The 72000-nt window shown below is 36.2% G+C and overlaps 1 protein-coding gene across 4 annotated transcripts; it reads left to right on the top strand.

Moving 5' to 3' along the window:
- The first annotated feature begins 11721 nt into the window (after positions 1-11721).
- LOC107858443 (probable inactive ATP-dependent zinc metalloprotease FTSHI 5, chloroplastic) lies at positions 11722-56262 on the top strand. Of its 4 annotated transcripts, none has more exons than XM_016703103.2 (19): positions 11722-12884; positions 13597-14068; positions 16290-16490; positions 16573-16866; positions 16968-17237; positions 24295-24384; positions 24468-24599; positions 25597-25770; positions 27439-27560; positions 32092-32293; positions 33246-33374; positions 34974-35156; positions 36985-37104; positions 40759-40944; positions 41041-41115; positions 41563-41622; positions 52399-52506; positions 54452-54529; positions 55782-56262. In XM_016703103.2, the coding sequence occupies exons 1-19, from the start codon at positions 11977-11979 to the stop codon at positions 55851-55853; spliced, it is 3876 nt and encodes a 1291-aa protein (XP_016558589.1). In that variant the 5' UTR covers positions 11722-11976; the 3' UTR covers positions 55854-56262. The 4 variants fall into 4 exon arrangements, with proteins under 4 accessions (XP_016558589.1, XP_016558588.1, XP_047261034.1 ...); XM_016703102.2 differs by having other exon boundaries at positions 55767-56262; XM_047405078.1 differs by lacking the exon at positions 25597-25770.
- The last annotated feature ends 15738 nt before the right edge of the window (positions 56263-72000 follow it).

Raw genomic sequence — 72000 nt, 5'->3', positions numbered from 1 at the left:
CCAAAACACCCTTAATGAAGGGTGTTTTGGGGATCACACTTTGTTAGAAAGACACTTCATGGCCACCCCTTTCATTAAGGGTATTGTGGTCATTTTTGTTATGTAATAAGCTAGCCTCTATATAGTCTTCTATTAAGTCATTTTCTCTTTAGCTTTGGAAGGATTAATATGTAAAAGACTTTTTCTCTCTTTGAGAGTGTAACACCCGTAGTGTAGGGCTTGGAAAAGCCAATATTATTTTTTGCTTGGAAACGGTGGATCTTGAAGTGAGTTGATTCCCTTGGCGGTCACTGTAAGAACTTGGTACTTGTTAACTTGTTTTGTAGAGGTTTTAGAGTTTTGATACACTCTTTAGTTGCTACCTAATGGGTTTTGTTTGTGTCAAGTTAGCTATCTTTTACTCTTTTTAAGTTTATGTTTGCTTTTCGTATCGTGTTGTTGTCTTGTTGTTGCGGGTAAAGGCTTGTGATTGTGGGTTGTTTACGGACTATTTTGGTGTTGTAGATACCGTTTGGTATCATCTAATAAAAGGCCACATGGAAAAACTATTTTTGTAAACCCACCATTAAAAAGTAATGGCATGGGTGAGTTGATTTTATAACGACGATGGCGTGAATGGGCTGAACTTTTAACTGATGTCATAAATGAGCCATTTTTGATAGTTCAATGGTATATTTGAGCCTTTTTTCTTATTTTAATTAATGACATGGACCTTTAATAAAATGCCGCGTGGCAAAGCTATTTTTGAAAACCACCGTTAAAAATTAATGGCATGGATGAGCCGATTTTGTAACGGTAATGGCATGAATGAGCCAAACTTTTAACTGATGGCATAAATGAGCCATTTCTGATAGTTCAATGGCATATTTAAGCCTTTTCCCATTTTTTTTAAAGATTGTGCACTATTTAGTGCACAATCCATTTATTTATAGATTGTGCACTAAAAAAGTGCACAATATATTATTTTTCGATTGTGGACTTTTGTAAGACCCCACAAAATTCTCTCGTAGTCTGAGCCTTAGAGCCTGTTCAGTGAAGCAAAGATCCGGTCCTAAAAGTTTGAGAGGTGTCTTCCCAAGTGTGAACTACTTTGAACCATGTAGAATTTCCCTAAGATCGATTTTTTGTAATGTAGGGAATAGAATAAGTTTTCCGTTGATACCAAATTCGCCCAAATCCGACACTTGGGCGAAGTGTTAGAGCCATTTTAGTAAGACAGTGTACCACTTGGAAATTTAGCGCGTCGCAGAGCCAGCCAAAATGGCAATCGTCAAAATTCAGTGAGCCTCTACGATTATGGCGCGTTGCATCAGGGCTTAATTTTAGAGTTGTCAATTTCCAGTGCACCAATACGATTCCACCGCGTCGCGGTGCCTTTCCAGTTCGCAACTAAGGTGGCAACGCGATTTCCACCACGTCGCGCCACCAACCAGTTTCCCAATTGTCCAGTTTCCAGTAAGCTGGCGCGATTATGGCGCGTCGCGCTAGCATGTAAAATTGGGATTTTTTAGTTTAATTCCAAGGGCAAAAACGGTCATTTTGCTACCCCTATATATACTCCTTAACACGGGATTTGGCCTCATTTAACCCAAAAATACTAGTTTCTCTCAAGTTGTTCAAGAATAAGAGTTAGGGTTCCTAAATCAAGACCCCAATCATCAATATTCCTCCGTTAACTTTTTAAGAATCATGAAACTAAGGTATGCAGATGTTGATTCTTCAGTCCCTTTCATCTAAGAAGCTCAAAAGCCCTTTTCTAAATTTCAAAGATCTTATGTTTATGAGTTTTCATGATTCATATGAATTGAAATTGGAGTTCATGCTATTATTGAGTTTCTAATTCATGTTTTGTTTATGGGATTTCAAGCTTTGATCCTAGTATGTGATGTTCATAATAAACCCTCTCCAAGTTGCTTGTTAAGTGATGTGTTCATGTCAATAAAGTATAGAAATTGTTGAATAAGAAAAGCATGCTCCCATATGTTTGATAAAATGCTTATGTGAAGAAATTAGAGTCATTATAACATGTTGACTAGAAATCCCTAATTCTGTGCAAGCCCATGCATGCCAAGTGTTTGTTGAAAAGCCTTAGAGAATGAATTGTGACATGATAGCATGAAATTCCCCAATTATGTTCTCTTTGATACATACTAAGACTTCAATACATGCTAAGTGTTTGATGCAAAACCTTGTTGAACGGAGTATGAGTCAATACCATGTCTCCCTATATTATCATATGTTTATGATTCCTAAATGCTTGAAGAGATGCTTTAGTGATTGTGATGGTGAATGAATGTCCTTCGTCTTGATTATTCAAGAATGGTTATGTTTTACTTTTATGTTATCGAGTCTTGGGGGTATTTATACCCGATAATTTAGCTGTAGTCTAGAGCCAGTGTCAGTTTTCTCGATAATCTCAGTCAAGCCATGATTCTAATAACTCAGTGACTTATAGAACTCTGTACTCTCAGACAGATACAGAACTTAAGAAATCTCAGTAATCTCAGTATCGCTAGTATTCTAGCCTCAGTTCAGTAATCAGCTCAGATCTAGTAATATTCAAGTGTCCAGTTTGGAACTCAGTACCATCCAGTCAGATAACGAGATTCAGTAGTATTCCGTCAGATACGAAACCAACTGAATTCAGCTTAAATCAGTCAGATCAGTCGAGAAATATGATCAGTCTCAGATTCAGTTCAGTTTAAGTTGAGAATCAGTTCAGAGTTATTCAGTTGGGAGTAGGAGCTAGCACCGAGCGAGTGCAGGGATGACGGCTCCCCGTTAGAGAGGCAAAGTCGTTTGAAGCAATCCCTGAACTCCAGAACTGCGTAGCCAGCGCAGGATGTAGGAGTCACCCATTAGAAAAGGCTTGTCACTCTCTAGATAGGCTTGACTATTATACTGCCTTAGGCTTGACTTCCTGCGAGGGTCACCCGTTAGAGAGGCTTAACCAGAGAGGTCTTTACCCGTGGCACGGTATTGACACCCTTCCAGCTGGGATTACAGGTTGGACCCCTCCAATTCAGATTTGGGGCATGTCGGTTAAGTGAGCACTCCCACAGTTACAGTTTTAGTATCAATCTTCAGAAAAGAATCTAGAAATCAGGACTGTCAGATACAGTCATCTATCTCAGTGAGGAACTCAGATAGTTTCATTGATTCATGGTCCATCCACTAGATAGGCATGGCCCCACATAAAGTTATTCAGAGTGTTATCAGATCCAGAGATCACCCGCTAGATAGGCTTGATCTCAGATTCAATTGAGTATTCTTGTTATTAGATCCAGAGATTACCTGCTAGATAGGCTTGATATCAGTCTCAGATTCAGTTGAGTAATCTCATTATCATATCCACAGATCACCCGCTAGATAGGCTGGATCTCAATCTCAGATTCAGTTGAGTAATCTCATTATTAGATCCAGGGATCACCCGTCAGATAGACTTGATCTCATTCTCAGATTCAGTGATTATTCTTATTATCAGATTCAGAGATCCTCCACTAGATAGCTTCAATCTCAGATAAAATCTCTTCTTGTTATTGATAGTAGATTCAAGGATAATCCGTTATAGAGGTTTGATCTTTGATTCAGTTAGCTGAAGGTAACAAGTTCAGAGTGCATTCATTGATGTGAGTAGATTCAGTTAATCAGCTCCAGTAACATCAGTTTTCGAGATCACTCGCTAGAGAGGATTAATCTTAATTCTTGTACTCGGTTATCAGTATCAGGAAATTCAGTTGTTCAGTATCTCAGTATTAGTAGTAAGTTCAGATGACAGTAAGGCAGTATCTAAGTTTCAGTATTTTGAGTCACAATGATTTCAGTTATGATTTGTGCATTCATGTATGTGTTCTTATTCTGTACTCTTATGACTATTCAGTTAAATAATTGTTCATGCATAAGCCCTTGCATTTAGCCTTACCTCATCTTCATACTCGGTACATTCCCGTACTGATGTAATTGCGCTATGGTGTTTTATTTGACACCATAGGTTCAGAGGCACGAGATCCAGAGTACCCTTAGCAGCTCAGTCCCAATCAGCAGCAATAGACATAGCAGTGAGTCCTCTTCAGTCGAGGATGATCCTTGTTTTTATTATTATCGTATCAGACTTAGTTTGTTTTTAGTAGACGGAGTTAGTTGGGGACATGTCCCATCAACTCCACAGTTCAGACAGTTTAGAGGCTTTTTGGATAAATATATCAGTATTCAGTCTTCAAAAATAGTAGATACGTTAGGAGCAAGAATAAAATATTTACAACAATGGTATAGAAACTTATGTGAAAAATATAGAGAAGAATTAAAAATGGAAAAAACATTAATAAGAAATTTAGCTTGTTGCAAAAATAAAATAGCACCCCAATTTGGATGCGAAGAAAGATATTATAAGAAAAGAAAAAGACATAAGAAATATAAGAAATATAAAAAATCAAAATATAAATATAAGAAACCAAGAAAAAGATATTATGTAAAAAATTATAAACATAAAAGACCATATAGAAAGAAGAAATCTATAAAAGAATGTACTTGTTATAATTGTGGAAAGTTAGGACATTTAGCTAGAGATTGTAAATTACCTAAAAATCCAAAAAATAAACAAATATCAGAAATAAAAATAGATAATACCGAATATATGCAGATAGATTATATAGATTATGAATTAGAAAGTGAAGATAGTATATATGAAATTTCAGAAAACGAAACAGATAATGAAATAGATAGCGAAATAGATGAATCAAATGACTGAAGAAGATATAAAAATAATAACAAAGGAAGAATATTTAAATGATGAAGGAACGGAACAAAAGATAATATTTGACAGTAATATATTTGATGAAATAAAAGGAAAAGAATTAGATTTAAGTGTAGAGAAAATATTTAAAATACCAACAATAAAAAATATTTTTACTAGGAAAAAAGATGAATATTATGTAGTATGCCAAAAAGAACATGTAATAAACTGCAGATATGCAAAAGGAAAAGCTAGTATACCACTGGTAACAAAAAGAATAATTAATAAAGAAATAAATGATATAAAAAGTAAAGGAGATCCAATAAAATATGTACACCTTGGAGGTACAGAGATATTAATAAAAGCATGTTTTAGAGAAGGAATAGATACACCAATAGAATTATATTTAGCAGACGATAGAATTATAAAACCTATAGAGAAAAGCATAATAACTGCCGTAAAAGGAAACCTAATATACCAAAAATTTAAATTTATAATAAGTGCAAATTATTCAGTAGCAGTAACAGATAGGAATATAGATAAATCATTAGTATTATATTGGAAAATATCAGGAATAGAATTAACCCCAGGAAGTAAAATATTAACAGCAAGATGTAAAAATCTATATGTATTAACAACAAAACATAAAATAACAGAAAAAAATAAGATTAACAAAATACAAATAGAAAGCCCATTCGAACAAATAGTAAAAACAATAGATTATAATGATTATACCTATAGAGACATAGATACAGAAGAAAATTTAGAAATAGTAAATGATAGAATTAGTACAACGAAAAGAATAGCTAATGAAAAACCAGAATCATCAAGCTCATCAAAAAGAACAAGTTATGAAACGAATTCAATAAGTAATTTAAACCAATATTACATAACGGGAAAAATAAATGAAAAAGAATATTTAATACTTTTGAATACAGGACAAGAAGAAAATCATATAGCAAAATATCTAGTAAAAAATGAAGAAATAAAAACTGACAATGATATATGCCCAGATTTACCAAGAAGTTTAATAAATAATAAAAATATCGCAGAAAAAGAAATAATGATAGGAGTTAGAAAAATAAAAATAGAATTCGAAGTAAAAGAAGAAATGCAAAAAGCAGATATAATATTAGGAATAAAATGGTTAGAACAAGTAAAACCATATAATATAGAACATACACAATTAACCTTAACATATAACCAAGAAAAGTTATTCTTAAAAAGAGCCTTAACATGAAATGAAGATACATGTATTAATGAAGATAGTAGTAGAAGGATATTACAGTAGATATTATACGCCTATGATAGATACAGGAGCAGAAGCTAATTTATGTAGATATAATTGCTTACCAGAAAGCAAATGGGATAAACTAAAAACACCAATAATAGTTAAAGGATTTAATAATGAAGGAAGCTTAATTACTTATAAAGCTAGGAATGTAAAAATACAAGTATGGGATAAAATATTAACAATAGAAGAAATTTATAATTATGAATTAACATCAAAAGATATACTTTTAGGAATGCCATTTTTAGATAAATTATACCCACATATAATAACCAAAACAGACTGGTGGTTTACAACACCATGCAAACAAAAAGTAAGAGCAAAAAGAGTTAATAATAAAATAAGAAAGAAAACTGATTGGATAAAAGGAAGTGAAAAAATTACACAAAAGTTAGAAAATATAAAAAATACTGAAGATACAGTAGAACTAGTAGTATTTTCGATAAATAAAACAGAAATAACTATATTTTCAATAAATAAAATAGAAATAATTCAGAAGAAATTAGAACAATTATATAGTGAAGATCCATTAAAAGGATGGGAAAAACATAAAACTACTATAAAAATTGAATTAATAGATAAGAATAGCATAATAACACAAAAACCATTAACATATAATTTTGATGATTTAAAAGAATTTAAAATGCACATAGATGAATTATTAGAAAAACAATATATACAAACAAGTAATAGTAAACATAATAGTCCAGCATTTATAGTAAATAAACATAGTGAATAAAAAAGAGGAAAAAGTAGGATGGTTATTGACTATAGAAATTTAAATGCAAAAACTATAACATATAATTATCCGATACCAAATAAGATATTAAAAATAAGACAAATCCAAGGATATAATTATTTTAGCAAATTTGATTGTAAATCAGGATTTTACCACCTAAAGCTAGAAGAAGAATCTAAAGAATTAACCGCATTTACGGTACCACAAGGATTTTATGAATGGAACGTGTTACCATTTGGATATAAAAATGCACCAGGTAGATATCAACATTTTATGGATAGTTATTTTAAACAATTATCTAATTGCATAGTATACATAGATGATATATTATTATATACAAAAACTAAAGAAGAACATTTAAAATTATTGGAACAGTTCACAGATATAATAGTAAAATCAGGAATAAGTCTAAGCAAAAAGAAAGCTGAAATTATGAAAAATCAGATAGAATTTTTAGGAATACAAATAGATAAAAGTGGAGTAAAAATGCAACAACAGATAGTACAAAAAATAATAAATTCGAAAGAAGAATTAGATACAAAAAAGAAATTACAATCATTTTTAGGATTAGTAAACCAAGTAAGAGAATATATTCCAAAATTAGCAGAAACCTTAAAACCACTGCAGAAAAAATTAAAAAAGGATATAAAATATAATTATGATGAAAAAGATAAAAAACAAGTTCAAAAAATAAAATTACTTTGTAGAGAATTACCAAAATTGCAATTTCCAGATGAAAATAAAAAATTCATATATATAGTAGAAGCAGATGCAAGTGAATATAGTTACGGAGGAGTACTTAAATATCGATATGAAGCAGAAAAAATAGAACATCATTGTAGATATTACTCAGGTACGTTCAACGAGACAGAAATAAAATGGGAAATAAATAGGAAAGAATTATGTTCATTATATAAATGTTTATTAGCATTTGAGCCATATATTGTATATAACAAATTTATTGTACGAACAGATAATACACAGGTACGCTGGTGGCTAACAAAGAAAATACAAAATTCAGTTACAACAAAAGAGATTCGAAGACTAGTTTTAAATATATTAAATTTCACATTTACAATTGAAGTGATCAGTACTAACAAAAATGTTATTGCAGATTACATATCAAGACAAAGCTACACAGACTGAAATAGTAGAGGAAGATACTCTAGAAAAAATACTTAACACCCTAACTACGCTTTCAATGAAAGTGGACAGTATGGGTAATGAGATAGAAAAGCTAAAGACTAATGAAGATAAACTGAAGTCTATAGCTACAAATCAGCTAACTCAGCAGTGTGCAGAGCTATGTCGATCGGAAGACATTAAAAATCCAGAGCTAGAAGGAGACGTTGGGACACTCCATAAAACCCATAACATTTATCAATCTACTTCTGCAGGTACAAGCAAAAGAGTTAATAGGCCAAGATACCAGAATGCAAATATGAACAAAATATTTGAAAAACCATTTACCCCAAAAACACAAAAAGACCATTTATTCATACCCCCACAAGTTAACACATACCGAGATAGCCTAAACCAAGACAAAAAAGTATACAACTATACAGCCCAGAAATACATAGAAAATATATACAGAGTACAAACCTTTCTAAACCATAACCCCAGAGCTACAGACATCAAAGAACCAAATACCAATTATATAACCCAAAAACTATAAGGATACAATAAATTAATCGCACTACCCAAAACTAACCCAAGCCTAGTTAAAACTTGTTTTGACTATGGACTACTAAATACCATATATACCCACGACGGAGAAGAGCTAACAGCTATGGAGGAATTATACAAGATATTCACTACCTATAAAAGAATAACAAAAGGAAATTTATTTTATATAAAGTGTTATACTGCACCAGCAGAGATATTATATGACGAAATAAAACCAGTTATACAAGTTGTAAAGATAGGACTAACAAGAGATATGATTATACCAGAAGATATTTCGCAACAACCGGAGATACCTAGGATCGAGATACCAGATTTTTATGCAAATAAAAGACTTATTGGACTAGCTACGATCATTCAAGAACTAGCAAATAATTTTATGAACGGAAACCCAATATGGAGCTACTATTCAAGAGATCATCAAATGATATATTCAAATTCAAAAGAACTAAGACAAGCAGATATGGAAGACGTAAGACAATGGATAATGACGCTACTCAACCCAGAAAAACAATCTACCGCAAGAGCTATAAAAAAGGGATTTATTTCAGAAGGACTACTAACAAGATACTGTAAAATAATCGGACATAAATATCCAGACCACCAATGTTCGAGGTGCAATGGAGAAGATATTATTATTCCAGAGGTACATCTAGAATAAAGAAGACAAAAATGCCAGCTGGAAAGATAAGATAAAGAGCAATAATAGAGCAGATACAGAGCAATAATGGAGCAGATACGACAAAATCAACGGAGACAAGATACTGTACAAAAACAGAATTATTGTATATTATCTAACAAAAGTCTTTGTTAGAATAGTTGTACATTTATTAGGTTGTTGAAATTGTTGAAATTGTTTACGTAAAAATAAGATAGAAAAATTAGAATAGGGTAGGCCACCATTTTTGACTTTTTTGGTTTTAGTTTCAGAAAGTAAGAAACATGTAAATTGTAAACTTTTCTCGTTCTATAAATACAGAGGCAGAAGGCATTGCAAAAAGCAAGCCTTCATGCGTTGAAGCACCTTACTCTCTCCAATACACAAAAAATATTACTCAGTTAATTAGATAAACATACTCCAATGGAAAAAGTTATGGAACAACAAAACTCAGAAATAACAAAGCTACCCGAACAGGTATATCTATTTACGATTATGAATAGCTAATTTCATAATTCCCAACAATCATGATATGATAAAATAAATTCATATTAGTTACTTTATAGTAGAATTATTCGAAGAATAATATGTTAAGAAGTTTATTAACAAAGAGGAAACGGAGAAATATCCCTAAGGACTATGCCATCCTAAAGGTGAAACCAATGAGGCAAGAAGCCGTGGCGGGGAGTAACCAGAGTAGAGGCGCTGTTTAAGGGAAAAAGTATCCGGATTACCATGTTAATAGTGACAGAAGAACATATTATTTAAGAATAATCTAGTATATAGTAAGCTAAGATGACTATATTTTATGTACATGGTTGAAGGGAATATTTTGAAAAAAGCAAATTTATGAAAATGAATGATAATATATCTGATGTGATGGTAGATAAATTCAAGATACTTATTTTGTATGCACTTAGAAATATAAAAGTAGCAGATATAAGAAAAATAATATTAGGAAAAGCTTTTGGTAAATATTACATGACTAGAATAAATTATATACCACAACTACCTAACTACTCTTATAAGTATTTACGATGATAAGTTACATAAAAATTTTAGAAAAAGATAAAAAAAAAAATGCAGTTACTAGATAGAAATAAATATAGATAAGTACATGGAAAACAAAGATATAAAATTTCTTAATAAAAATATGCAAAAACTACTAAGGCTAAAACAAACAACTACAAAATATTATAATAAAACCAATTTTAAAAATAGATCATTTATTATCTTAAAGTTTTAATATTATATACACTTAAAAACATAGAAATCATAGATATCAAGAAGATAATATTAGCAAAAGTAATAAACTATGAAATTGAAACTATAAATTATCTAGAACAGTTATACGAAGAAATTTACCCAGAAGGATATTATTCAGATTAAAAATGTTAGAATATATTAGACAAACTAGAGAAAATCAAGAAAATCTAAATAATGAAATTAATTATAGAAACCGAATTAAGAAAATAATGGAAGACCTAAAAGAAAAATTAATATGGATAGAAAAAACCTTAGAAAATTTAGATAAAAGTACATGTGATAGTTTATATAATTTAAAAAACTCACTACGAGAAGAACAACACAAGATAATAAATAACATTGAAAATCTAGAATTAGATATACATTATAGTACAGATAGGATAAATTATTATACAAGAATTTGTAACTCTGCAATTACTACAGGATAAAATAATTAATGAATATATCTTACGAAAAAAGTAAATTATTAAAAAATATTAAAACAAAATATCCACGCACTAATAAAAATAGATTCACTAGAAACCTACTAAATCTATTTAATCTATTTAATCTACTAAATCCGCACACCCCCTACAAATGGTATTTTTTAAGAAAACTTAATTATTTTATATTCTAATAAACAACTTCGAGTACTCTTTTTTCTTAAAAGTTTGATCCAACATCATTTTTTTTTAAAAATAAAAAGTTCTTTTCTTCAAAAAATTTGCCAAACATATTATTGTTGGACTAAAACTGTGTTTTAGTGATTTTATCTTAATCAAATATTAATTTTGACTATCTCTCTTTGAATTATAAGTAATTATTATTATTTGGGTTTCTCCATTCTTAAGTTTTTTTCTCAATTATTATTTTTATCCTAACTAAAAACTGAAATAATAATTAAAAATCATGATTTATACACGTATAAAGCATGTTATTTTATCATTTGTCTTTTTGGTTTAATAAATATATATTTTGAGTGTAAAAATGTCTCCGGCATAAGAAAAATGGGAGGGGATCAACGATTTTTTTTAGAGAGAAAATTGAAATGAATATGAAAAGCGAAAAGATAATGTGAATCAGGCAAAGGGAGCCGGAAAAAATAATAGAGATTGTACACTTATTAAGTATATAATTCATAAAAAAAAATGAATTGTGCACTTATTAAGTGCATAATATGAATTTTCACTTTTTTAACGTCATCAAACGTTTTTTTGTTAAAAATTTAAAGGTATTGTGCATTTAATAAATATACAAAACCTATTTTGATATACTTTTTTTAAATATGACATACATTGATATTTTTTTTGTAGTTGTAGGACATAGTTTGATTCGGTTCCTAAATAAGAGAACATAGGGAAAGATAAATGGCAAAATAAAAGTGTAAAAAAAGACAATAGACAGGGAAAGATAAATGTCAAAAAGAGGAGAGGAAGAAGAGGAAACTATGCAGCCCTTGATTATTTCGGTCGCCGGTTTTCTCTGGGTGTTTAGTTAAAACTTAAAAAACTCGACGCTGGTCTAATCCTACTTACTCCATACTCTTCAAATTTCTCTGGAATTGCCATTTCTCTCCATCTCATCTCCCAAATTTCATGATTAGCTAACAACTTCACCCGCCTTTAATTATGTATGCTACTGCTACCACAACTTTCTTCATTCTTCAGAATCCCTTCTTGAATTTCCGAATTTGCTCGAAAAATCTCCCTTCCCATAAACCAGATAAACCCAAAAGTCCTCTTCGAATTCCTATTACTTCAGCCCGAGCTAGACTCTTAAAATGTTCTATCACCAAAAAAGACACAAACCCAGTTAGCCATAATGACCAAAATCCTCTTAAACCCATTGTAAAGCCTATAGTGTGCACATTATTCTCTATTGCTTTTGGATTGTGCCCGCTTCTCGGGTTTCAATTCCCTGCTATTGCCGTTCCGCCTCCCGCAGCAGCTGAGGTTAGACATAAAACAAAGGAAGGTAGTAATAAAGGGAAAGATATCGATGAGACTAGACATGAATATTCACATTGTACTAAGAGATTGCTAGAGACGGTCTCGAAGTTGCTTAAAGTGATAGAAGAGGTGAAATCTGGTAAAGAGGATGTAAAATGTGTGGAGGAAAAGCTAAAGGATGTGAACATGAAGAGGAATGAGTTGCAAAAGGAGATCATGAATGGTCTCTATGTGGAACTCAGATTGTTAAACGGCCAAAGAAGTGCATTGGTCAAGCGTTCGGAGGAGCTTCTTGATGTAGTGCTTAAGATTAAGAGAGATGAGGAAAGTTTATTGAAGAAGGCTAAGGGAAATGAAAAAGATGCAGTAGTAAAGGAAAAAGTTGCAAAATTGGATGAGGAAGTGAGACGGAGTGATGAGGAGTATAATGAGGTATGGGAGAGGATTGCAGAGATAGATGATGGGATTTTGAGTAGAGAAACACTTGCATTGAGCATTGGTGTGAGGGAACTTGCATCTATTGTGAGGGAATGTCAAATCTTGGTTAAGGAGTTTCTGAGGAAAATGAGGCTGCAAAGCATTGAGAGGTAAGACAGTATTAGAATTTTAGTAGCTCATACATGTTTTTTGATGTATAATAGTACAACAGATCTTTTGTACGAGCAATGGTAGCAAACCTCTGTGTTTCTGTTAATCTAAACGATTGATATTGGCTTGAATTTGGAATTGAGCTTTGTTATTTTATTTGAGCAATCAGGTTCAGGGGCAATCTTGGGAAGGAACTACCCCTTTGCGCATGCTAATTTAGTTGGCACCTAAAAGACATGGCTCTGTTGTGAACTGATTGTTTTTTCTCTCTTTGTTAGGATTTAACCTCCTATACCATTTCGGAAACAGCCTCTCTACCTCCAAGAGGTAGTGGTAAGGTTTGCGTACACTCTACACTCCCCAGTCCCCACTTTGTGGGATTTCACCGGGTATATTGTTGTTGTTGTAACCTCCTAAAATGCTTTGGTATATTCCTGGAATATGCCATCTAGACATTTTAATGCTTAGTTCACTGTTATATTACCTAGAATTTAATTCACTGTTATATTCACTGTCAGCTAATCTACTTTATGCTGGAGATTAGATAATTGACATGTAGCACGTTATTCTTGTAGGCTGTAGATATCCTTTGTTCTTAGATGAGGTTAATTTTGTTTGCTACCATTTGTAACAAGACAAGCTATTTGATATTGTTTCTGAACTATATTTTCTCAATAATTTACGTTGCTCTATATACTTGTGTCTTTGCAGCATGCCTAAAAGCTCTCTGACTAAGCTTTCTAGATCTGAGATAAAAGAAGAACTGCAAACTGCTCACAAACATTTGCTGCAGCAGATAGCTCTACCCGATGCTTTGGAAGATGAAGACAATATACTCCTTTTTGACCAAGACTTGATGGTGTTCGGTCAGCGAATAGAACAAGTACTTAAGGATTCAAGAGAGATGCAACGGAATCTCGAGAGTCGTATTAAGAAAAAAATGAAGAGATATGGCGATGGAAAACGTTTTGTTGTAAACACACCAGTGGATGAAGTTGTCAAGGGTTTCCCTGAAATTGAATTAAAGTGGATGTTTGGAAACAAGGAGGTTGTAGTCCCAAAGGCCGTTAGCCTCCATTTGCATCATGGTTGGAAGAAATGGCGAGAGGATGTTAAAGCAGACCTCAAGAGGGATTTGCTGGAGAATGTTGAGCAGGGTAAAAAGTATATGGCTGAGAAACAGGTAATATTTTCTGAAATGCTTAGTTCGTCCTGCTTATGCTAGGTAGTGCAATCATCATTTCTACTTTTACTTTCTATTACTATCAGCAGTTTGATCATTTATCAGTAAATTAATCATCTTCAAATTCCCCTTGGTGCTCATCGTTATCCATATTTATCTTTTCCTCTGTAGTAAGAGTTACTATGTATCTATTTAGCTGGTGTTTCTCAGTGACTGATTTAGTCTCATATCTTGGTGGGAGAATTTGGCTATTAAACCTTTTTAAGTTTGCATTTAACAAAATATTTTTAATTAGCAAAATGACCTACTTTTATTTTCTCATTTGTCGGACAGATAATAGATCTGTCTGTGTATCTGTTGGACAAATAATAGATCTATAGATCTGTCTGTGTATCTATCAGACAGATAATAAATCTGTCGGATTGACTGTCGGACAGATAATAAATCTGTCTTAAAAATGGGTCATCTCACAAATAAAAAAACTTATGATCCATTTAATTAAATAATAGACTTAAAAGGTCTATTTAACAAAGAATTCCTATCTTGGTCTTCAATTTTTTGATCTAGAAGTTACAGACTCTCTATTGAGAGAGGGGTTTGTACATTATAGTTTGTGTGGTTGTTGTCTCATGGATAAATAGGTGTCTGTTAGGTAGGATTTAGCAAGATACTTGCTTTTACATTTCAAGCATTTATAATGACCTTGTTGTGGGTATGGTAAGATGTAGTAGTTAATTGATAGAAATATTGAGCTAAAAGGTGGTCTAGATATTGCCTTACAAGCTATTACGAGTTGCTGGCTCCTGCTATCTTTGTCCCAAAAACAAATTCCATTACCAGATCGTATTAATTGAAGGTACTCTATCTAGAGATTTCTCAAAAGAAAAAAAAAGGGAATCCAAGTTCTGGACTTCACTTAACCGGGAATGAATTTTTTTTTGAAAAGGTTTTGGGGAGCTTTTGAGCCTCGAGATCCACATAGGTTTTGCATCGTGTAATTGACGTCATCAGTTTTTGTGATTTGTATTTGGAACATGACGTAATGTTAATTGATAGACGAGTGGTGGAATTGATGATAAGCTGGAAGTTTGGAGACATGCTCTAGAGTCTAAAGGTTTCAAGTAAGCAGGACGAAGACAGACTACCTAGAGTGTATGTTCAGTGACGTATCACATGAGGCGGAGGTGGAAGTGAAGATCGATGCACAAGTCATATCCAAAAGAGGGAGCTTCAAGTATCTTGGGTCCATTATCCAAGGAGTCGAGGACATTGCTGATGATGTCACTCTCACACATTGTATTGGAGTGGGGTGGGCAAAATTTAGGCTCGCATTCGGAGGTACTGCGATAAAAAGGTGTCGCCTAAGCTTAAGGTAAGTTTTACATAGTGGTGGTTAGACCAGCAGTGTTCTATGGGGTAGGGTGTTGGCCAGTCAAGAATGCATATGTTCAAAAATGAATGTAGCGGAGACGTGGATGCTCAGATGGATGTGTGGGCATATTAGGAGAGATATGAGTAGGACTGAAGTTATATGGGGCAAGGTGGGATTGGATTCCGTGGCAAATAAGATGAGGGAAGTGAGACTGAGATGGTTTAGGCATGTAAAGAAGAGGTGCGTGTATGCTTCAGTTAGGAGGTTGTTTATAGCAGGGGTTAGGAGAGGTATAGGTAGGCCGAAAAAGAACAGAGGGGGACATGACACAACTGCAGCTTACTAGGGACATGACTCTAGGTAGGAAGGTATGGAGGTCGATGATTAGGGTAGAATGTTAGTAGGTAGTAGACTGCTGTCGCACTTTAGGCGCAGGAGGCTAGCCCCATCTCCTCCCAATTAGTTGGAGTATTTGGATTACTTAGTTTCTTATTCTTCAATGTGTTTTATTATCTGTTGCTTCATGTGCTTTGTATTTTGATATTTTTCTGTCATTTTTTTCTTCTTGCAACCCTGCTCTAATTAACTTCTCTTTTGAACTGAGGATCTATTGGAAACGACCTCTACCCCTCAAGGGTAGGGGTAAGGACTGCCTACATCTTACCCTCGTCAAACCCCATTGTAGGATTACACTGGGTATATTGTTGTAGTAAATCTGCTTCCTAATCTGTTGGTTCTGTTTGTAAACTACATTTGCCCATAATGATGCCATTGCTTTTTTCCATGCAAGATACATCTTCTATTGATGGTGGTATCTGTTTTATAATGATATCCAAGTTCTTATTATAGGAAAGGATCCTCCTGGATCGGGATAGAGTGGTGGCAAAATCATGGTATAATGAAGAAAGAAATAGGTGGGAGATGGATCCTGTGGCTGTTCCTTATGCCATGTCCAAGAAGCTTCTTGAGAATGCTAGAATCAGACACGACTGGGCTGTCATGTATGTTATGTTGAAGGGAGATGACAAAGAATATTATGTTGATATCAAGGTATGACCCTCTATCTGCACAGTGATTTCTCTTTCTGATGTGAATGTGGCATTGATTTTTAACCTTGACATTTTGATTTCAGGAATATGAAATGATTTATGAAGATTTTGGAGGTTTTGATGCCTTGTACCTGAGAATGGTTGCTTCAGGTATCCCAACTGTGGTTCAGCTGATGTGGATTCCTTTCTCAGTGCTAGATTTCCGTCAACAGTTCCTCTTGGTCACAAGACTCTGTCATCAGTGTCTAAATGGATTGTGGTCTCTGAGAATTGTTTCACGCGGAAGAGACTGGATTTTGGAGAAAGTCAGAAACATAAATGATGACATTATGATGATGATTGTTTTCCCTACTGTGGAATTTGTCATCCCTTATAGGGTATTATTTATCATAGCCTGCACTTGACCCTGGTTTATGGTTTTTCTTCCTCCTTGTTTTTAACTGTGTTTTCAGAGCAGTCTCTTGCTGTTGTGGTGTAGGTGAGGATACGGCTGGGTATGGCTTGGCCAGAGTATTTCGATCAATCTGTTGCCTCAACGTGGTACTTGAAGTGGCAATCTGAGGCTGAAGTGAGTTTCAGATCAAGAAAAAAAGATGAATTTCAGTGGTATCTCTGGTTTTTGATTAGAGCTGCAGTATATATCTATGTATTGTATCATGTGATACACTTTATGAAGCAGAAAGTTCCACGACTTCTTGGTTATGGACCTTTAAGGAGAAATCCCAACATACGGAAGCTACAGAGAGTGGTATAGTTACCTCCTTGACTCAGTTATCTATCTAGTGTCTGGACAAGTGTATGCTTTTGTTTTTGCATAATGCAGAGCATTCTCTAATAAAGTGGGCTATAGCTTCTTTGCTATGATTGTCTGAGTTATTACGCTCTTACTCCTGTTTATGTGACCTTGTATTTTTTCAGTATTTTTTTTAAAATTTGTCCACTTACTAAATCTGGAGATAGACTAACTGTAAGTTCTTCATTTTTCCCTTGGTGAAACACTTCTACAGCCACAACCATATTATAGCGTGTTTAAGACCATAAGTTGTGGAAGTCCTATAGCCGCACAGATATTATGACATATGTAATACTAAATGTTTGAAAAGTCTTCATTTCTTCCTTAAATTTCGTGCTCAGTTAGTTAGGTTACATAATGAAATGGAGGGAGTAATATCACTACTGCAATATGCTTTTTGTTCTATTACTAACTCTTCTATTTAAGTGTTCCTTGCAAAAAATTATTACTATGACACTATCTATATAATCACAATGTGCTATCATAAAACAGTATCCAACATGGATGTGTTGCCTTAAAATAATATATATATATATATAAATAAATAAAAGCTTTTATCAAGGGATTTGATCTTTCATCATTAGATATTACTTGGATGTAGTTGAAAGCTTGAGTTTATTTATAAAATGTGTTTATAATTCATCTTGGTATGATCTTGTCATTGAAATGGGTGGAGAACCATGAGGTCTGCAACGGAGAGACTATATAAATATATCACACACATACATACAACATGCATGTTTACAGAAGTTTTACCACAGGATTTTGGTTGATACGGGATTTTGTGTGATCTTTGATCATTGGATATTGCTGGGATGTAGTTGAAGCTTGAATTTATTTATAAAATGTGTTTATAATTCATCTAAGGTAAGTTTTACAGAGTGGCAGTCCGACCGACTATGTTGCATGGAGCAAAGTGTTGGCTAGTTAAGAACTCCCACATCCAAAAGTTGAAGGTGGCGGAGATGAGGATGTTGGAGATGGTGTGTGGAGTTGCTAGGAGGGATATGGTTAGAAATGAGATTATTCGAGAGAAGGTGAGAGTGACTTCAACGGAAGACAAGATACAAGAAGTGAGGTTGAGATAGTTCAGGCATGTGATGTGGAGGTGCACGGATGTCCCCGTACGGAGGTGTGAGAGGCTCGCTATAGATGGTTTTAGACGGGTTAGAGGTAAGCTGAATAAATATTGGAGTGAGGTGATTAGGCATGACTGGAGCAGTTACAGCTTACACAACTTACAAAGGAAATGACCTTTGATAAGAAGGTGTGGAGGATGCGGATTAGGCTAGAGGGTTAGTGGTTAGGAGTGCGTCCTTTCATAGTAGGGAGGAGTGCTTTAGTTGTAGCTTTGCCCGTAGTCATAGTGTTATGCATGTGGTTGTAGTTTCTTGTTCGTGGTGTTTTGGTGATGTTTGTCATTTCAGATAGATAGTTCATAGTATTACTCTGTGGGTGTCTTGTTTCTTTTATTATCTAGTGGTATGTTACCCCATTTTGCTGTTTGTTTTTATGTTTTTTGATTATTATACTGTTATTTGTCCTGAGCCGGGAGTCTATAGGAAACAACCTCTCTACTTCATCTGAGGTAGTGGTATGGACTGCGTACACTTTACCCTCCCGGACCCCACTTTGTGGAATACAATGGGTATGTTGTTGTTGTTGTTTATAATTCATCCAAGGGTGTGGCCTTGTGGTCAATGAAGTGGGGTTGAGAACCACAAGGTTTCCAACAGAGACAAAACACTAGGTGATTTTTTCCCATTTGTCCAAGCCTCAGTGGACTAAGTTACTCGGTACTTGTGTTGGTGGGGATAGCAGATGCCCTATGAATTAGTTGAGGTATGTGCAAGCTGGCTTGGACTCCACAGTTATAAAGAAAATGTTAATTCCTAATTTCATGCTCCAATATGGAGAAAAACGTTCATACCAGTGAATGCTACTGATATTTAGAGCGCCTGAGGATCTTTTGTGTGATGTTATCTCTGTTGTCACCTTTGAACAGGGGCATATCTTCTTCACACTCATTTAAGTTTTTTTTTTCTTTTTTTTTTTGTTAACATATCAAAAGGAAAAGATAAAAGGTGGTAGACAAGTTGTTTGGAATTTTTTCGATGGTAGGACAAGAGGCTATTATAGTCGAATCAATGAAATATAAGAATTGTACTGTGGATGCATGCAATGTGGAGGGACAAATGGGCATTTTGATAAAGGTTTCTATACACTTGTTTTGTTATGTGATCAAGGGTGAAATAGAAGTAGCATTGAGTTTCTGCTGAGGATACTCTAGAATTTCTTTTCTAAGGGCCTTTCTTTTTTCTTGGCTTTTCAAAATCGTTTCTGATATTAAAATTGATCTTTAGAGAATTGATTAAGATAATTAGTTTCGTTAGAGTAACGAAACTAAAAGTTGCAAATGACAGAAAATATGCTGGAATCCGTTAGCTCTCTACATAGCCTATTGTGAAAATACTTATGTTCTTTTACTTATCTTGTAAGCTGCACCCTGTTGGTTCTAATTTTTAATAAGATGAACCCTACTTCAAGGAAAACAAAGTAGGTTGGATGAAATAATCTTTAGTTATTAGCTCTAAAAATTAATTTTTGGAATAGTGTCCAAGGAAACTGATAAAATGATGTATCTAAACCAATTGGGTCTTGAATATATATGTATATGTGTGTGTGTGTTTTGTATACATACTTTTATACACGTAAGAAAAATTAATTGTCAAACTATATGCAAGTATAATTGAAGAGAGGAATTGGAGATTTGTTTGCCAAAGCTATCAGAAATCATTGAAGTATGAAGAAAATAAATATTTAATTCACCAAACAGAAAGTTAGTTCAAATAAAGATAAGTTAAAACTAAAAACTTGGGTTGTGTGAAAAGCAACGGAGAAAGGGGAAAGTAAGCCCATAGAGCTTGTGAAAATTCTTAGGAAGATGAGGATTAATATTGCGTGTGTTTAGGAGACTAAGTGGGTAGGGTCTAATGCTAGAGATGTGGATGGGTACAAGTTGTGGTACGCAGGATGTGAGAGGCGTAGGAATGGAGTAGGCATCCTAGTAGATGATGAGCTTAGAGGGCAGTTAGTAGAAGTTAAGAGAGTCAGTGATAGGTTGATATCTATTAAGTTGGTTATTGGGGGGTTTACTCTGTATATGTGTAGTGCTTATGCGCTTCAGGTAGGCTTGGACGAGGAGGAGAAAACGAGAGTTTGGGAGGCTTTGGATGAGGTGGTGAGAAGCGTGCCTAGCTCTGAGAAGATTTTCATCGCATGGGATTTCAATGGGCACATTGGGATTTTATCGGGAGGGTATGACGATATGCATAGAGGCTTTGGTTTCGGAGATAGGAATGGAGAGGGAGTCGCTTTGTTGGATTTTGTGAGAGCCTTTGGGCTGGTGGTAGTGATTCGAGCTTTCCGAAGAAGGAGGAGCACCTAATTACCTTCCGAAGTGCGTTAGCCAAGACTTAGATTGAATTTTTGCTGCTTAGTAAGGGGGATAGGGCTTTGTGTAAGGACTGTAAAGTCATTTTGAGTGAGAATCTTTCGATCCAGCATAGGCGTCTGGTGATGAACTTGGTTATCAAGAAGGGTAAGAAGAGGAGGGCCGGGGAGGGTCGACCTAGAATTAAGTGGGGTGACTTGACGCCAGTTAGTACACTGGAGATAGGGGAGAAGATGGCGGGAATGGGGGTGTGAGAGTATAGGGGGACGTGGATGGTATGTGTTATAAGGCTGCTAGTTGCATCAAGGAGACTGCTTGAGAGGTGTTGGGTGTTTTGAGGGGCAGGGCAGGATAACATCGGGGGGACTGGTGGTGGAATGAAGAAGTTAAGAAAGTGGAGATTAAGAAGGGGTGTATGTTAAGTTGATTGAGAGTAAAGATGAAGAGGAGAAACGGGTGAATAGGGAGGAATACAAATTAGCTAGGAAGGGGGTTAAGGTAGCAGTTACGGCTGCTAAGACAACAACGTTTGAGAGCTTGTATGTGGGGTTAGAGGAGAGAGGCGGGGAAAAGAGGTTGTATAGGATTGCTAAGGCTAGGGAGCGGAAGGTTAATGACCTCGATCAAGTGAAGTGCATTAAGGGGGAGGATGGCAGAGTATTGGTGGAGGATGTCCACATTAAGAGAAGATGGCAGGCGTATTTTCATAGACTTTTGAGCGATCAGAGGGACAGAGACATTGAGTTAGGGGAGTTGGAGCACTCAGAGGAGGTCAGAGAGGCTATTCGCAGGATGCGGAAGGGTAGGGCGATGGGGCCTGACGAGATTCCGGTGGATTTTTGGAAGTATACTGGTGGGGCAGGTTTAAGGTGGTTGACTGAGTTGCTTAACGACATTTTTCAGGACTGTGAAAATGCCTGAGGCCTGGTGATGGAGTGCGATGATTCTTTTATATAAGAACAAGGGTGACATTTAGAGTTGCAACAACTACAGGGGTATTAAGTTGTTGAGTCATACTATGAAGATTTGAGAGAGGGTGGTCGAACGGAGGTTGAGGAGGATCGTGTCTATTTTGGAGAATCAGTTTGGATTTATGTTCGGTCGCTCGACGACAGAGGCGATTCAGTTGGTGAGGAGATGCTCAGAGTCCATTTGGCCATGTTGTATGGAGTGGAGTGTTGGCCAGTCAAGAACTCCACATTCAAAAATTGAAGGTGGCGGAAATAAGAATGTTGCGTTGGATGTATGGACTTACTAGAAGGGATAGAGTTAGGAATGAGACTATCCGGGAGAAGGTGGGAGTGGCTTCGGTGGAGGACAAGATGCGAGAAGTGAGGCTGAGATGGTTTGAGCATGTGATGAGGAGGGGCACAGATGCCCCAGTTCGTAGGTGTGAGAGACTAGCTTTGGATGGTTTAAGGAGGGGTAGAGGTAGGCCAAAGAAATACCGGAGGGAGGTAATTAGACGTGACATGGAGCAGTTACAACTTACTGAGGACATGACTCTAGATAGGAAGGTATGGAAGTCGCAGATTAGGCTAGAAGGCTAGTGTGAGTGGGTGAGCCGTAGCAGGTAGGGAGGAGAGCTTTGGTGTAGCCGGGCGAGTAATCCTAGGACTGTATTCATAGGTAGGAGCTGCTAGTTAGGAGAGTTTGGGTGTGGGGGGTGTCTTTAGTTTGTGAGTGTTTAATATTACTGTATGGGTGTCCTATTTCTTATTTTTGTTATTCCATCCATCCTATTTCATGTTTCATTACGATTTTGTTTACTATTCTTTGTCTTGAGCTGGGGGTCTATCGGAAACAGCCTCTCTACTTCTTCGGAAGTAGCGGTATGGACTGTGTACATTTTACCTTCCCCAGACCCCACTTTGTGGAAATACACTGGGTTTGTTGTTGTTGTTGTATTAGCGATATTCTTTGCGTATTCTCCTGGAGAGGGGGTGGGGGGTGGGGGGTGGGGGTGGAGGTAGGTGCGTGGATGTTGATATAAACAGGATATTTTGTTTCCAGTCAACCAACTAATGGTCAATGTGAGGCTAGTGTGACACATCTTATCTGCATGTGGAGGCTAATACAATGTTTCCTAAAGGCTTAAGCTACCAGGCCACCCTTAGTCCCGTGTTTGACATTTATATTCTTCTTCTTCCTCTTGATCCATTTACATATTATTTCTTCATCATGAGGATCTGTCTTTATAGTCATCTGGTTCCTTCTGAAATTTTTGGTTTTTATATTTCATGTCATATTTCCTCCACTGCTGATGTACTTCATTAGCTCCTCTGAGATTGCTGAAGAATGTATACTCTAGATATTTCTACCACGTGGCATTTCTGTAATGTGAGGATTCATCATAAGAGCACAATGGAAGAAACAATATGTATAGGCAATACATATTACTTGAGAATGTTGTAGACATTAGCACTTTTAGGGTTGGATTTGTGCTTTCTAGGAGTGGCTTAACTTTTCACTGATTTATGTGTTTAGAAAAACATACAATCTAAATCTAGTACTTCTAAGTTAAATTTTTTTATGGTTGCATAATATTGGCGTGAGATAAGTTAAATAGAGTAACATAGTCAGTGAGGATTCATATAGACGACCCCAACTTGTTTCGGACTGAGGTGTTGTGTCCTTTTTGCATTATTTATTGTCCTTCCAAATTGGGTGTCAATTCTGGTCTTCCGAGGCATTCTATGAGGAACTTGTGCTGCATCACCATCTCTAATATCTCATTATTGTAAGTTTTTTTGCAATCTCAAAAGATGCTTTTACAATTGAAAACGTGTAGCAGGTATCTAGAGTCCCTAAGTGACAGAATGGGGTACAACTCACCTGTTACGGGGACTTGAGCAATTTATAGAAGACATTTTGAGCATTTCTTTGGGAATTTGAAGGACCCCAACCAAAAATGTTCTAAGATTACGGCCCCCCAAAAATATTCCTCTTACTTTATTTTTCTTTGGATGGCAAACTAATGCATGGTGTTAGAGTGTCCCACATTTGTTGAGGGAATGTGTTGTCATGGCAGCGGAGTCCATTTTCTTGTCATGATATCAGAGGTACACCCATCCTTGTTATTGATTCCGAATGTTGGGCGCCCGTTGTTGTTTTACTATGCTTCAAATGTTCAACCCTGGATGTGTGTAGAGGTGGTAGAGCCAAGAATGTCCTCCTCTAGTGGAGGTAATGGGTTTGTTATCTCCTAGTATGGTTCCGGGCAATTCTTACCTCATGATCGCGTTTGAAGTTGAGTTAGGCTCAACGTCTGTTTCTTTAACACATAGTTTGTCTCACGTGCCTAAGAACATTAAATTCTTCTTAACGTCTTGATCAATGGTATTCTAGTCGAGCTCACATCTTTGCTTTCTGCAAAAGGTTTTACAATTCAGGAAATTTTCCGTCCAAGGACAGTTTCCTTTGAAGGATTATACACGGTCAACTTATATGTTTTTGCGTGAATCAATGCTAGATAACAGCTTACAAGTAATTGTTAGTTCTTGCAATAATTTCAAGTAAGTCAAGTTTATGCAATATAGTTGTTACAATTTGCTGCAGAAAGCATATTTTAGATTTAGGACAAGGAGAATAAAGCAAAAGAAGAAGGCTGGTGTTGATCCAATCAGTACTGCTTTTGATCAGATGAAGGTTTGCACTTTTATTATTCTTTAACCATGACAATGCCTTGGTATTACTTTTGGTGATCAATCTTCTTTTTCTCTGTTTCCCAGAGGGTGAAAAATCCCCCTATTCGTTTGAAGGACTTTGCAAGCATTGAATCTATGAGAGAAGAAATTAATGAGGTCGTGGCGTTTCTGCAAAACCCTCGGGCTTTTCAAGAAATGGGAGCTCGTGCCCCTCGGGTATGTTACTGCAAGTTGTGTTTGAGAATTTCTTAGTTTATGATGGTGGTGAATTTGCTTTCTTCCAAGAGGCTTGCTTCCTTACTAGTGCATTTATGTGTTGATCTTTGTGACTATACAAAGGCCCTTCAAATATGTACCTACTACTTGACAGTTATACATGCATAGACTAATATATTATGGTCCTTCGCTTTCCTATGAAGAATTCAGTCATATGGTTGCTTAAATATCTTATGCAGAGCTAAGTCCAATAAACGATAAACCCTTGAGAAAGAATGATGTTGAGAAGAAACTATTTCTGGTGATGTTTAAAATGAAGGTTATGGCTCCCTCAACAATAATCATAATTTCTCTGGTCTTACAAGAAGGATTCTTGCTGTATGTTGAAGTCAATTTGTGTATTCAGTTAAGTTCACTGGCTTTTCCATGTGCAGAGCCAAAGTCGCTGTGCTAGCTTGACATCAAGTTAGCTGCAAATTGTTCTAGATCTCCGATATATCACCTTTAGACTCCAATTGATCCTATTAATTCCTCTAGTATTGCGTTAGTTTTATCTATAGGTGAGCTTTATTTCTGATACTGGTGCAACTAGATTCAGCATCTGTCTAATTGTGAGGAGAGTATAACCACACCAACTTGGAAAGGCTTAATTAACTACATATAGTCATAATGCACTATATCCGCAGTCATGTCCCATGTTAAAAACCTTCCATGAAATCAGTATAAGCAAACATTTTTGGTACCATAATGAGCATTCTTTGAAATCTATGGCCAATCTACTGTACAATGAACAATGGTTTTTCTAAAGGTTACCACCGTTACACCATATAACGTCGTGGAATGTGTTGATATAATTACCTGCACATCATCCCTATCAAAAAAAAAACCAGCGTTGTTTGTGTGCGCGCGGGTGAGTAAAGGTGCATATCCACAACATATTAGAGCTAAAATGATGCTTTATGCGTGCACTAAGTTCTATTCATGTGTGATATGACAGGGAGTTCTTATTGTGGGGGAGAGAGGAACTGGAAAAACAACCCTAGCTCTGGCAATTGCAGCAGAAGCTAAGGTGCCACTTGTTGAAGTTAAAGCCCAGCAGTTAGAGGCTGGTTTGTGGGTCGGCCAAAGTGCATCAAATGTTAGAGAGCTGTTTCAAACAGCACGTGATCTGGTCAGTCTGGTTTCTTTGCGTATTGTATTGCCACTCCAACTCCCAATACCTGGTAGTGGTGTCCATCTGCATCTTCTTGTCATTATAACCTGAGATCGAAAGTAAAAAAGAAGAAAAGGGTCTTGCTGGAATTGGCTGCTGATTTTTTTTTTAGGATAAGGTAAATGGTATTATTAACAGTGAGAAGAAAAATTCCTGCATACAAGAGGTATACCAAAAGTAGAGAAACTACATCAAAACATGATTCCCTACAGAATGCATACAATCCTCTATATACTTAGGAATATTCAAGGTGCACCAAAAAGCAATTAGGGAGAGTAGGCTATTCCTTAAATGTGCAAAATCATATGCGATCCCCTCAAAAGCTCTCCTATTTCTTTCTCTCCATACGATCCACATGAGGGCTAATGGAGCAAACTTCCATGTGTTTTCTCTTCTACGTGGCTACATCTACGTCTTCCGACCCAACTGTGCAGCACATCTGTAACAGTCAGGGGCGGATCCACGGGGCTGGGTGGGGGTTCCCGGGAACCCAATATCATTCGTGCAGATATAGTGTTTATACCGAGAAATATAGTAAATATATAAGAATTATGAGCTGGGAACCCATAAACAGTGTTGTTGGTCTAGTGGAGTAGAGGGACTTCTAAAAGTTTTATTGACCTCCTGGTTGTGGGTTCAAATCCCCTTAGTTACTATTTGGTTTTATTTTTGTCTAATGTGGGAAACCCACAAACTTTAAATCCTGGACTAACAGTACTTGGCATCACCCATTGCACACCAAAATATTTCAAGACCACCCTCAACAAGCTTGATGCCACTTCACAATGCACCAAGAGGTGATCAACTTCTTCACCCGTACGCTTGCACATCTAACACCAACACAAGTGATACTTCTCTTCCTCAAATTCTCGGCAGTCAGAATCGCTCCCCTTGCTGCTAGCCATTTAAAGAAACACACCTTTCTAGGCATCCTGATAATGGATAAAGACATTATTGTCTTTGCAGGCACTGATAACAGTTGATTGGTTTGTTTGCGTGTTAAGAATTCCATATCGGAAAGGGTATGGGCTATTGGTCTCCTTATATGGACTTGCGCATCCTCCTCTCATAAGCTAGCGTTGGGGGTTGAGTTAGGACCAAGATTCATTTCTTCACATTGTATTAGAGCCAGACTTACCCCAATTCCTTGATCACTGATGTTGGGCCACGTATTATATTGTACACGCTCCAGTTAATGAGGTATAGGCGTGCAGGGGAGTGTTAAGAATCCCACATTGGAAAAGGGATGGACATTTGGTCTCCTTTTATGGACTTGGGCAATCCTCCCCTCAGAAGCTAGTTTTTGGGGTTGAGTTAGGACCAAGACTCATTTCTTCACAGTCTGCATTTTTTTGTGGGAAGGAAACCAGTAAAACATGCTTATCTTGAACTGCAACTCATAATTAATGTTATGCAAGACTGGTAATGAGAAATTTTGCAAAAGCTTACCTGTAAAACTTTTTTGTGGCTTAATGTTATGATCTTTCTTGACTGACTAACAAATAATTTGAGAAGTCAACCATACTGGAGGAATAATATAGAGTATGATGTTAAGGAACACATCTGGTGCATTTTTCAGAGCTGTTATTCTGCAGTGATATCTGCTTACTCATTATACCTGTTCAGGCTCCTGTAATCATATTTGTGGAGGATTTTGATCTCTTTGCTGGAGTCAGAGGGAAGTTTATCCACACCAAAAAGCAGGATCATGAGGCCTTCATCAATCAACTTTTGGTGGAACTTGACGGGTAAGTGTGTTCTCATGATTTTTAACAAAATTTAGATATTGCAGCAACAGAAAAACATCATCTTGATGTAAATCATTCATCAGGCAAATATGCCTCGTATAGCTATTTTTGAGTTACCAAACTCATCTTCTATAGTAGTTATGTCTGTTTTTGATGTGGAAAAGGAGAAGGTAGGCTGATATGAGGGTCCGGAGCTTTGATTCAGTGGTAATGACACAATATTGGATGTTTGGATAGAGCGCATGTTATCTTGACATAGAGCCCAATATTTAAGTGGGAGCAGGGTAGAGGGGGAGCCATACTTCCTCGAGTTTCGAACTTGTGGGTCAACTAATGTTGGCTAGTTGTTCACATGGGATTTATATGTTGTCAAAAGAAAAAAAGGGTTGATATGGTTTACTAGCTGTTAATTTTGTATAAAGTACCCATATTGATTTTGTAATTATTCTAGATTTTCAACTCTATCTTCTTTTACATTGTTGAGTTGTGTCTACCATCTCATATAAAAGCCTAAAATATTAAAATATTAAAATATTTAATTTGCTTATATTACGGTTAGCATATAGTTTTTCATGTTCTATAGAGGATAGGACCTCTTTTATTGAGAACCATATTTTGGTGTAGCTTCTCTCCTGTTGGCGCATATGTTTACGCGGTTTCCCCCAAATGTTAATAAAATAATTTACCTTATCAAAAAAAAGCATATAGTTTTTCAATTGCGAACCTAATTTTTTATTTTAAGCCAAGAACATAGGAATGTTAATATTTGGTGTAGCTTCTCTCTTGTTAGCGCATATGTTTACGCGGTTTCCCCCAATGTTAATAAAATAATTTACCTAATTAAAAAAAAGCATATAGTTTTTCAATTGCGAACCATATTTTAGTGCACCGGGCTGCCCTTTTTTTTTAACATAGGAATATTTTCTTGATGGATGGTGGTGGGACTTGAAGGTAGGACCTCTGTCACTTTGATATCATATTGAGTTGTGTCTACCATCTTGTCTAAAGGCTTAAGCTTGTAAAAGAAGGAAGAAGGCAAGTTAGATCTTATACGTTTGCAACATACATCTACTATGAGGTATGTCCATTCTCTCAGGTAGATATCATTGCCAGTTTCATGCCAAAAAGTTGGATGGACGATGGAGTTCAAATTTTGTGCTTTAGGTAAACAATCTAAAATGACAAACAAAACAATGCCTATAAGAGTAATATTAGTACTTATTTAGCTATAGGAAATTCTCCATTGGATTTCCTTTAAAACGAATTGTAACAATTAGTAACTGTTCTAATTCTTAAAAACATAAAAAAATGTTCTTCCATTGGTAACTACTCCTATTAAGACATAATCTTCTGTCTTCTTTTTTTTCCATCACCATCCTGCTTTTATGTCTTATTTCTTTGTGCTGGTGAAATGCATTCTCCATCACTGTTAGATGTATTTATGGAGTTTATACCTCTGTTTGAGTCTCACATGGGTTAATAGTATTGTCTGTAGTCCCTCAGCTCATGAACTAATTTTTGGGTTGTGTGGGCTCAAGGTTCATTTTCTTAATATGTTATTAGAGCTATACCTATCTCTAATGTTGGGTTACTAGATGCCACAATATTGCAGTCTATGCTCCTAATGTTCAATCCTGTGTATGTGTGGGTGGTAGGGTTAAGAGTCCCACAATGGTTGAGGTTGTTGGATTTAAGGCGTAATACATAGATAGTCACCTTAACTTGACCTCAAATGGCAAGTAAATACTCTCAACTTTTAGAATGCATATCTAGACACCTCAACTTGGTTTAAGTTGGCTCTGTAAACATGCCTGAGTTGCCATGTAACTCACGCTAAATGCCATGTAGGGTGGGTGTGTTTATGAGTCCAACTTAAACCAATGTGCATCCTCAAAGTTTGTGTGTTTACTTGCAAGTTGAGGCAAAGTTAAGATTTCTATCTATGTGTTATGCCTTGTAGTTTCTTTACATAATTTGGGACAATTTTCACCATACGAGCTAGCTTTTAGTGTTGAGTTAGACCAAAATGTTATTTTATTGAACCTTCCATGTTGATAAATTGATAGTAGAAATTTTATTTTCTTTGCAGAATGTTAGAATATGAGTAGGAATAGGAATAACATATAGATTCTACTTGGAAAATGATTGTAGTATGGTGTCTTATTAGGAAAATGATTGGAATGTCTAGTTTATAAATAGAAAATAGAGTCTCAATGTAATAATGTAGTTACTCTTATGTTTCTCATTTGATATCCGAGCTTCTACGATCTTGGTAAAGGATCAAAAAGCTTTTGCTGCCGATGGGCAGTTATAATTAATATATGCCGCCTTCTGGCTAATGATTATGTTAGCAAAAGGTTGGTCACCGTGTATCATTCTGGTGACTATTTTCTAATATCTGATTTGCGTAGACCGTGCATCTCCCTGGACTACTCACATTTAATTTGCATATCTTTTCGGAGTACTTTCTCATATCTGAGTTGCATAGCATTGTGCGTCTTTTCGGTGACTCCTTAGATCTAATTTGCGTAGTTCCGTGCGCTTATTCGGTGACTCCTCAAATCTGATTTGTGTAGGATCGTGCCATCATTCCAACCCTACCCATATAATTTCTCTTTTTCAGTAGGATCGTACCATTATTCTGGCCCTACCCAAATAATTTCTCTTTTTCAGTAGGGCTGTGCTGTCATTTCGACCCTACCCATATAATTTCTCTTTATCAAGTCGTGCCGTCATTTCGACCCTATCCATATAATTTCTCTTTGTCAGTGGGGTTGTGCTGTCATTCCGACCCTACCCGTATAATTTCTCTTTTTTAGTAGGGTCATGCCATCATTCCGACCCTACCCATATAAGTTCTCTTTTCTAGTAGGGTTGTGCCATCATTCTGACCTTACCCATATAATTTCTTCTGAGACTGTGACCACTTTTCGACCATCAAATCTAATAATCCAGTGCGAGCATGTTCCAACCAGTTTTCTGGTGACTTTCCTGTTCAAGATCTACTTATCTCTAGATTTCAAGACGATCCATATATTTTATATCAGTTTTCGGAATTTTTCTAGCAATAGATCGACTTTCTGGCAACATTTACTACTTTCCCGACCAATTTTTTAGGTTGTTCCTTTTCAACTGAGGTTTCCTAGACGTCCAGAGCAGTCCTTACCAGTTCTCTTGCACATATCTTCACCAAGTCCCTCACTGATCCCTGTATTAATTACATCCATAACAAGCTTAGTACATGTGCCTTCTATGCACCAGCTTGAGGGGGAGTGGTAGAATATGAGTAGGAATAGTAATAAGTAATAGCATATAGATTTCTACTTGGAAAAGAATTGTAATGTAGTGTCCTATTAGGAAAAGGACTGGAATGTAGTGTCTATAAATAGAGTCTCAATGTAACAATGTAGTTACAACAATTCAATAATATTTTTCTCTTATATTTCTCACATAGAATATTCAAAAATGGGGATGGGTAGAAGAGAATATACAAGTGGGAATTTGGTGGAACAAGTGGAGTATTTGAAGTCCACTCCTTAGGTTGAGGGAGTAAGTTAGAGAAAGAGAAAGTTAAAAGAAATTAGCCTAGCCTTCATTGGGGAAAGTTTGTCGGCCCAATTAAAAATCTTTTTTTCCTTTCTCTATTAGGGATTGCTTTTTAGTTTGTGGGCCCAATTGAAAATTGTTTTCCTTTCTTAAACTCTTCGACTTTTGCTTGCAGCAAGGCATAATTTAGGTCTTTGAAAGTGTACTATCTGAATCATTACTTCTAAATGGATGGAGTTCTTTGGGTATTCAAATATCAATCTTTCCTGAAGATGGAAGGTTAACGTAGTTTATATTTTGGAAAATCAGGCTAATCTATACTCATATTAGTAAATTCATGGCTTGGTTCTCAGAGGATCTATAGTTTGGTGAAAACCTATTCAGGTGATGCAAAACTGCACGCCTGCAAGTGGTGTCACTATGATTTAAGGAGTGACAATTTGCTTATTCCAGCATGAAATTAACTTGTCGCACTTGATTTTTCTTGGGACAAATAAATTTTGATTTCCCCTTTTGTTGTAGTACTCCTCCATCCCAATTTATGTTCCATACTTTCCTTTTTAGTTTGTTTCAAAACTAGTGCCATTCTTCCTTATTTAGAAACAAGTTAACTGTAAACTTCTCATTTCGTTCTCAATGAGAAGATGTATAATAACATAAGTACCTATGGTTTGTTTAGACCAGAAATGTCAAAAGTCTTCCTCTCTTTCTTAAGCTCAATGCGCAGTCAAAACACTCTAAATTGGGACAAGGGGTAATAGCGTTTAGATAATATATCCAAAACATTTATGTTGCAAGCAAGGGCATCAGTTTTGTGCTGGATCTTGTTCTTCTAAAGGATTCTCACATATTATAAACTGTAACTAGGACATACTTCGGGTCATTGTTACTTGTAATTGGTCAAAGTATAATCTAAGTTGACTGAAGTAAATTGCATCTTCATGTTTAGATTCTTGCTGTTCTCTCATACCATCTTATGTTGCAGGTTTGAGAAACAGGATGGGGTCGTCTTGATGGCTACTACTAGAAATCTCAAGCAAATCGATGAGGCCTTGCAGCGTCCTGGTCGGATGGATAGGATTTTCCGTCTTCAACGGCCTACTCAGGCAGAAAGAGAAAAGATTCTTAGGATTGCTGCAAAAGGAACTATGGATGAAGAGCTTATAGACTTTGTAGATTGGAGAAAGGTGCGCTTATTTGGTCTCTCATCTGCGGCTCAACTCTTCTTGAGCTCACCAGTTATCATCTTTGTCAGAGGATCATATAGGCCCTTCAACTTTATTGAACTGCAGAGAAGCTCAGGCTACTTAACTTTGAAAGCAGCTCTTAGGCAGCACCTTTCTAATTTGAGAAGTTTCTTGATCATATGGGGATAGAGAATCAACCTAGATCATGCATGGGCATGCCTAATTTCTCATGTATACTAAGTTCTCTTGACTCCTGATAACCTGAATTAGAAATGATTTAAGATTTTGTGGAAGTGTGTCAATAACAACACTTTAAACCTATATTGGTAGTTCTTCGTGATTTTTTATTGCATATTAGTAAAATTAGGTCTTAGGCTTAACTCACACCCCAAGGGAGGAGAATTGCCCAAGTCTTATAAGGAGACTACCGATCTTATTAACCACCTATGTGGGACTTTTTCATTCTTCAACATCCCATCTCATGCCCAAGACTGGACATCTGGTGCATGGGCAATTTTTAATTTGGGGGCCCAACATTGGGTGACATGGGTCCCAACTCTGATACCATGTGAAGAAATGGATCTTGGGCCTAATGCAACCTCAAAAGCTAGCTTTTGGGGTTGTGTTAGGCCCAATCCTGGGCGTGCGGGGGAGTCTTGCGAGTCCCACATTGGAAAAGGGATGGACAATTGATCTCCGTATATGGACTTGGGCAATCCTCCTCTCATGAGTTAGCTTTTGGGGTTGAGTTAGGCCCAAGATCCATTTCTTTACAATATTACAGGGTCACAAGTTAGTGTTACTTTGCAAATCTTGTGTTGATTATGCTTTGCTTTCTTTTTCTGTTCTCAATTGGTTTAGAAGTGATTGTTGTTATATGTTAAATGCAGCAAGAAGAGCTTTGTCAAATTTAGTACTGATCTTTTTTAAAACTGCTACTTTTGCCTAACAGGTTGCAGAGAAAACAGCTCTTTTGCGTCTAAGTGAACTAAAACTTGTGCCAGTGGCCTTGGAAGGTAGTGCCTTTAGAAGCAAATTCTTGGACATAGATGAGCTTATGACCTACTGCAGCTGGTTTGCGGTAATTACTGTCAATGCTAAAATACTACACTATCAGCATGTACTCAAGCTCCTTTCAGATAATTAAGCTATCATTTGAATGTGGAAAGATCCAGAAGAAGAGAGAATATAATTTTCCATTTTGAGGAAGTAAATATACTTTAACATGAAATAAAAACAGCACGTAGTGAAAGAACTTTCTAATATGAAACAGCTAACAGTATCATGAAATAAGCTGTGAGAGTATGTCGCGTATGGTAGTTACATCATGAATTGGATTGCTGGAATTATGCAAATATTTCATTCGATTGGACTCTGGAACAAAATGCATTGACTTATTGTTTGTCCAAGTCTAACCGGTAAAAAGAGAATAAACTTGTCAAACTATGAGCATCTGATTTCTATCCTAATAACATGAAATACATAGTTTAGAGGACCAATATATCCGAGGCTGTACAGAGACACATTATGCTTTGATTTCTTGCTTGAAAAAGTAATGGCTCCCATCTTGCTTCAGGGTGTATCTCGCGTAGGTTGCAGTTGCCTATCATTTCCAACTCACGACATTATGTGTACTCTTGAATAATTTTGACTGGCTAAAGTTACAAATGTTGCAGCTATTGGACTGATTTATGGAAATATGCAATCTATCCTAATTTAATTTTTTTGATAATCATGACATTCAGGATATTGGTATGGAGAAAACTTTAAAAAGCAATCTCTGAAAGGATGTATATCAACTTCGTCTCCTTATAATAACACATTTTATCAGACAAGCCTCACCTTTTGTTTTAATGTGCACTCCCCATAATGTGTGGTGCTTTCTTCATCTATACTGTTATCCGTTGTTCACTTTCATGAATAACTCAGCTCTTTGCATATACTCCGAAGAATGCTGCAAATATAGGGGGGCTTGAACTTCTTGTCGACACATTAGTAATTATTCTAAAAGCGTGGAGAGTAATTGGGATTTTTTCATCTTGAAATGAATATCTGATGGTGTCTATAAAGGTTGTGTTAGTAACATTCTCACTTATCCAAGCTATAAAGCCTGTCACTAGAATTGGCTCCAGGTGCCTAGAAGTTTCATGACATTATGTTACAAGCTGTAAGCTCATACTTAAAGGGGAAGAAGAGAAGATTCTATTCGTGAGTCTACCAAGAGAAATAGAAAAGGGAGAAAGTGAGATGGCCATGCATCTCGTTGCTCTTTCCTATACTGAACTAGTTGTAGATTCTGAGAATTTTAAGAACATGATTAAAGGGCACATCCATGACATCATCATTCTAGTGATGATACACATTTAAGTCCTGAACTTCATGGGAACAAATTTCTTAAAAATGCATCTCTTTTCTAAACAATTCCCCGATCTCTTAACACCAATCTTATGATGATGAAATCAAGACACTGACACATTGAGATATTTGCAAAGGATTTGAAGCTGAACTTGATATACCATGTTCAACTACCTTGGGCTGATTTTCAATACATTTGTTTTTCGATTGCTACGTATATACTCCATAACATTTCTCAATGTTTATACTTCACTGTTGAGTTTCTCTGCGTACAAAAAGAACTAGCCATTTTTCTCAACTGGATAATTGGTTTGCTGTTCTGCAGACATTCAGCAGCCTTGTCCCAAACTGGTTAAGGAAGACCAAAGCTGTAAAGCAATTTAGCAGGATGCTGGTGAATCATCTTGGGTTGACATTAACGAAAGAGGATTTAGAAAATGTTGTTGATCTAATGGAGCCTTATGGTCAAATAAGCAGTGGAATTGAATTGCTAAATCCTCCTCTTGATGTAAGCATTCCCATTTTTGTTTTCCTTTGTCAGTATGCATTATTTGACGAATGATTAGACGTCCAGTATGCTACTGTATTTAGACATCCAGTATGCTACTGTATTTAGACATCCAGTATGCTACTGTATTTCCTTGACCCCACCTAGTAGTAAAGCTATACTTATGCTTCCTGTATATTGCCTTTTGGTTTATATGTAATAGCAGTTTTTAGATCATATATTTTTTGTTCGAGTGATAGTTGTTCCTCTTCCTGTTCCTCTTGTGGTGGGGCCCTTCCACGAACCCTGCACATACCGGGAGCTTTATTGCACCGGGCTGCCCTTTTTTTGGTAGTTGTTCCTCTTGATGTATTAGGAAATGAAACAAAAATGAAACCTTTCCCTTGATCATAACAGCACAGCTTTTTCTGTCAATTATCTTTTTGTCTTTTCTAAATCATTAGGGCATTTCACCTGGAACTATTTTTGTAGGGTTCCCAGTTTCCTTCTAATCATGTAAGCTGATGATTAGAATGTAACAAGTGGAGAAGCCTCTAACAACGAGCATATGCATAAATTGTAGTGAATCGTCTGTACAGGTCTGCAGTATAATGGGAAAGTAATAAAAATTAGAACAAACAAGGAAAGGTAGAGCAAATTTTGAAAGGTGGAAAGAAAAGTCTTACACTTGCTCCCTAGTTCCCATGTGGACATGTGGGGCCATTTCCCCAATGCTGCCCCCTTGGTCCACTCCCATCACTTTCCAACAAGATCTGCTGTTTTGCTGCAGCCAGCACTCTCCGAAAAGCGATTCAACTGAGTTTCCTATGCTGGTACATGTGGCTTTGAGAACGCTCCACCCTTATATTACTAGATTGTCAATTTTCTGCACTTTATGATGCACATGATCTTGTTTTATTGATCTGTGAACATCAAAAGATGCTCTTTTAACAGGTGATTTAATCGAAGCTTGATAAAAGCTAGTCCTTGTTGATGAATTCCGTAGACACTTGGCAGGGGATACTACTGAATAGAAAAACTTAGAAAGATTTGAGAAATGATCTTAGCCTTCTGAGTCGATCACCTTGAAAGCAACCAAATGGTTCCTTGTTGAACTGCACTTTCACACTTGGATTATGTCAATCCTTTTAGATTAATCAGCCTCAACACTGCTTACCAATATACTCTATCTGTTAATTTTCAACAGCATCACACAAAAAGTGACGTTTCATATTTGAGGAGGTGAGCCATTGCTAACCTTGTCCATATTCTGGTTGGAGCCCCTTCAGATATACACTCTCTTCTGCTTTATCCAGCAGTCTGCCTCCCATCATAGAGGGAGGCATAAATGAGAGTGGGTCATGACTACTAAAACCCTAGAGCTTTCAAAGATATCTAGTAGACTATTTAAGAGGATTGAGAATCTGACAATAGATATGCAGTACTAATCCAGCTTCTCCATTTTTCGTGGAGCCCATCTTTTCATTAATGAACTCAATTTGTGTGATCATACCTTTTTTCCAAGTCCAGCCAGCATAATAGTTCCGGCACTTCCATTCAATTCTCTCGAATCAGTCAGTTCATTAGCAATTAAAACTACATCAACAATTTGCTTCTCATCAGTAAAAGCATTTCAAGCGCCCGGGAGTTAAAAGTGCATTCTTCAGACTCATTGTTAGTAGTTCAGCAACTTTGTTAACTATTGGAAAAAAAGATTAACCATCTCTAGAATTTCTAAAGCAGAGTTTAGCTAATAGTTTCTTAAAACTGTCTATACTGAAAACATCACTATTGTCTCTTCATGTGTGACACAACATGGATTGACTGTTCATTTGATTTTTATTTTCAGTGGACGATGGAAACAAAGTTTCCACATGCTGTTTGGGCTGCAGGTCGGAGTTTAATAGCTCTTCTTCTACCAAGCTTTGATATTGTGGATAATTTGTGGCTCGAGCCCTTCTCTTGGGAGGTACTATATTCTGTTTTTCATTGTAGTCTGGTTGTTTTGATAAGTGTGATTATAGTTATACTTTATTTTTTCTCTTAAAAGAGAAAGCAGGAGAAACTAATGAGCCAATGTTATTCTATGAGAGAACTGAGAAGTGATTGTTTTACAAAGTAGGAGTCACACTAAGGCGGTGCTCTTCTTATCAAGAGTCAAATGTATGAATCTGAATACACATCTAAATATTAAGATGTTTTTTAGATTATAATTGAGACTGTCGCCTCAATATTAAATGTTTATAATTTATTTTTATTAAAAAGTTAAGAAATATAAATTTCAAATAAAATAATTTTGATGTTATATCTACAAAATATTATGTTTTAAGGTGGTTGTTGTTGTTGGTACTAATTGTCCAGCAGGACTGCTAGTGTTGTGGTGGAGGTGGTTGTGTTGTTAGAGGAGGTTGCTGGTAGTTGCTAACGGTGATGGTGAAGTTGGTGGTGGTAGTTTGATTATGAGGTGGTTGATGGTAGTGGTGGTGACTGACAGTGGTGTAGACCAGGCTTGTGGTGATTACGAACATAATGGTGGTGAAAGGCATTTTTGGAGAACTCCTTAACTGAATAACCTCTTAATAATACTAAGACCATGTTCAGGATCTGAATGATTTAGATCTACTTAAGACCCATTAAGTGTTTAAATTTAAATTAAAAAAAGGACATAATAGTTTGAGGTCTGAACTATTCAGATTGAGACCTTTATTAAGTGTAAACAAATGGGGCTTAAGTGTCACAAAAGGAGAATGAGTTATCAATCAGCAGTTGATTATTGTTAACGGCAAATATAGGGGTTTTCAATTTTTGTCACTTTTATTGTGGCCAACCTTTTATTGTTTATTCTAAAGAGCTTTACATTTGGACCGTAACGGAGATTATAGATTAATTGGGGGACCCTATTAACTTGTTTACCTACTCTTCTGTCCCAATTTACGTGAAGGCATTCGGAGTACGATGGCCAGAACACTTGACTATGAATTCGAGTATAGATTCTTCAAATGTTTTACAATAAAAATTATATATTTGAAAACTACACGACAAGTGCTACAAGTCAATATAGCTAATGATTCAGAATATTTGAAAAACGTTTGAGAAAATGGTAGTCAAAGAAAAGAGTGTTTTGACTTGCAAATAGTAACACCTTCACATGAAATGGGACAGAGAGAGAGTCAATTATCAATACCTGGTGATTCTAGTGATAAGAAAAATATCATTTATGCATATAATAGTTACTGCAATATTGATTCATTGCCTGAAGATGATTTATTTCATCAGAATTATTGCATTAGAAGTAGTGCTCAGTAAGAATAACAGTATGTTCAATTGTTTGGTATGTGTTCTTTGCTTTTTTGTATACTTACTGTATATAGACGTTTTCTTCTCCTAGCTTTAGTAAAATTATTTACTTTATGTATAAAAAAAAAGAGTACATTCATTCTGTGAGAAATATAAGAGAAAAATATTATTGAATTGTTGTAACTACATTATTACATTGAGGCCCTATTTATAGACAGTACATTCCAATCTTTTTCCTAATAGGACACTACATTACAATCCTTTTCCAAGTAGGATTTTATATGCTATTCCTATTCCTACTCATATTCTAACACTCCCTCTCAACCTGGTGCATAGAAGACATATGTATCAAGCTTGTTATGGATGTAACTAATATGAGAATTGGTGAGGGACTTGGTGAAGATATCTGCAAGAAAACTGATAAGGACTGCTTTGGACGTTTGGGAGACCTCAATTGAAACGGAACAAACTGAAAAAATGATCCAAAAAGTAGTAAATATTGTCGTAAAGTCTATGTGTCGCTGGAAAATTGCCGAAAACTGGTATAAAATATACGGGTCATCTCGAAATCAAGAAACGAGTAGATCTTGAACATGAAAGTCACCGGAAACTTAGCCGAAACACGCTCACACGCCGGATTATTAGATTTGATGGCTGAAAAGTGACTACAATTTGAGGAAAAAAAAAGTATATGGGTAGGGTCGGAATGATGACACGATCCTACTGAAAAAAAGAAATATGTGTAGGGTCGGAATGATGGCACAACCCTATTGAGAAATAGAAATTATATGGGTAGGGTAGGAATGACGGCACGATCCTACTGGAAAAGAAATTATATGGGCAGGGTCGGAATGATGGCACACCCTACTGAAAAAGAGAAATTATATGGGTAGGGTCGGAATGATGGCACGACCCCACATAAATTAGATCTGAGGAGTCACTGGAAAGACGTACGGAACTACATAAATTAGATCTGAGGAGTCACCAGAAAGATGCATGGCGCTATGCAACTCAGATATGACAAAGTAGTCTGAAAAGATGCACAGTGCTATGCAAATCAGATATGAGAAAATAGTCACCGAAAAGAAGCACGGTGCTAAGAAAAAATAGATATGAAAAAGTAGTCACCGGACAGATGCATGGTGCTATGCAAAGATATGAGAAATTAGGGGAAAGAAGTGTGGTGGCCTAACTTTTGCTAACATGATCATTGGCTGGACGGGTGGCATATATGGATTATAGCCACCCGCCTACAGCGGAAACTCTTTGATTCTTTACCAAGATCGTGGAAGCTTTGATACCATGTGAGAAATATAAGAGAAAATATTATTGAATTGTTGTAACTACATTATTACATTGAGGCCCTATTTGTAGACAATACATTCCAATCCTTTTTCTAATAGGACACTACATTACAATCCTTTTCCAAGTAGGATTTTATATGCTATTCCTATTTCTAAAGTAGATTTTATATTCTATTCCTATTCCTACTCATATTCTAACACATTCATTCACCATTCAATACCTACACCCCTAGGTGCCATATAACTTGTAGAGCATTTTATTCTCTTAACTTCAGCCTCCTAAAACAGAAGGAAAAGAGAAGAAATTTTCTACCTTTCTCTACATTTTTCTTATTTTATATTTTATTTTTATTTTTATTTCGCCTTCACATCAAGAAACAATCCTTGAGCCTTTTAGTTGGGTGAGTATGTTGTTATGTTGTGCTTTTCTTTAAGGTACATAATACTCCCTATGCCCCATTTTATGTCACACACTTTCCTTTTATTACTCCGTCCGTTTCAATTTATGTGACACTTTCCTTATGAGTCCGTTTCAAGAAAAATAGCTTATTTCTATATTGGGAAACAATTTAACTTTTAACTTTTCATTTTACCATTTTTACCCATTTTACCTGTAAGAAGCAGCTTTGTAGAGTGAGAGTTGTGATAAATTAATAAAGTAAAAAGGATGAATGTAAATTGTGAATGCAGCATTGTGTACGCTCTTTTTACCCTTGTCAGAGAGCATATTTAGTACTGAAACCCTCAGCGGGGGTTTGATTTATTGGCATCATCCTCCTGCAGCTTTTCAAGTAACAAATTTCCTCTTCTGCCCCTGTGGTTTGATCAATCTGCCATAAGGTTTGGTGAGTTGTAAGTTTACACTCCCACCAACTCCTTAGGGATTTTACCCTATATTGATATCTCGTAAGTGTGCATACAACTAACATTCATACCTAAATCCATGTAATATTGCCTCATTAGATGTGTGCTTGGTGTGTCCTGGAAGATGTTGACTTTTACAAAGTTCCTGCTGATTTCAGGGAATTGGGTGTACAAAGATCACGAAGGCTAAAAATGAAGGTTCTATCAGTGGGAATGTTGAATCAAGATCATATCTGGAAAAGAGACTAGTTTTTTGCTTTGGTTCTTATATTGCGGCCCAGCTATTGCTTCCATTTGGGGAAGAAAATATTCTTTCTTCTTCAGAGCTAAAGCAGGCTGAGGAGGTTCTAGTAGACTCTTCTGGCCCTCTTGAACTTTAATTCTCTCATGTGCGCTGCTGTGGATACTGGGACCTAATAATTCACACTATTTTGCAACAGATAGCTACAAGGATGGTGATTCAATATGGTTGGGGCCCTGATGATAGTCCTACAATTTACCATCATGGCAATTCGGTATTTACCTTTATTTTCCCATCTGTATTATTTCATTCAAATTTATTTGCCTTTTGTATCTTCACTATAGCTTCGTGAACCATTTCTCTTTCCCAAGGCATATTAATGAAATTTTACAAGTCACCTTGTGAACTACATCAAGTTGTTTGCTATGATGACCTTGACTGCAAACAGTTAGGGTGGAACCAAACTAGAAAATCATTCACCTCGATGTTAATGAGTGAACCAGTCTCTGCCATGAAAGTCTCTTGCCTATAAGATTTGCACATGGAAATGGGAACCCAAATGTTGCTGTTTCACACTATCTTATAGATATGTGTGCTTGAACAAATATTTGTCAGACATAAAGTAACTGACTGCAGTGTATATCTTGGTGTGCGACTAATTCGCTTTTTTCCGTTGAAATATTCTTGTCTTATCGTCTTCTTTTGTTGCTTCCCTGAATAGGTCGCGACTTTGAGTATGGGAAACCATTTTGAATATGAGATGGCTGCTAAAGTGGAAAAGGTATGAAGTTGCCTATTGAGTAATACTCCCTGGTCCTTTTGATTGATGATATGAAACATTATTTTCTTGTTATATGAGAATTCTATGTACAAAATTTTCTTGCTTAAATGAAACTGTGGGCCACAAATTGTACTTAATCATTGTAATAAGTCAAAATATCCAGAGTAAGGTTGTTGAAGCACTGTCCTTTTGGCTTCTTCTTATAGCTTCCACTATCTGGCTTGATTTTAGCTAAACTGTACATATAGTAGTAGTCTTAGTGTGCTTGGGTGGGTTATCAGGAGGGTTTCTTAACATGTTTGATAAAAAATAAGAGAATTGTTTTGGAGAATGTGTGAAAACAAAGGTTAAGTTCAGTTAGTGGGTTGAGAACCTGAGGTCTCAGGTTCAAATCTCAGTAGAGACAAAAAACACTAGGTGATGCTTCCCATCCGTCCTAGCCTTGGTGGACAGAGTTACCTGGTATATGTTGCTGGTGGGAGGTGGCAGATATCCCGTGGATTTAGTCGAGGTCCTCGAAAGCTGGCCCAGACACCGACACCATGGTTATAAAAAAAGAGGTTAAGTTCAGTTATTTTGGCTAAATGTGTATGTAGGACAGTCATGTCACATTATTGTATTTGTGTATTTATCTAGGTAAAAGTGTAACCCAGTACACTCATGCCTGTTGTATGTAGCAAGCTTGTTGCTTATGTACATGATCTGGCGACTTATAAGTGACTTGTCAAATGCTTTTGTCAGTTGCAGTTGGTTATTTGATTTTACAATTGTATCTTGTACAATGTTGCCCTAAGATGCATTAAATGGAGAATTATGTTTATTGAGGATTCATATAGCTGATCCTTGCTTGTTTAGAATTGAGGCTTGGTTGTTGTGGGTGCTCATTTTGCTTTCCAAACCTAGGGCCAATGTTTTATTTTCTCTAACAAAACGATAATTGATTTTAATATGTTTGGTTCCATCAATACATCTTTATATTGCATTCATCGCAACGTGAAGTGCAGCTTGATTATCACTAAGAACTGCCATGGTATTTCGTGGATAACTACTCTTCCTAATGGTTGAATCCATAGGGGGATTACTAGGTTTATGGCTATGTTAGGCATGCTCAAGCTACTAGGGTCTACAACCATAGAGACAAGAGTGAAAATACAGTCCTAGTGTAAGTGTGTTTATTTATTAAATACTAAGTTTATGTATTTACATTGTTGTCCGTAGCAGTTTCAGAATGGATTTTTGTGCTATTTATATTATATTAGAAAGAAGGATAGCGTTCGATGGTTTCGTCAACTGAGAAATCACGTCATAAAAGCGAGAGATTTCATTTGTGTGTAGAGCAAGAGCCTTTTTCCGAACTTAAAAGCAGGTCTAGAATCGATGAACAAGGGCATCAATTTAAAATCAGGAGACTTCCATAAGAGGATAAGCAATTGAACATCAATCTTTTCTTATTTGACTTCCATTAGAGGCTACACAATTGAGCAGGAATCTTTTCTCATTTTCCTCGAATCTTCTCTTCAATATCCTTAGTTCGTTTAATTAAGTGATCTTGAATACCTCGTCTTCTAGTGTTACTCCAGAAGCACCAAAGTTTAACATTAACTCCTTTATGCTCCCAGGCACATTTCCCCAAAACACACTCTCTCCTACTTCCTAGAGGAGGGGGGAGTCCTCTTTCCGGCAGATCCCTGCTGGAATCTTCAATTTCTTTTTCCTTTTCCTTCATAACCTGAGTTATCACCTTATGTGACAACTTTACCTTTCTTTCTTCACATAGCTAGCCATTTTCATATTACAATGGGAGAGAACAGAATTTACTTCAATGCGGATTCAAGTCTTTCGATATCACAAGATGGAACTCTGAGAACTTAGTATGGTTCGAATGGGTAGAAAGAAGCTGTAAAATGATGAGGAGATCGTCCATTAGCTGCAAAACAATGGAATGGATATGTGTCAACATGAGAGAAGCCTCCAGCGATCAAAAGAATACGGTCAGAAGATGGAAGATGACGGAGAGAGGAGCTGAGCATTTTGCACAAGGAAATACGAGCATGGGAGATTTATAAGCATCTTGACTATTAACAATGGGGGGAAATCTGTCCTTATCATAACAGAGTTAGCCAAGAGTGCTGGATGGCTTGACATTGCATTTAAGACAAGAGAATTTCATTAAATGTCCTAAAAGATTGGAAGAGACAGTCCCTCCAAAACCCACAAATGCCAACTACCCATATGCGAGAGCCGTACGGGAGAGTAAATGCCAGTCCAACAAACTCCATGATGCAGAGATTACATACAAGGAGGGTAACATAGAGATTGTGAGTCAGGATGATAGCAAAGATAATGGGCTATTAAGATGTTTGATAGGACAACTGGAAGGAGCGAAAAAGGAAAAACCATCTTTGACAGAGATAGGAAGATGGTCATCTCTGCTCTGGAAAAAGGCTTTTGGGGTAAATATTTAAGAGATGTATGACGATAAGTTTCTATTTGAATTTCCCAACAGGCACATGGCTGAACAAACATTACAACAACAACAACAACAAACCCAGTATATTCCCACATAGTGGGGTCTGGGGAGGGTAGAATGTACGCAGTCCATACCACTACATCCGAAGAAGTAGAGAGGTTGTTTTCGATAGACCCCCGGCTCAAGAAAAGGACCGAGACCGTGTTCAAATATCGCAAGCATACAACATGATAAAATAACAACGATACAACAACCTCAAATAAGTACATGAACCAACAAAAGGCACCCCCTCCCCCCAACCCTAGCCCTACCAACCAAGCTACACGAAACTCTCCTAACTCCAGCCTATGACTTAACCACACCCCTTAGCTCTCTACCCTGATACTCTTCCTCCAAACCTTCCTATCAAGGGTCATGTCCTCAGTGAGCCGTAATTGCTCCATGTCACGTCTAATTACTTCTGTCCAGTATTTCTTCGGTCTACTCCTACTCCGCTTGAAACCATCCAAGGCCAACCTCTCACACCTACGAACTGGAGCATCCGTGCCCCTTTTCATCACATGCCCAAACCATCTCAACCTCTTTTCCTGAATTTTATCCTCCACCGATGCCACTCCTACCTTGTTCCGAATAGCCTCATTCCTAACCCTGTCAGCCCTCGTGATACCGCACATCCAATGCAACATCCTCATTTCCGCCACCTTTAACTTCTGAACGTGAGAGTTCTTAACCGGCCAGCACTCCGCGCCATACAACATAGCCGGCCGGACTGCAACTCTGTAGAATTTGCCTTTCAGTTTGGGAGGCACCTTCTTATCGCAAAGGATTCCCGAGGTGACCCGCCATTTCAACCAACCTGCCCCAATACGGTGAGAGACATCCTCGTCAATCTCTCCATTCCCCTGAATCATAGAACAAGGTACTTAAAACTCTCTCTCTTACACACCACCTGAGACTCCAACTTCACTACCACCTCGTAACTTCACTACCACCTCGTTCTCTTGCCTCGTGTCACTAAACTTACACTCTAAGTACTCCGTCTTTGTCCTACTTAACCTAAAACCTTTAGTTTCCAGGGTTTGTCTCCAAACCTCCAACTTATCATTAACACCTCGACGCAACTCATCAATCAAGACTACATCATTTGCAAAAAGCATACACCATGGCACCTCACCTTGAATTCTCCTTGTTAACACATCCATAACCACGGCGAATAAAAACGGATTAAGAGTCGATCCCTGGTGCAATCCAGTCAGGACCGAAAAATAGTCAGAATCCTCTCCCACAGTCCTTACCCGAGTCTTCGCCCCTTCGTACATGTCCCTAATCGAACGAATGTACGCCATAGAGACCCCCCTCACTTCCAAGCATCTCCAAAGAACCTCCCTAGAGAATTTGTCATATGCCTTTTCCAAGTCAATAAACACCATGTGAAGATCCTTCTTCCTCTCTCTATACTGCTCAACCAGTCTCTGCACTAGGTGAATTTCCTCAGTTGTCTAGCGACCAGGCATAAAACCAAACTGATTCTCCAAAATAGATACTATCCTCCTCAACCTCCGCTCCATCACCCGCTTTCAAATCTTCATCGTGTGACTCAACAACTTAATACCTCGGTAGTTGTTGCAACTCTGAATATCACCCTTATTCTTATAAAGAGGAATCATCGTGCTCCATCGCCACGCCTCGGGCATCTTAGCTGACTTAAAAATGTTGTTGAATAAGTCGGTCAACCACCTCAACCCCGTCCCACTAGCAAACTTCCAAAAATCCACCGGAATCTTATCGGGCCCCATCGCCCTGCCTCTTCGCATCTTGCGAATAGCCTCACTAACCTCCTCCACCTTAAAACGCGGACAAAAATCGAAATCACGAAATTCTTCGGTGTGCTACAACTCCGCTAATACAATGCCTCTGTCCCCCTCATCATTCAGGAGCTTATGAAAATACGACTGTCATCTTTTCTTAATAAGAATGTCATCTACCAAAACTCTGCCATCCTCCCTGGCTTTTGCAAGCCTAAACAGCCTCTTCAAGGGCAATGGAATTGGAAAAATCAGAAGTTCAGCTTGGAGTGGTGGAATCCAATGGTGGGATGTGTACCAAATAATGCTAGAACCGTTGGAACTTAGATCCGAGTCATTGGAGTTCCCCTGCACCTATGGTCACAAAAACTTTTCCAAGAAATTGGTTATCTTTGCGGGGGTTGGGTAGCCACAAAAGAAGAAACAGAGTTGAAGAACCACATGAAATGGGCCAGAATACTGGTGTCCAACGATGGAAGAAGCATACCCAGAGAAGTAGCGATATCAAAAGATGGGGTCAAGTACCATCTCCCCATATGGTCAGAAAGCAAAATTAGGTTTGAAGTTCTGCCGAAAGAGAAGAGAGGAGATGCCAGAGAAGGGATATCTTTCGATCCAGAAATTCCCTTTACCCAGAGGACAGAGAGCTGTATGAACTGTAGCAAAGTACAAAAATCCCATTCTTTTAGGGTTTTTGCAGCAAGTGAACACGCGGGTGGGCCCAGCAAGTCAACTGTTGCCTTGTTTGAAAATTCATGTGAGAGGCACATGATCAATTTAAATGAAAGTTCATGTGAGAGGCACATGACCAATTTAAATGAACGTATCAAATTGGGCCAAGCTCTGAAGCCCAATAAGGAGTCTAGAAAACTTAAAAGGATGTGGGCTGGACTTTGCTAGCAAAGTCATTTTTAATGATCTCTTCCGTTGTGAAGTTATGGATGAAAACAAAGATATATCCTTGCTAAAAGCTGATGACCAGTATTTTCAAGAAATAGAGTAGTGGGACATGCAGATCGGTAATCAACTCTCAACAGAAGAGAGAGTTATGGCAACTGTGGCGGAAGGAATACTAGAAGAAGATGGGCAACAATTAATAGAAACAGAAGATAAGGAACTAGGGGAAAAGGAGATCAATAGTGGTAAAGACAGTCCAATTGTGACAGGGGTATCAAATTATCTTACGACTATGGGGGAATGGGAGATTGAAGAAGCAAAACCACTTCAAGTCCAACAGCAACACGCGATAGTTTGCAAAGAAAGGGAGATTTCTTTGTGGGTGAAACAGAACATGATCAAATTGGGCGAAGTACTGGGAGCAGATTTTCGGAGCCATGAAGAAAAAGCTTTGGAGCTACTTCTACAAGTGGATAGCTCCAGGCACGCAAGAAAAATGGAGAATGAGATTGTCTTTAAAAAATTAAGATTCAGGGGTATGCAAGAGCTGAAGAGTCTAGTGTCTTTTGATGTTAAATTCAAAAATAACGGGTGCAAAAATTAAGGGGAGAAGTGAGTCAAGTAGTGATTGATGAAGTTCAAGTTAGTTTCATGGAATGTTAGAAGTTTGGTTAACAGGGATAAGAGGAGATTGGTGAACAGTTTAGTAATTGGATGGAATGCAGACATCATTTGTCTGCAAGAAACTAAACTAGAGGGGAATTTAACAGAGGAAGTGAAACAAACATGGGAGGTAGATGGATTAATTTTGCATGTTTAGAGGCCAATGACACTAGAAGGGGTATCTTGATGTGGGACAGCAGGGTGTGGAAAGGAGAAATTTTGGAGATAGGTACATAATACAATAACATGTAAATTCGAGTCACAACTTCAAAAATTTTTCTGTCATATTACTGGGATATATGCACCCAACTGCTATATTGAAAGAAGAGTTGTGTGGGATGAGACAGGAGCCGTAAGGGGTCTGATGGAAGGTCCGTGGATTGTGTGTGGGGATTTTAATGTAGCCAGATTCATCTCTGAAAAGAGAAACTGCCAAAGAAGAACAAGGGTTTATGCAAGAATTCTCTGATGTGATTGAAGACTTGAAGCTGGTTGATATACAACTTGAGGATAATTCCTACACCTGGTTTAAAGGGGATAACCAGGAGGTAGGAGGTATCTTCCAGGATCGATAGAGTTTTGTTCTAAGAAGAGTGGTATGACAACTTCAACAATTTACAACAGAAGTCATTACAAAGGTTAAGAGGTTAAGGTCTGATCACTCCCTTATTGCCTTACAAGGGGGAATATGGAACAGAAACAAAAACTATTTCAAATTTGAAAATTGATGGTTAGGCACAGAAGATTTCAATGATAGAATTAAGGAATGGTGGAGCTCTTTCAACTACTTTGGAAGACCAGACTACATTTTTGCCTCTAAGCTTAAATCTCTAAAAATCAAGCTCAAGGAGTGGAGTAAGAGTGAACAGGGAAACCTGGGAACAAGAAGAAAAATTTTGCTAAGCAAATTGGTAGTGTTTGATGGAATAATGGAGAATAGCAGGTTGACTGATGATGAGACAGAAAGAAGGGCAACAAGTATGCTCGAGTACGAGGAATTGATCAAAAATGAAGAAATGAAATTTCTTGGAGGCAGAAGTCAAGGTCACTATGGTTGAAGGAGGCGGATAGAAACACCTAATTTTTTTCACAAAATGGCAAATGCTCATAAAAGGTACAACAACATTGACCAACTCTTGATCCAAGGGGAGTTGACTCAGGATCCAAACAGAATTGAAAGGGAGGTGGTAGATTCTTACAGAAAACTATACTCAGAAGCGACAAACACAAACAGAAGACCAACTTATATGCATCCAAATTGTCCTAGACTCGCTAAAGAGGAAAACGAGAAGCTACAAAGAGGGTTTGAAGAAAATGAATTCCTGAGATGTTTAAAATTATGTGCAACAGACAAGGCACTTGGTCCTGATGGCTTCACCATGAGATTTTTCATGAAGTGTTGAGAGATACTGAAGCACAACATCATGTTGGCCTTTCTGAACTTCTATGAACAAAAAATGTTTGAGAGAAGCCTTAATGCCACATTCATAACTCTCATCCCAAAGAAGAAAGGAGCCAAAAAGTTGAGGGAATTCAGACCAATTAGTCTGATAGGTAGCATATACAAGTTATTTGCCAAAGTATTACAGAAAGATTGAAAGATGTGATGGCAAAAGTTGGTTGAGTCGCAACAAATGACCTTCATCAAAGGCAGACAAATCATGGATGCAGTACTTATAGCGAATGAAGTCGTTGACTCCTAATTGAAACAAAAAAACCCTGAAATCCTTTGTAAGCTAAACATGGAAAAGACATACGACCATGTTAATTGGGAGTTCGTACTGGATACTACGAGGAGAATGGGTTTTGGCCAAAAGTGGATACAATGGATCAAATATTGCATCCCCACTATGAGATTTTCTGTGCTTATAATTGGCTCACCTGCAGGCTTCTTTAGTGCACAAAGGTGTCTTAGACAAGGAGACCCTTTGTCACCCTTTTATTTTTATTAGCTATGGAAGGTTTTAATAGCATGATCTAGACATCAAATACGAATGGTTGGCTCAGAGGTTTTGACGTGGCTAGAAATGGAGGAGAAAATTTAGAGATAACTCATTTGCAATATGCAGATGACACTCTCATCATGTGTGAAGCTAAAGAGGAGCAACTTAAGATCCTAAGGGTGATTTTGGTGTTGTTTGAAGGGATTTCCGGGCTGCACATTAATTGGAGGAAAAGCTTCTTATATCCTATTAATGAGGTGCAAAATTAGAGTTTCTGAGCTCAATTCTAGGTGGAGAAGTGGGAACCCTACCCACAATATATCTGGAATGCCATTGGGAGCAAAGTCACAATCCACAGAAATATGGAATGGTGTAATAGAAAAATGTGAAAAGAAACTAGCAAGGTGGAAGACTCAGTACTTGTCTAGGGGAGATAGATTAACTCTCATTAACTCGGTCGTTGATTCTCTCCCAGCTTACATGATGTCTGCCTTTCCTATTCCTGCACGGGTTATCAACAGACTAGACAAGATGACAAGATATGGAAGAAGTTTCTTTGGCAAGGGAATAGTGAAAGGAATGGATACAGCTTGGTCAAATGGGAGACTGTGACTGTAGGGAAAAGACAAGGAGGATTAGGAATCAAGAACCTGAAATTTCATAGCAAGGCCCTAAGAATGAAATGGCTATGGAAGTACTGTAATGACAGTCAATCTTTGTGGAGGAATGTCATTAGTGCTAAATATGAAGAGGAAGATAACTGGATGACAAAGGATATCACCACACCATATGGAGTTAGTTTGTGGAGATCCTTAGAGCTTAATGGAGTGAATTCAAGACCAACACAAAGATTAAAGTGGCAAATGGAAGCAAAACTAATTTTTGGAAAGATGAGTGGCATGAGACAGGAAGACTAGATATTCAGTTTCCAGACATCTATGCATTAGTCTCTCCCAACAAAATCGTTGACTTATGGACACATCAAGGATGGACTTTCAACTCTAGAAGACAGTTGAACGACTGGGAAATTCAAAGAGTAGCAGACCTCTTCAACACTATTGACCAGTTCAATGATTTAGAAACAGATCAAGATACTCTATGGTGGAAAGGTAGCACGAATGGCCAGTTTAAGGTGAGTAATGCTGATAGCTGGATGAACCAAACCCCCCAGTGTGTAAGAACTTTTGCCTTGGAAAGGCATCTGGAAAAACAAAGTCCCACACAAAGTTGCATGCTTTGTCTGATTGCTGGCTAAAGAAGCTGCTCTCACTCAAGAAAATTTGATGAAGAAAGGGATACCATTGTGCCCTAGATGTTTTTTTTTGTAGGGAAAATGCAGAAACAATTAATCATCTTTTTCTTCATTGTGAAATCACCGGACTACTATGGAGGATGTTCTTAAATCTCAAGGGCATTTCCTGGACTATGCCTGGAAAGATTACAGAAACAATTCATAGCTGGGAGGAAGCTGGCGTGCACACAAAAAATAGAGACAGATCAAGAATCGTCCCTGCAAGTGTCTCGTGGACTATATGGAAGGAGAGGAATGCTAGATGTTTTGAGAGCATAGAGAGTAGTATGCAAAAGACTAAGCTTAATTGTCTTTTGTTGCTATGTTTTTGGTGTAATCAAGTGTACTCAAATGATACTATCTCTATAATTGATGTTCTAGATTCAATTTAGATAAGAGATAGCAGGATAGTACAGTAAATGATGTAAATACGGTTTCAGTACAAAGGTTGTACTGCTTTTGGAGAAATATACAAAGTTGCCAGTTTCAAAAAAAAATACCTTGTCTTCTGCATCTTAATTGAACAGAAGAGGATCAAGATAGGTATTTGCACTATCTAGTATCTAGCAATGGCTTTGTGGTAATCACTTGGTTTGAGTTACTGGTAGTATCGTCTTAGAACCAATAGCATCTGATCCAAGCAACATTTTCGACGAATCAAAGGACTTTCAGCACCCAAATATCAGTTCATGGGAATAAATGTTACCAAGTTTTGATTTCAAAGTGCTGGAAACAGTGGGTGCAGTAACCCAAAGCCAGAAAATTTCTCACCAGAACAGTGTACCTCACCAGAAAGTTGAGTGCACTTCTTGAAATTGGGCTCCGGTGGTAGAATGCAATAATAAGTGGATGGGTCGAGGTAGATTGAAGAGGTGAACAGGTGAAAGAGTCTCGTCAGAAAGTAGTCGAAAGATCTCTCACGTGCCTGCACATGAGGTAACCTCGCCGGAAATATCAAAAGACTTCCCGGTGCGTGTGCACACGTGGAAGCTCCGCCGGGGCTGAGCTTTCTGGGATCTCGTAGCTGAAGGTATCCAAGTTCCTTAGTGGTGTCGGTTGATGTACAGCCCTCAGGGAAAGTGATGCAGTGACATTTGCTGGAGAATATGACAAGGTGATGACGGTTTTTTTTCCTTCTTCCTGGTGTCACTGGTAAGATAAGATGCACAATGACGAATACCTAACAAGGGCTCTGATACCATGTGAAAATGGAACAAGGAAGAGTTATTGAGAGAAAAACACTGTTATTGAGGTTTAAGTAGCTAAATTTACAGGTTCTAAGAAAGGAAAGAGAATTAAAAAGACATAATTACAGGAAGTAAATCAAGCTAATTGATCCCATTAGATGTATATACTTATATTTACAAAACACTAGAATATTTACAAGATTCTAACAGAATTGGAGGCACATGACTTACATGTGCATGAATAAGGATTGATCTTATCAGGTTGCAATAAGCCTTGCTGATCTAACATCCAGGATTAAAGAAAAACTTCTGCTAGCAGTATCCTGAAAGTTTATTTCTCTTGAATAAGATGGTTGATTTTTTAAAACCTGATGTTTTGTGAAGGTGAATATGCCCTATACTGATGAAATTTAGAAAGCACCTTCTGATAGATTTACTTGAAAGTGCTGTTGCTTGTATAATCATAGAGCAGCATTTTCCCTAACCCAATAATCATCTTGCCTTGTTTTTTTTTGTACAGATGTACTATATGGCTTATGATAAAGCAAAAGGCATGCTTCAGAAAAATCGACAAGTGCTAGAGAAGATTGTAGAAGAGCTGCTCAAGTATGAAGTCTTGACAAGAAAGGTAAGCTGATGTAGAAGTATGTGTTTGAAATTGCAAAAACAAATTATGCATTCTGAAAATTCATCTTTTACAAAATAAAGTACTTCATGGCGCCTCTGGATCTTAATAGTTTGAGACTTTTGATGGGGATAGCACTCCTTTGGCATTTAATTTTGCATGAATATTTTTTTTTTTTTTTTGCGTAATTCTTGTGATTTTTGTTTGCCCTTAGCAAATGAACACCAAAGTGAATCCCCAGTGATTAAGTAAAGCCAGAACTGATTCATTTTCTAATAGGACCTTTGATTTGGATTTCCAAATTACTATGATATAGTCACTAAAATGATGTTATACAAATATACAATATTTCAGTAATTCTCTTAACATTCAATTTTCCATTTCAAATTGGTGTCGGACTGTCGGGTCACCCAAATAGTTTCACGAAATAGTGAACAATCATGGAAAGAAAAGCGATGCTGATTTTTTACCCCAAAATATTGCTAGTGATTGCATAGTTAAAGAAAATGCATCTTGTAGCACAGACAGAAGGGAATTAATTGGAGTCACCAAAAAGTGGTATGGTAATGTAATTAGTGTCGTTCTAAATTTCAACCCTAAAAGTTGCTGGAGAAGTCATCAGAAGAGTAATGCAATGGGACAAATCTGCTGGAATGTCTGATCGATCACCCAAAAAAATGGTTCCATTGGAATGGTTACCAGAAAGAAGCAATAATACGGAAGGTTACCAGTACATTGAAAGTTGCAACTTCCCCAAACGATTTTCTGCTGCATTGAAATTTAGTGCTCTGTAAAAATTCTTGGGAAGTATCTATATCTCAAGATCGAGGAGGCATTTACCTGATGAACTTCCTCAATTGTTTAATAGGAGTTCTAGCTCTCATCCGATTTCATTGGCTATGTGAGAGTGGGATTACAACTTTTGCCTAGGAGTGCTAGCTCTCGTCGCCTATGACTTTCTGAGTGATGTTGTACCAACACTCAAGTCTTCAACATATATTCATACATTATTCATATTTTGTGTTCTCTCCCTGTTTACTATCTACTTAGGAATTAATTTTTTATTGTCCATTAGGACTAGGGATAGTAACTGGGTGGGGCTAATCTGCAAAACTTTAATCTGCCCCGCCCCGCATAAAACCGCATCATAGCCCCGGTGCTTAAGTTTTCATTTTCTGCCTTTTGTGCCACAGTTCATACAAGAACTTTTTTGCTGAAGTGACCATTATCTATTGGTTGGTTTGGTTAGATGGAAATTGGAAAATGGTTTCGTCGCTATGTCGAATGAATCAAGAAAGTCAGAAGTAAATCTAGGTTCTAGTGATTCATTTATTCATAAGATACTCCATATACAAATATATTGGTATAAGTAAATGAGTAATAATGTATACACCAAAAAAAAAAAGGTAATAATGTGCAGTTTCTCTTTTCAATTCCTTGTCGTGATTTGTAGAATTTCATCACGTAATGTTGCTAGCTAGATGTACCATGATGGTGGATCTCTTATGAATTTGGATGTACCATGATGGTGGATCTCTTATGAATTTGGATTTCATACCTAAAATTTAAATTTCTTCATTTGCTACTGTAAACAAAGAAGAAAATGGAGGAGTGAAGAAAAATTTATGCATACAAATGGGATCACTCGTAAAGAACAGACGTAGAAGACCCAGGAAACCACAGCAGATTCACCAACTTGCAACCGCCCCGCAATGCACTCGCATGTCCAAATCCACCACAGCCCGCATGCCCCGGCGCTGCCCCATTGCCATCCCTAAGTCTAGGATAGGATTATCCCACTGGTCTTTCCAAATGACAGTCTGAGTGTTTCTGTAGCAAGTACCAACCCTCGACATATCGTGTTGCATGACTCAGTTTGTGTTCATTTCCTGTTTACGTTCTCTATATTATGTTTTCCTGATGGGCATTGTTCTTTTTTAATTTGCAGGATCTGGAGAGAATTATTGCAGATAATGATGGGGTGTGTGAAAAAGAACCATTCTTCCTTTCGAAAGCATATAAAGAGGTACTGATTCTCAATCTGCAGAGGACAAATGATGCATAATTATATTCTGTCATCCACTCTTCAATTCATAGATGATAACAGTTGCACAGAGTTAACCTTGGGCTGACTGAACCACAAACAAAAAGAGAACCCATGATTAGGCTACAGTTCCTAAATAAATATGGGAGAGATCACCGTCAGACATGCTTGAAAAAAAGTTGAATGATGCTAGTTGATTTCTGACAAGCTTCTAACAATGTCTATTAATGGACTAAGTAAGCAGGAGAAGAAGTTCAATGAAGAAATATCATAATAGTGTACGTAGAGCAATCCAGATGCTTCTTTGATGTGAAGCAACACCAAGAGGACACAGTTGAAATAAAAGAACTAGTTAGTTTAAGATCCTAAGACATAGGTTGACACAATAAGAGATAGTGATATACATGAGCTTTAAGACATTTCTGATCTGCATACAACAAATTTTGTTGAATTTCCACAAGTCCTTCAGGGAAATTTTTTCAATGAGAAGGCATCTTCTACGCAGTAAGCCTAAGTTACTGTCTGCAATGCCAAAATTGTTCTTGATATTTATTGTGCAAGGCTTCGAGTTTGGTATCTTCCGCTGGTTCCTCCAGGGCTTTTAATCCTAAATGAAATTTTGCTCTTTCTTGAATTTGGATTACCATGCCAGAAAATCGTTCCTTCTTTAGCCTAACACTTGGCAGTTATACTTCCTTTTTTCTGTATATCATTTATCTTTAGCTAATAAGAAAATTACGGTGTAAACTTACGGTCATGTACTTCCCCAAGTGTGGGAGCTGGTAGAATCTAAGTAGAGATATATTGGGCACCAGTGAAGCATTATTTGGTGCTCGATGATAAGCTCTGAGCCTGTAGAGTTAGGCATGAGAAAATAGTGGTAAACAGTTCATCTTCAAGTTTCGAGGCCAAAGGATGAGCTGAAAGTTGAGAGTCGCCATATCAATTGTGCGCCAAAACATGCTGAAGAGTTCGTTGATTGTTTGGTCTGTTAATGGATAGGTTCTTTGCCTCTTTAACTCATGGCACACTCTCTCTGATACGTGTTAGCTGAGCAAGAATTCAGTTCACACCCAGTAAAAAACTAAACCTACAGAGCTTTTCTATGCTTGATATACACAAAATCTAGATGTCTCATGAATTTCAGCTTGGAATTCCCTTCATCTATGTGCATGCTTATAATCCATCCCCCTTTTTTTGTATGCCAATTTACATGCAGCTTTTATCTGCGCAGCCTGTGCTAGAAAATTTCCTACAAGAGAATGGTAAAGCTTCTTCAATGGAGTTTTTAACAGCTGCAAATTAAATAGGAGGAACATCTCATATCACCTTCCAGTATCAGTTCATGGTTGCAGTTCCCCCCATCTGATTTGTTTGTGTTAGCATATGCATATTTATTGATGTCAAGATTAGTTCTTTTCATTGTTTTTTATTTATCTTTTTGCTTTTGCTTCTTCATGAGGGGTAAGAAGAGGGCTTGGAGAAGACTACAGAGGGGTAAGGGATGGATTGGGCGGTACTAAGGCTGTAGGTTCTGGCTGAGAAGTGGTTGCATCCATTTTTCCTTCTCATCTTGAATGAGATTGTGTATTTTCTTCTTGCATCTTTTGCTAATTTCATTCTAGGAAATTGATATTTAGTAGTAAGATTTATTTTTACCTTGCTCTTTGTAAACAATACTTGAGCTGATTAAATATCCATTGGTTTTCTAGTGAGATTTGTAATTGCCTTGGGATGGCCAGTTGACCAAAGATATACCAACCGCATGGCCAAAGAATTGGATTTTCAAATTTGTCATTTCGGCCTTCATTTTTTAATCGCAGTTATTTTTTCATTTACCTACTTTTTAAAATCACGAGAGAAATATCGATTACCTCCTGAGTTTGTCACGTTTTATTCATGGTACACATGAATTTTGACTAGTCCTAAGTACCTCCGAACTTGTTCTTTTAGTATGTCGCGTGCCCCTTTTACGTTGATGTGGCAAAATGTTTGAGTTCAACCTTCATCCCGCGCGTGATGGAGGCATTTTTATGCCAAATCAGAGCATTTTTAACGATAAAAAAATAAAAAAAATTATTTTCCTTTATTTTTTTTCAAAAATTCAATTATCCTTCTATTTATTATCCCTCTTCCTCCATTACTTTCAATCTAAAAAGAAAAATTCATCCGTTTATTAATTTTATAAAACTCCAGTTTATTAATTAGTTTATGAAATAAAAATTTCATCCGTTTATTAATTTTGTAAAAATTTCGTTTATTAATCTAAAAAAAATCATTCGTTTATTAATTCAATCTAAAACTCCAGTTTTCATTCCTATGGTACTTTTTTAATTTTGTAATCTTAATTTTTTTTTTATATATATATATAATAAGGAAAAAATATAATCTTATTGGGTTATCAGTTTATCGAATAACTTAACAAAAAAAGCAAAATCGAATCAATAATCCAATAATTTTTTTTTTACAAAATCATTAAAAAATCGTTAACCCAATAATGGTAAATCAATAACATTTTTATCGGTTCGATTTTTGTACACTTCTAACTTAAATTATAATTTCTTAATCCATTTATTATAATAAGAAACGTATTTGTGCATGTGACTCTCCTCAAAATCCTAATCGAAACACTAATCGAAAACTACTATAAAACACTAATCGGAAAAAAATAATTTCATATTATGAAACACTAATCGAAAAAAAATAATTTCATATTTTTAACACACAAAAAAATATAAACTTTTAAATAATAGCTTACTTGAACGACGAAAATTATACCTTTCATTATTTTGGAGCAGAGGAAAATTAAAAAATATATTTTTTTTTTGAGAAAAATCGAATAATTAAGGGTAGAAATGAGTTATTTTTTTAATATAAGATAAATATAAGAGAAGTAAATGGTATTATCCATGTGTACAACCACATCAGCATTTTTATCCACGTGTCTGCGCGTGTATTACACGCAGTGGACAGTGGGCCGAAAAGAGTGACGCGACATACTAAAAAAACAAGTTCGGGAGAGGGGGTACTTAGGAATAGTAAAAATTCAGGTGTACCATGAATAAAACGTGATAAATTCAGGGAGGTAGTTGATACTTCTCTCTAAAATCAAATACAATTACGTGGCCTTATTTTTTTCGTCGGTATGGAGATAGAATAAAGTCAACGCGCTGTATTTCTTGATGCCTACTTTTTTTTTCTTTTTAAAAATAATGTGTGTAATAAATGTATAATTAATATATACGCAATGTATAGCTGTGTGTATATCTGCATTTTTGTCCAAAGCATATATCCATTATATTATGTGCATCATTATGAGTATTTATTATATATAAAGTATAAAATAATGGTACGTTTATACTCGGGTACATATTGTAACACTGATACAGTTTCTCTGGGCATGATACATTTTTCATACATATTGTATTGGTAAAATTTTTATGCTAGAAATAGTTGTATATGATAGTGATACAACGGTAGTTCAATTTTTCTACTCTAAAAAGAGCTCAGAACTTCTCTCTAATTAAAGAAAGGCAGATGTATTTACTTAGTCATCTACTTATAATAGTAAGTAAAGTATTGTGCACCTACGAATGATTGCACTTGAGTAGGATCCCTTAATGAAATTCAAGTAGTTGATTGTCCATTTGTTTGATATATATCAAACATTACATTCTCCGAATATTCATGTCTTACTACGCCAGTTAATAGTGCCACTGACCTTGAAACAGAAATTGACCTATCCCTGATGCATTTTTTCATACATGTACAGCGGTGATGCAATTTTCATATAGCAATGATGCAATTTCTGTACATATATTGAAAATAGTTGAAAAAAGGCTACAAAATTAAATTATTTTTAAAAAGGCTAAAAAATGTCTTTTAAACTTCTTACATCATTCAGCTCAGTAGTTTCACCAAGATGGATATTAAATGACAAACTACAAAAATGAAAAAACATAAATGAAATGGCCAGGTTCAAAATTAAATCAGACCCAAAAAATTAAATATAAGGGGATTGTTTGTGATTTGGAAGACATTTCGATAATTTTCTCCAGGTGAAGCAAAGAATCTTGAAAATGTTATTGGAGTGGGGCTTTGGGAACTGTCTCCTTACTCATCTTCTCCTGCCCCTCTTAGTTCAAACATTGAATCTTCTAAGTTTGTTGGTTTTTTGTTCTAAATAAATTGAGACATTATTGAATTACTATGCATGGCGTGGTAGGGTCTTTTTGTGCGGTGTCTCTTAACTTTCTCCTTGCTTCTAAGGCCTCATTTGTTTGCACTTAATGGAGGTCTGAATGTTCAGACTTCAGATTATTAAGTGCATTTGTTTTTTATTAAGGTTTTAACTCTTAATAGGTCTGAATAGGTCTTAATCATTCAGATCTAGAACCAAGTCTTAATAGGTCTGAAGGGATACTCTGGTGTTGGATAATATTCAACACTCTATTCATAATCAACAGTCACCACCACTAACCGCTTCTTCCACCTTTACCATTGTCAACCACCACCCACCACCACCAACTACCTCCACCATTCCAATCATGATCGATAAAAACATACCGCTAGCAACCACAATTGTCAACCGCTCCTCTTTTATTCTAATTATATTCACCGCCATCACTTCCGTCAACAACACCACAATCAGCAACCACTACCGGTCAATCCCTACTACCAACCAACTCATTTATCACAACTAGAACCACCACTAACTACCACTAATACATCACAACCTCTACACATTCTTTGGCTGCCACTGGCATTGTCACTAGTAACGCCACCTCTAACACCACTTCAACCAGTGCCATCGCTATAATTTATCTCTACTAACAACCATTTCCACCATCACAACAAATAACATTTCCAACTAGCATCAACACATCGTCAATCATCATGCATTCATGTTTCAGCCAACACAATCAACACGTTAAACTACTAACATCAAGCAATGTCACATCACAACAACAACAACTACCATCAATCACCACCATCATGATAGTCACTATAATACCAACCATCACAATTATCACCACCAATACATTATTAATCACTAACATAAATCATTGTCACCACAACCACCATTATAAGCCATCTCTACTATCACTAACAAACATAAATGTTTTTTATCAATCAAATACTAATAATTTTGTTGTATTAAATTACATACTTTTTAATATATAATTAATTTTTCATTTGAATTGTATTTTTTATTTTATTATGTATTCAAATAATTTTTTTTTACACATTCAGATGTTGAAAAATAAATAGTCTTAATCATTCAATTTTCAGATCTAGAGACAACATCTTAATCATTCAGATGTGCATTCAGATTCAGACGTCTGAATCTGAAAAAAACAAATGGAGCCTAAGACTGTTGCTACATGACATACTCTCACTATCTTATTCACTTCACATATCACCCAACAATATGACTTTCAAATTGCACTTTATTTACATCACACTTTTTAACTGTTGCTCACTCGATTCAAACGAATTTAAAATTATACTAAGAGACTCAACATCGTCTATCTATAATTTCTTAATTCAGCCCTTATGGACACAAAAAAGATATACCTAATATTTCTCTGTCTTTCGTAATTCAAAAATATTAAATTAGATACACACAATAATCAGAAGCTTAGACTCTCATGTGACAGTATACCTCGTTGACCACACATTTTCTTTTATAATTCTTAATATTTTATCTATATCTAATTTCTCAGCCTTCATTCACTTATTATCTATGACTCACACATTTCACGCTTACACCCTCACACACGTCATAAGTTGTTGACGTAAGTTCTTGCATACACTATATTAAACTTACTAGATCAAATTTCAAACTGCTATCATTACCCTCGTATGATCATTCTTTCACAATAGTGATCATCTAAAGATCAAGCCTAATGTTAGTACTAAATATGACTGAAAAAATAAATCCTTTATACTACATATAAGTATAATTATCAAGTAGAATCAAAGAAATAGTAGTCCTTTAAGAGTCCATGACAAAATAGTGGATCCTTATCATACACTCTAGCTAATTGCAACCTCAAATCTTATTTTTTTTAAGTCATTTATTAGTCCGTATCTTTTTATTATATATCCAATACCAAACTTCAATCCATAGACCTACGAATGTTATGGGGTTCTCTTCTCCCAAATTACAAGGTATAGCCAAAATTTGTCATCTTTTGATTATCATATCCTCTCATTCATATCCTATACGTTCTCTTCTTTTTAATGTTACGCCGGTGATAGATCATCATGATATTCTGTACTAATTTGAGTATACTCTAAGTCATCTTACCCAACACTTTCTTCTCTATTTACTTTTACAAATATACACAAATCTTATTACATCTTAGTCAATTACTATTTACATTTTTTGAATACTATATTCCTAAACTTCATATTTTGACTCTGGAATCATTTTTCTGCTTATGAATTAATCACCTTAAAAAGTAGTATCCCTTGAGATAGAAATTTTCTCAATTAAGGGTGTCAATGATTTAGGAGTACATGAATCAAAACTAGTTTCTTATGATATAGCTCTATTTCATGATCAAGAATGTAAGAGAAAGTTGTTTCTTAATATCATGCAACCTCGCTATAATAAAAGTGGCGTGCTTCATACATATAAGGACTATGCTAGACATGACTCCGTAGATATTCTAGTCCACTTGAACTCTAGTGCTTAAATACCAAGTTTGTTATGTCCCAAACCTAGATTCTGGGTGTGGCTAACACTCGATGCCATTGCTAGCTTGAGTGAACCCTTAACATGGCGTGAACATAGAACATACATCTAGATATGAACAAAATGTAGAATTTAAAAAAAATTTGAGAAATACATTGAACATAAGGCAATGAGTCTTTTGAAGAAAGTATTTTTCATAAATCATAGTTTCAAATTCACAAAGTGACACAAAGATCAAAATTGAAATATATGACATAAGAGCATACTAATTGATCATGTATGAAGCCTCTATATGACTGAATACTATTTATGGGGACAAGCTTCGATATGACCCATAAACTTAAGAAAATTAAAACTAACTAATTATGCTCCAAGAATGAAAGAAGCTAATTACCAATAGCTGAACATAGAACTTAGCATGTTGCTTAATTATTCTGATTCCTAGAGTTTGCTTCATTTAACTTGCAATGCCCCCGACAAAAGAAATGTAAGTACATATGAAATTGTACTATATGTAAAACAGAGTAGACAAAGTTTAGTTGAATAAAAAGGACAATGAAAAACACATAATCATAACATGAATAGTATCATAGACAGACTCTAAAAATCATAAATGCATATATTTCATAATGGAGTTTTTTTTTTTTGGGTTTAGACAAACCTAAATACATATGCATATAAAAAACTGTGTAATACCCTATCCCTAATTAATTAAACCTAAATTAACTGGGGGCTCAAGTTGAGCACCCTAGCTCCAATTAAAATAGGAGGTTACATTGAGTCTTTAGGCCCCAATTTCAATTTGGGGAGGGGGGGAGGGGCTCAACCATAGCTGTAGAAAATTATTTCATGAAGTTTTGATTGGAATCATAGTTCATAAATCATGTATAGAAGGCTTGGCACATTTCATATAGTTTCACAAGTCATGTAAGGAAGATTGGCTCAAATCTTATTGTTTCATAAATCATGTTCTTTGTAAAATCATGAAGCTCATGAAATGGAATAACTATGATCATGAATAAAAAACTAATAGAAATCATAAGTTTGAAGTAAATCTATATGAGCATGCATAATAAAGTTCATAGGATAGCTCTAATTGGCTCATGAGATGAAATTCATGAAAAACATGGCTTCTTCGAGCATAACTTGATACTTCATGGTGGTAATTTCATAGACATGGAAGAACGAATTCGGGGTGGAATAATGACGCTCTCTCACTTAAGTTCTTTTCTTGATACTTTGAATCACTCCAATTAAAACCATATTATCTTCTTTATATAATAATAAAAATGACTCTTCAGTTTTCCTCCCTATATCTACTCACACGAACACATACACTCCCATTCTCTCTGAACTTCAAAGAAAAAAGGAAAGATCTTTTCTATTTTTCTCTCTAAGACTTGAGCTCAACTCCATGTCTAAATCATCTCTTCCTACCAAATATAAAGGTAATTGTCACAATATAATTTCTCAAGTCATGATGACACCAACTATATCTCACTAATAGGTACGCTAACCCGTCGTTCGAAACTGCTAGTAACAAACTATAAAAAAAAGAGAGGAACAACTGAAGAATACGTATATGACATGAATATGCAAGGAAGAGAGGGATATACGGTAATATTATCTCTCTCTCTCTCTCTCTCTCTCTCTATATATATATATATATATATATATATATATATATCACTGCTCAAGGTAATGACTAAGGTTACCAAACTAATGTCTCAAGGCATCCTAATCAAGTAGGAACCAGAATTGGCATAATTAGGATTTCTAATCATAATGTCTAACCATGAGATAATTATCCATAATATAATTTACCGTAAAAGAGATAGGATCAGAATTATACCTCCAGCTTTAGTATCAGTCCATAATCAGTCTGCCACGAACTAAAAATAATTATAACTATAAAGTAATCAGCTAGTTCAAATGAATAATATCTAACCAGGGCCCGATAAATCGGGAAGGTTCAATCAACACTCAACAATCAACAATCATAACATATACTTATGCAACCTCTCGTAAGGCTGATATATATAAGCACCAAACTACATACTGATGATAGGCAATGCATATGAATAAATAAATGCAAGATAAATCCATAATATTATAACCGATCCAAGTTCCATAACGTACCAAGTGTATACATCTCCAATTCAATTTCTTGCAGAGGCAGGACCTACAACGATCTCTTTTCTCTAGCACAATGACTCACGGATGAAGGGGCCCCTATGAGATTTAGGAATATCCGTATACACTAACCAGGTCTAGGTCTAAGATTTTCAATAATCATCATCATCAATCTATTCCGTCTAGTATCATATATATATATATATATATATATATATATATATATATAATAAATGCACGTACTTGAATCGTCGCTAAAAGAGTGTAAGTTTGTAAATTCATTTTTCTAGATAAACTCTGGGATTAATTTAGTATGAAAAAGTAGAAAGGGCTGGATCTATCTCGATTGAAGTAAATAGTAGTAGTAAAAGAGTGGATAAACGATGGACCGGAGTCAATCTCGATCTAATTTCCAAAACATCATTTTTTTAGTTCCAAAGGCTCATAAATCATTCATTAAGGTGGTACAATTCCCTTTTATAAAAGAAACCATTTAAAAGTAAAAAGTGTAGAGAAATTCTCCTTTTTAGAAAACAATAGTAAAATTATGATTTATTCGAAATAGTACCACTAAGTGAGCATGAATGTATCAAAGCCTATGCAGGCCATTACTAGTATCCAAACAATACAATCATAAACGTCCAAGTCTCTATTGACTAAAGACACATCCTTTATAAGGATAAATATGAACCTAGAGTCCAACTGGTATTGTAACTACGACTTTAGGCCTAACAGTACAGAACTAGCATAAAGATAATACAATAATCCAAAAAGCTATGATCCAATCCGCTAAGTCAAGTAATAAACCTTATACTAAGGGATACTTAGAATCAAATATTGTTAGCAAGCTTATAATTTAGGGTGATAGGCTTCTATCGCTATAACATGTATTTCATCTTAAGGGTCGATTCACCTTTCTATCCCTAAACTCCCAAATTGGGCTAAGTCACGGTATCCTACCCATAATCTTATCCTATCATCCTTACCTAGTATGCAATATATATCATACACTATCTCATAAATAAAAGTAGACTGAAGCCTATCTCAAGTCCGAACCACAAGTCTTGAGTCACCTACAATCGCTCTCCTTTGCTCCACAATCCTAAAATGACTCCACACTATCAAAATAATAATCTATACATTATTAGGAGTAAAACGAGACCCATGTTACTATATATAGGGTCAGGTTAGAATTTGGGTTAAGAACAGATCCAAGGGGCTGCAAACGAAATACAAAACTAAATTGTCATGAGGTCCCTCAAAGGAAAAGGAATATATGCTCAAAAGTTGAGAAAAAATGGTGCATAAATCAGGGATCAAACCCTAATGTCTAGGGATTCCAAGACCTAATTTTTAAGAATTACCATACAATTGGATGGAAATTGATGGGAAAAATAATGAGAAATAACCAAGGAGTGTTAGACTAACTTACAATCAGATGAAATAAGTCGTTGCACTAGATGGTGCCATGCACCAGATTTTGCTAAGTCTAAATGGACTCCGATCAGGTGCTCAGAATTCATTCAGAACCCCGTGCGTGCAAACGAACTATACTACCATATCAAATTCGACATTCCAAACTCAAGGAACCATCAAAACTTTTACCCAAGATTATTTCAACTAAATATGAGGCCCATCCTTATAGTTCTATTTTTCATATAATCCACCCAATATTCCAAAATGAGTTCGAATTCCTCGGAACCTAAACCAAGGGCCCCCTAGCCAAAAATCAATATTTTGGACCTGTTGGCTGCTGTCGGATTCCTCATTTTGAGTTTTGATTTGAGACTAAGTCCTTAACAATAAAAGCTCCAAAATAGAAAAATGAGCCTAAAACACAAATTGTTTAATAATTAAATTGACAGTTTTAGTATGTCATAAATGACCCATAGCAGTTGTGGAAAGGCTCAAAATGCCGAAAATGCTAATAAATTAAGGAAATAACCTAGAGGGTTATTACAATATCCACTACTAAAAATATTTTCATCTGGAAAAGTCATTGGATAAAAAAACATGAAAGCTCAAAGAAATGAGGTATTGGGCCCTCATGCTCCGAGCAAGACTCCCCAGATAACCTCCAAGAAGAAAGAATGCTTTCAAGGGATTTTCCTATAGGTATATTTTTTTCAACCAACTTCCTTTCTTCACTTTTCAAAAAATCAAAACTCAACATCCACAACCAACTGGACTCCAACTGAACCGAGAATGGATGATGCACGCAAATTCAAACCATATACCAACACAATTAAGCAAAAACTTATCCAAGCCACAAGTAATCCAAGGCATGAATCATACAACCAACTCCAACACCCAAATATAACCTTCTTTTTCCTTTTCATACCCGCATCTACTTTGAATCACCCAAAAGGTCACCCAGTCCTATCTGCGCAACCTCATCACACTAAACTCTACGAATTAAAGATAATCTACCAAAAATCCATAATGGTGAGCACAAGGATAAGACCATAAGGTGCTACCTGGGCTTAAAAATGGTGATGGTCAAAGCGTGTGATTCCCTGTTGAGGATACAACTGGTCCGAATGATTCCCACAACTGATAGTCAAAAGTTTGAAGCACAAACTCTCAGAACTAACCAATCTGCTCAAGAATATTCCACCAACTGAAGATGAAACCATGTAGAATCTGACTCGAGCACCCTTCTATTGCTGAGAAGAGAATCCAAACTTCTAATGAAAATTGAAAATCAAGGTCAAAAGCAGAGGAAACCATCATCAAGTTCTAACAGGCTATCACTCAAATATCAATCAACCACAATCAATCTGAAAAGAAGAAGATCGAATAGGTTGACAAAGCGTAGGCTTAACTAGTCTATTATGAACCCCAACCGAGACAAATCTGAAAATAAAGGCTGCACCCTAAGCTCTACAACTCCCAACTAAAATATCAATACCAAGGCTTAACCGCTCAATCTTAACTATCCAAACTAATCCTATAGATGGGTAAGCATCCATACCCTAGATCTATCATACCCTTCAAGCCTCTATTCAAAAGAGTTAGGATTCCAAACCTTAGCCAACAAGTGTAAACCAAAAACAAGCACCCAACTTACCCTCACTATCCAAGATCAGGAATATCCTCGCTGGATCTTGTCAAAGCCAAAATCAAAATGTAGTTGATGAATAAAATCACAATGGAGGATAAACCACAGGCTGAAAGTACAAACAATTAACCCCATAACTACAAGAGGGCATGAATTATCAAAGCATGCCCAAGAACTCCCCAAGACTGAAAATAATACTAGTGATAACTAAAACTTTAGCAACTCGGAGAAATGGAGCATAAGCTAAAACCCGAACCAAGCAAATCAAGCTAACGAGGTCCCGATTGCCTAACTCAAGAAGTGGTCATAGAAATGATCACCTATCTCCTATCCCTTAACTCTACTAGAATAAAAACCATATCACGGTAAGAATAAAGTATCTAACTCTATAACAACACCAAGATCAAATCTATCCCTAGGAGATAAACCCAACAAACATGAAAGATAAGCCCAATACCTCCTGACATCAACATCAAGACCACCACCAGGTGATAGCCCAATCAGAAAAATGAATTCCAAACTAGTCAACCTCAAAAATAGGCTGTAAGAAGAAAAATATACAAATATTGAAATCCACATAAACTTGAAGGTAAACCCTATAATCATAAACTCCAAAATGGGCAGTAAAATAAAATTTCCAACTCTAGAACCAACCAGAACCATGAAAGGCCAACTTACCTTCACATTCATAGCCCACTCAACAACCTATCTAACATCGCCAACAGAAGAGAAAAACAACCAAACTCACTTTACTATAATAAAAAAACCATCCAATCGAGCTAGCCACCTAGGTCAACAAACAAAAATCTCAAAGAAGAAAATTCTAACTAGATAATGCTAGTCTATCCACCAAGCAAGTAGGAATTAATCAACTTCAAACAATGAAAATAATAAAAACAATAATATAAACATCAATATAAAAAGTAGGTGGTATCAAAAATTAAAATTAACGACAAGCACTACTCTAGAGCCACAAGAAGGCCAAGATAAATGTGTCTCAAACTCAAATGCTACACTCATACTAAAAGAAATCATCTACGGGGGTAGTTACATAATCATGAGCTTTACGCCAAGGCACACAATAATCAATAAACCTGCCAAGGAATATAATCTTTGATGGGTACTAAAACCCCCATACACTCAAATCATAATGAAATTTAAAGTCATATGCCTGACTTTCTCGAAGAAGTATGAATATGAGCGGGTCCAAATTTAGACTGAGCATCTAAATCACCAACCAAGGTGCTAAGTGCACTATCTCTAATTGAATATGCTACAACACCATAAGATTGATCTGGACGAGCTGTGTCACGACCCAAACCAGGGCCTAGATGTATTGGGCATCCCAAGTCTAACCAGGATGGGGGACCACACCTTAACCCAACCCAATTGCCTTATACAGCTTTAGATGGACTAAATTTTAAACATATAACAAGATAGAGTTATTGTTTACATCAAGACTTTGGGATAGGATCACAATCGTGACTGACCAAACTGAGTCTAACCGTACCAAACCCAACCATCCATATCATACCAAACCAAAGAGAATATCAAAACATAACATAACAATCAATCCCAAAATATAATATGATAGAACAGTAAGAAATTATGTCCAATGATGCCAGCCTCCCAGCTTATCCTAATGCCAAGGCCGACACCAATACCGATCCTGCCCATACCAACCCTAAGAATTACAACAAAAGAATACAAATATCCAGTTGGGATATTTCCCCAACCATGGCCAAAACTAATGTCCAAAATAAAAATAAAATGTCTAAGAGTATTGATAGCCTAATAACTACCAAACATACAAAATTGGCTACTAAGATGCAAATTCCAGCAACCAAATAAAGAGAAAACAACACATAGAATAGAGATGAAGAAGAAGAATACTTTAAATTAAAGGATAGATAGAAAGACCCTTACTCCTATTCAATGATTAGCACTAGAAGATATTTAAAAATCTTCAACACACCTCACAAATAAGAGTTTAAACCTTCCTCTTAGGTGACCCAAAGGAAACACTCTTCCTCAAGTACACCTTTCTTGCCAAATCATCCAAGACAAGTGAAAACCCTAACTTTCAAATGTTCATGGACTAAGTTTTGGTTCTAAGAGATATAAATACAAGAGTAAATCTACAAAATATGAGTAATACTCAATTTCAATTCATCAAAGTCTAAGGAAAATAGAAACTAATAGGTCTATTTATACTATTACATAACAATGATGAAAATACACTTAATGAAGGATGCTCCTTTGGAATGTAAAAGAGAGCCATAAAAAGACAATATTACCCTTAATAATCCCAAGTATAGGCGACCTTGGAGTGTAAGAACCCTTTCTTCAATCTTCAACTTGAAAAAGGCGTTGTAATGGTTCCAAAACATCTTCAAGCATTTTCAAATTCGAGGCTTGAACCTTTGACAATCCGAAGTGTGAAGCTTTGATAAAACCTTGTAATACTTGTGCTATTTATGCTTTATCATCCTCTCCATCTTGAAAGGAATTTGACCTCAAATTCAAACCTTGTAAAACCAAAGAGAGAGAAAACAAACATACAATCCTTGTGATAGGAGGGTTAGCATTAGTATCACAACTTAGGTAAACATACCAAGAGGGTACACTCTTAGAATACAACCATCCATCCTTTGTTATATGTAAGAAACACCGACCACTAGCACCACAAAGGACACAACTAATACGAACATCAATAAGTGAAGGATACAATCTGAAACTAATATATGTATAGCTGAATTTGTTTGCATGAGATTGAGTTGGTAAAGAGGTGATTCATCCTTTTGTGTTAGTTTAGTAGAAGGTAGAGAAGGAGTTGTTAGTTAGGGTGATTTTTCAGTTGCTTGAAGTGTGAAAATGGCTATATTAGCCAGTAAGTTGTAAGTATAGACTCATGGTCATTTGTGAAATTTGAAGGTAGTCTAAATGTATGCTTGGGTAAGTAAGCGTGATGTGACAAGCCGTATAAGTAGATAAGATTGTATGGGATTATAGTATAAGATTAATGTCGATCATGTCTATTATGTGACTTTACCCCTTGACCTTCTTTTCCTTGGTAGTTGTAAACTAGTACTACTTGTGAGAAGGTATGTGGTAGATTTTTGAGGTATAGTAGTAATGTCATAAAAGTGCTTTGATCGTGGATAGTATCTAGTTAAAATAAGGTATTTGGGGTAGAATGTCCCAATTTGATGGACTAGTAAATTATGTTGTATTCTTCATGGGTGTTATTTACTGAATAAAACAAGTATGAGCTGATGCCTATGATGCCTTACAACATGTATTTATATTACCTAAAAGTCCCTAAGTTAACAAGGTACAACAATGCAAGCTATACAATTATCAACTACAAGCTGAAAATCTGAAAATCCTACACATACATGCTGAAATTTCTGCACATGCATGCCAACCTTTGTGGACCTTTTAAAGCTGGAAAATCTACACTTTCATACCAGCCCGTGTGAACTTCCTAAAGTCTAATAAATGTTCGGCCAGCCTATTTTGACCATCTAGAAGGTTCTGGAACGTTGGCAGCAATGCGGGGCATGCATTTATGAAGCCCCGCCAAGCTCGAAAATGCACCCGAATAGTCCAAAACATGCCTAAAACGTGAGGATTTTAATGGGTTGTGATGTTGAGCGTCACAATGTGGTTGTAAAAATAGTGAATTAAGATTAATGATGTATGTTTTGTAAGAATTATGTATAAGGTTGGGTTGTAAATCATGTTTAGCACTAGACATTAAGTTTGACCAATTGATGTCCATGAAGGTGGATGTGATGATTTCTTGGTTAATGATACTAGTTTTATGGAAGTAATCTAATAGGCTTGAATGGTATATGCAAGAGCCTAAGTTTATTTGATTCGTAGTGAAGTATGATGTTGCATATATAATGTAGAAATATGCCCAAGGTGATCTGAGGTTGCGGTATTTTCTAAGACTATTACACGTTTTATGTGACGAGTGGTACCATTGAGTTGCTAGGTGGAGAAAGACTAGTTAGATGGTATATGGTGTTCTAAATAGCCAAGTTAAGGAGTTTTGATTGATAGTGTTGAGCCTTTTTATATGATCTTGATTCTCATAGTAGAGAGATATAAGTTTGGAGTCGCAATATTGATAGGCTATGTCAGAAGTAGTATGATTCATTGAAGGCTTGGTGATATCCATGTTGAGTGCTAGATTCGAAGTATGAGTTTTTGAAGGTTGAACTAATAAAAATAAGAGTTAAAACACTAGAGGGTGTGCACTCTGACTATGGGGATACTTATGAAGACCCGAACTTAGTAAGTGTGCAAGTATTATATGATGACTGCTGGGTCTATAGAATGATAAAGTGTATCTCATAAGGTAGTATTAACAGTGGGTTTTCCACTTTCAGGTGTAGTCATTCGGGTTAAGTACCATGATATGCGTGCATAGTAGTTTTACAGACCCCAGAGTGCAGTGAGTGTACTTCAGTTTAGAGTCTAGTAAGGGATCTCCCAAACTTAATATGATGGCTTGAAGCTAAGTGGGAGATGATAGAGAGAATAACTAAGTCGGGCTTTCAGATTCTAGTCGTGATTTCATGATGATATAAAACGTCAGAAAGTGAGGGTGAGACTCAACCCATTCTTATCTCAGTATTTTTTTTCCAGTTATCCCAATATCTACTCATGCCTTACGTTTAAGTCCAATGATCAAAATTCATGTTCATGGTTATGATAGAGAATCATGTACTCTTCAAGTTCTAAAATGAGAAGTTTTAGTTCATTCAGTAGTTGGAATCCCATTCCATAAGTTATGAACTCCAAATTGAGGTTATATCGCTCATGACTCATGTACTCACGCTTTATAGTATGCTTGTTTTAAATAAGACCATAAGTGTGAAGTAAGATCTGGGCCAAGTTTTTGATATATGTGATTTTTAGTGGAAATTTGTGTGTACATGTTCTTGGGGTAGCGCGTGGGAGTTATATTAATAATGGTTTAGAGATATGTGAAGTGTTTCTTCATGGGTGTTTGCCTTGAAGTTTATATGAGGTTATAAAGATAGGCTTGAATGATATGTTGGGATTTTAGTGAAGGGACACAATATGCGCTAGTGAATCTATAGTAAGAGTTCAGAGTTAGTCATTAATGTGGTAAGGCATGATATGCTTAGGGTGTGAACTTTAAAAAGATATGGAAGATTGAATTATATTGTTTAGACTAGTATCATGGTATGACATGTTGTATTTTTGTGACTAGGAGTTAGGCTTGATCGTAGTAAAAGGATTTAAGCTACTATAGACATTGTAGAAAGAGCTATAAATGCCCATATGAGAATTATAAGTTGAATGGAATGAATATGGTATTTAAGGGAAATAGTATAGTTAAAGGAGTATTAAAGAAGTGTGCTAAGCTTGAAAAACAAGAAGTTGCATTGTCCAAGATCTTTTGCTCCATAATGCTACTAGAATTTCTTTTGACAGATTGTTGAAGAGATACTCCCGTTGAATATAAGTTTCTGATGTATTTCAGTTTAGCAATCAGGCAGACAAGTTACGGTGGTT

The sequence above is a fragment of the Capsicum annuum genome, chromosome 2, assembly GCF_002878395.1.
Source record: "Capsicum annuum cultivar UCD-10X-F1 chromosome 2, UCD10Xv1.1, whole genome shotgun sequence".
In the NCBI taxonomy this organism is placed as follows: Eukaryota; Viridiplantae; Streptophyta; class Magnoliopsida; order Solanales; family Solanaceae; genus Capsicum; species Capsicum annuum.
Note: the sequence above shows the minus strand (reverse complement) of the source record. Positions and strands in the feature narration are given on the sequence as shown.

Excerpts from the sequence above, each read along its gene's own strand:
- LOC107858443 (XM_016703102.2), top strand. The coding sequence starts at position 11,977 with ATGTATGCTACTGCTACCACAACTTTCTTCATTCTTCAGAATCCCTTC. Across the intron at positions 24,385-24,467 it reads CTGCTTTTGATCAGATGAAG|AGGGTGAAAAATCCCCCTAT; the intron begins GTTTGCACTTTT and ends TCTGTTTCCCAG. Across the intron at positions 27,561-32,091 it reads CTTTTGGTGGAACTTGACGG|GTTTGAGAAACAGGATGGGG; the intron begins GTAAGTGTGTTC and ends CTTATGTTGCAG.